Genomic DNA, 72,089 nt, shown 5'->3' with positions numbered 1-72,089 from the left:
TATCTCCCTTTTTGTGAATTGGATGTGTTTTAGAAAATTTTAGGCAATGTGGGAATATACATGAAGAAATTGACAAGTTTATGAGATAGGCTAGTGGTTCTAAAATGAAAGGGATTATTTCCTTAACTACATTATTTGAAAGACCAAAAACATCCTCAGATCGGGAGGTTTTTAATGACTTAACAATTGATAGCAAAGATCGGATATCTATTGGTTGAAGGCGGAACTCTTTTTTCACTGGCTTTGCTTTTTTGAGGAAGTTGACAAAGTCACGATTGCAGTTGGAAGAGTCAAAATTGTTTGCCACCATTCTACCAACATTAATGAAGTGGTCATTATACTCTTGTGCTGAAATTATGGACTCGAGCTTCTGTGAGGTGCCAGTGCCGGATTCCGATTTTATGAGGCGCCAAGCAGCAGAACATTTATTTGGTGCATTAGTGACTAAACTGTCGTTGTATTTAATTTTTGCCTCAGTGATAGCTAACCTGTATTGTTTCCTAAATTTAAGATACAATTCTTTCAACTTATCGTTACTATACTTAGGTATTTTTAGCAAGTCATTTAGTAAAATTAAAGTGTTTCTCTGTTCTTTCAGACTGCTATTAAACCACCGCTTTGAAACCCTTTTAGCTCCTGGTACACATTTTTTTGTTATTCTAGGACAATATAAATCATACAATAAAAGGAGTTTATCTAGAAATAAATCAAATCAAATGCCAGGTTTACATCATGAGAACAATACAATTCATCCCATTCAGTGTTAGCCAATGAGCTAGCAAACAAATTCATCTGTTTTAGGTTTCTATAGGAAATTTCGTCTAATTTAAATTTTTGTGAGGTATTTAATAATAGTTCAAACCAAATAATTGAATGATCCGAAATAGTGTAGGGCCAAATTCCTTTCCTAAATTGTGTTTTATGACAATTAGTGGCTATGTTATCCAGACAGCTCAGATTTCTGGTAGGCTCCTTATTTATACAATACATGGTGAGGTTGGGTACTTCATGACTCAGTTTTTTTTTCGGGTCACGGGTACTTTCGGGCCTTTTTGCACGGAATGGGGAAGGCTGCCAGCCCGGACTGTCTGTACTGTCTCGGCATTGCAGACACGGCTGAGCCCTACTCCTTTTGGGACAAGTGGCATGTCCGCCGCCATCCTTGATCTCTGAGATTGGCGTCGATATTACTCCCGACAACATCGTTGGAGCTATGCTCCAGGGGGAGGGAACCTGGAACTGTGTAAATCAGTTCATCGAGGCCATACTTTGGGATAAGAAGGACAATCTTGATCGGCCTTAGTTTTCTGAGGAAACTAGAAGGAAAGCCCTAGTGGCGTGGTTAAAAATGCCTTGCCCGAAGTAATGTGCTAAACAGTTCCAGGCTTGTGTCCTAGGAGATGAGGGGTTTTTTAGCCGGTAGTCCGGGGACATAGAGCCCGCGGCGGTCCGGCACTACTGAGAAGCCATTGAGCATCTCAGTGTGAGTAAATGCATTTTTACCTCCTTCCCATAAAAAACTAGATAAGTCGATGACATATTACTACTATTCAATAGCAATAACAGGCAACTCGATCTGATTAGCAACTCACTGAATAAACTCCTTATAATGTTGGAGTAAGTAACTTCCCTCTCGAAACTGAATGTAACTAGGCATACAATGCAGTTGTCTGCTTGCAATATTAATCAAATACTTTTCTAAAGTCAATTGTACATTTGGTTAACGTAAATGGGATGTCTAATTGCAGTGTCATAAGTCAATGCTAAATCTAGTTGAGCGGAGCGAACGAAGCTCTTTGAGGTCGGAACTTATGTTAACTATGTAAACAATTAACTCAATAACGGCTGAACATATTGAATCCAAACTTTCCCGGGTTATTTCGACAAACAGCGTTCATGTTATAAAACAATACCCCCGCCGCAGCAAACCTGCAGACTAAAGGCTCGTTCACACGGTGCGAGTTTACAAGCTACTCGCCAGCGTGTTAAGAAGCCGGCGAGTTGGCGAGTGTGCCTGTATCCGTTCACACGGAGCTTGTCCACTCGCCAACTCGCAGACATGTAGAAAGACGCCGGCGAGTCGGCGAGTGCGCTTGTAGTCGTTCACACGAAGCTTTTTCCACTCGCTCAGTAGCTGGCTTGAACCAAATCCTTCCAACATCTTTGAGTAACATGCGCACAAGCACAAGCAACTGTGTTCACACTGGGCTACTTTACACGCCTTCTCGCTCAAAAGCTAGCGAGTTGGCGTGTAAAGTAGCGGCAGCGTCAACTTTTTCCAGAGCTTTTTCACAAGCAGCTTTTGAGCGAGTACGTCGTTCACACTGAGCTATTTTACTAGCTGCGTGTAAAAAAGCCGGCGTGTAGCTTGTAAACTCGCCCTGTGTGAACGGGGCTTAAGCGAATTTCCATTAACCTGATTGGATTTACACTAAAATGCCTCCATAAATATACCACATTTATTTCCTATTTAAATAGAATTAGTTTAACGAGTACTTAGGTTTGCTACAACAGGGAGGGTAAAAAAGATTTTTTTATAAAATTATAATAGTTTAGTAAGAAATAAAAGTATTTTCCAAAATTGATCAAAATATGTTCATAAACAAGCAAACTACAACAGTTGCCTTATTCTCCATAAGAATAAGATGGGAATTTTAAAATTACAATTTTTTTGAATTTTCTCCGTAACAATTAGGTGCATAATAACGCTTCAATATACTAAATTATTTGTTTTTTTAAGGTCTACAAAATGGTTTAAAAAAAAAAATGTGAAATTTTGTGTTTTAGGGTAAAAAATGGGAAAAAACCTATTTTTACCCCATAAAACCCCCCATAAACCCCCGTTCCCATAGTCCGATCATGCTGGTTCGCGAACTCATTCAAGTTTATCGCGCCTTACACCTTCAAACCAAATTTTATCAAAATCGGACAAAAATTACTCAAGTTATCGTGCGGATGGACACACACACACGCACACACACATATATATATAGATATATAAAAATTTGAACGAATGATGTTTTTGGCCTCTGGGGACATCAAAATGAAAAAGTAAATCGGTCCCGGGCTTAGGTCTTACCATGAGACCTACGGTAATAGCTACTTCCCTATAGGGAAATTCGCTAACAAGCGAATAATGCCTGTACACTTTAAGACTGACATAAATTTTCAGTGTTTAACATTAGCCTTTTGTTTACGAGCTATAAAGGTTTTAACATTAGCTATGATGGTTACGAGATAACAACAAATATGTAAACAACCAATCGTAGCGTATGCGACGCGCAACTGTGTTGTGTTGTGTCATGTTGTGTATACGGGTATCTCAGCTTGCACATGCGCAGATGGCCTTGGATCAGTTCCTGGGGTAACAGCTTGTGTAATAGCTTCACTGTATTTTTTTCTTGGACTAGGTTAAACAATAGTTTCAATTTTCAATTCAACAGTTGATGTTGCAAACTTTTCATTGCAGAGATTTTTACTTTTGATTTTGATTTTAATAATTGTTATTATGAAAGTGCTGTGCTGAAGCTGAAGTGATTAGTTTTCAATTATTGACAAAATGTGTTGTGTGCATGAACTATTTATGAAGTTTTGAGTGCTCACTTCTAGGCCTACGTTACTTATTTTAGCGAATTTCCCTATAGGGAAAGTAGCTTTTACCGTAGGTGGCATGGTTAGACCTAGGCCCAAGACCGATTTACTTTTCCATTTTGATGTCCCCAGAGGCCAAAAACACAATTTGTTCAAATGTTTATATATGTATATATACTATATGTGTCCGTGAAAGCAATAACTTGAGTAATTTTTGTCCGATTTTGATTAAATTTGGTTTCAAGGTGTAAGGTGGGATAAACTTGAAAGAGTTCGCGAAACAGCATGATCGGACCATGAGGTTTTACGGAGGGTTTTATTGGGTAAAAATTCGTTTTTCTCATTTTTTACCATCAAAACACAAAATTTCCCAATTTCTCTCTAGACCTTTTTAAAGATCAAACGTGTTTTTGTACGGATATTGGTAACAGAGAAAATTTAAAAAAAATTAATTTAAAATTCCCATGTTATTCTTATGGAGAATATTGGAAAGTTTGTAGTTTGCTTGTTTTGATTAAACTTGGCAAATTTATTTATTTTATACTAAACTATTAATGTTTTACTAAAAAACAAACTTTATTAGTTTCCTTGTAGCAGTAAACCTAGGTACTCGTTAAACCTAATGTTATTTAAATAGATTTAATTGAAAATCATTTCAGACAAATGGAAATTCACTTTGTCGGCAGATTTGCTGCGGCGAGGGTATTTTTATTTCGAATTTCTCAAGAAAGTATGATTGTTAAAAAGGCCTAGGTTAGGTTGAGTTGTGTGTGACTTAGTTAAAGAGTGAATTGTAGGCCCAACCTTGAGTTAGTTGGGCCTTTCAGTTGAGTTTAGGCATGAAACATCTAACAAATTCAGAAATCTATTTGGTATTTTTATTTCTCACTTTTCGTAGCTATAGTTACAATATCCAAGTTGAGGTATTTATTGAGATCAACGTGACCACGGGAACCTATAGATTTGTATATCACAAGAAACTAAATTTTTAGCTGAAAACAAAATCGTTTTAATAACGGTGCAAAAATGTTTTTGATCTCACAGATATTAACGGAACTATGGCTGTTAAAAAAAGCTTTGTTTACTTTTGTTAATTGGCTAACTTACTATTTGTCATCCGATATTGCCTACGATATTTTTTCCTCGCCATAAACTACATGTATTTTGTACATTCTAAGTGATTATAACATAGTAAATATTAGATTATTAGACTTACTTTTAACCTGAAAATAACGGTGCAAAGATTTCTCCGAGATTACGAATATTATCTAGGGTAGTTTAAATTTTTGATGTATTAATTTATTTTATTTACACTAGAGGTCGTCTAGTGGTCGAAAACTCAACAAAAAATAATGTAATGTTCAGACTTCTCTATTTTCACCTCACGCTGTAAATGAAACATGTGATGACTGTGTAGCAGTCTTTCATTTGTTTTGATTTTCTGTTTATATATCGTTGTTATTTTGTCACCAGCATGCCAACCCATTAGACCGATGTTAATTTTTTTTTATTCAGTTTTTGTTAATTTTCTAGCCTATTATAATTTATAAAGGGTGTCTGCAAATCTACAGGAAATATATTTCTAACAGTATGCATAGATTTTCCCTGCGATGCACAAGAGCCGAGAAAAAAGGTTTTTGAATAAACATGCTTGCCTATTTATTTATAAAAGATTCTTGTCTGCATTCATGCCGCATTACGGTTTATACGCGAAAACGAAATGAAATGAAAATACAAAAACTGAAGAAGAGAGGAGAATAAGTTAATGCAAAGGTGTTCAAAGTGCATGCGTTACAAACATATAAAACACAACTTGAGCACTGAATATTTCAGAATAGGCCTATCAGATCTTATTTAGACATGTGAGGAAGGCAAGCGGGCTTTATTCATAGCTGTATTTTGTGTTTTGAAGTTAGGTTAGATTAGGAAAGTAAAGTGTAGGTAATAGTGAACCGACTTGATTATTTATATTACACACAGGCTAATTGTGTATTTAAAATAGTGACTTAAACACAAGACTTAAACACAACGAAATGCCAATTTCAAAAATGATTGGATTTTTGAAATCGTTATTTTGTTGTGTTTTGTTTTTGCGCCATCATTTTCTGCTAAAAATCTAGTTTCTATCCTGATAATTAGACCAATTCGTATATACCAAGGCAAAATTGTGGTTCGGATTCCACTATAAACTGTAGGTCCCTTAGTTGCCATTAGCTGTATGGGCTATTAATTAACAGCTGTGTCTAAGGAATATATCGGCCTTAGTCACTAACAAGACTACAAGATCGCGCCACTCATCCTACACTCATCTCCATTCATACTTGGCTTAAAATACCTAGTTTGTATGGTCACCATTTCATAGAAAAGTATTAAAAGTAAAGTATTAAAGTATAAAAATATATCTACATATATAGGTTCCCATGGTCACGTTAATCACAATAATTACAGAAATAATTTTGTATACCGTATTGAAGCGTTGTTGTATGCCTAACCGTTACGGATAAAATTCAAAAATGTGTATATGGTACAAAAAATTCCCACGTTATTATTAAGGAGAATAAATAAACTGTTGTAGTTTGTTTGTTTATGGATATATTTTAATAAAATTTGGCAAGTTTGTTTATTTTATACGAAGCTATCAAAATTTCAATAGAAACACACCTTATTACTTTCACTAAAGCAGCAAACCTAAGTAATGATTAAGATTAATGTTATTTGAATGGACATAAATCTGGCAATATAAAGGGAATATTTTAGTGGAAATCTAGCAAGGTAAATGGGAATTTGCTTAGTCTGCAGGTTTGCTAAAGCGGTGGTATTTTTATTTATAGTTATTTGGTTACTTTTTCCTGAGCTAACCTTTTCATTCTGCCACAAAGTTAGCTGCAAATTCATGGACCAAAGAGATATGTGTTAAAGAATAAGCGGTATGGTACAATTGACATTTGCTTCCTACAATCATTTTGGGGTGTGTTTCAACGAATTTTTAAAGTAGATTTAAAGAACCGCGTTGTATCCTCTGCATTCTCATCCCGTTGCGAAGCACGGACAGATCAACTAGTTATGATAAATGTACTACTATTGATCTATTGATAATTGTAAAACTTGTTAGTGTGTCCCTAATATTAAGGCACAATCCTAGACCTATTGCAACAAGTTTGGGTGACTATTATGTTAGCTGAGATAAATGGTTTCATTTTTAATTCTTGACTACTAAGTAGTTTTAGTTTGATCTCTTATTCCTTTGTTTATTTTTCAACATATAGATTGCAGCCTTTACAAGCTTAGTTACAAATGTTTAAAATAATACTTTCAAATTGATATTTTTTAATCAAAAGTATAAACTTTTCCAAGAAGTTTGTTCTTATTAGGTCTATTATAGAGTGCGTTGTCTTATTCCTTGTCGGAAATTATCTGTTGGATGTTAAATATGTAGACAACTCCATTATGGCGTATGAAATTAATGTTACAAATATTAGAATAATCGGAAACTGATAGGTAAGGTATGAGAAATTTAATTTGTAATAAAACAATATCAATGATTAATTGGAATAAAATTAAACTATTTCACGTTTTAAAATTTAATTTCACAGAAACTGTTTATCATTGATTTACGGGAAAAAACAAAGCATGATGTTAAAAATAACTGTCCCTTCCTTAAATTTAAATATTTCCAAGCACTCACCCAAAACAAAAGCTGTCCAGAAAATCATGATTAAGGACCGACTCATTTACACCAACAGGAAAACAGCAGTTAATCCAAGCAAAACACCCACTCAATACTGAAGAACTGAGAACTAGAATATTCAAGGTTATGTCCAAAGTTCCCCCACTCTTATATTTTGTTGTTTGCTGCCAATATTCCTTCCAGGTATGTTGAATGGATTGTCCAATGTAACCCTAACAGGAAAGTGAATTTGTTTCACTGGAGAACCTTTTCCAGGTGAATGAACTTTCTCGCCCTCCATTGGAATTTGTCAACTGGAGCAATTAAGTGGAACGATGCATTTATTTCTGGAAATTGTATTGCGTATTTAGCTTGAAAATAAGTTGGCAACACTTAAAGATATTACGACTACGATCAGCTGGTGAAGCGTGTCTCATTTCGTTCAATGTTTGGATTCAACCATTATTCAACCTAACCTAAAAACGTGTTGTACAGTGTTTGAAAGACTAATTATATATATGCTTTATAGTAACTGTAGGGAAGGTATAACGTATAACGCGAGTGCAAACTACCTTTGCCCACGAGTTACACAAATAACTATTTTCTACAGTTAGTTACCTGACAAAATGGGCTTTCTTGTAATGAATATAGCACGCAAAGTAGCTTATTGCTGCATTTACTTACTTTTGCCGCACTCATTTCTTGCAGCACTCCAGCATTCCAACCAAACGACAAAACAGTATGCTTTCATTAGGCACGTAATACGCTTAAGCTTGAAAATAAGTTGGCAACACTATAAGATACTACGACTACGATCAGCTGTTGCAGTGTTTCCCATTTCGTTCAATGCTTGGATAGTTACACACACAAATAACTATTGTTTAAAATCTTCTTCAAATAAAAATGCAATGAATCATGTACGCTAAAATGTGTATTTCTATTTTATTATATCAAGGTGAAGTATGGTAAATCTATTTACATCATACTACACAGAAACTGGTACTTTTCTATCCGTATTAATAGACTGGAAACTTGCCCTTTGCCGTGTGTTTACGGAAAGTAACGTAATGTATGAAATAAACAGCTAACTGCTTCGGCCTATTTTATTTTCTGAAATATAAAAATATTATAATTTATGTTATATCTTAAAACAATTGTGTTATGCGTTTAAAATGTGCTATTTTTTCTTTGTAGTATGATGCAAAGTATCATACGTTACCCGCCCAGTAAGATTTATCGTACTTGCAAAACACCACTTACCGGGCTTGTAACGTATAATACCTATACTGTTTTTTGTGTATTGTGATGATTAACATTCAACTGATCAACATCTTTTCGGGCATCAGAAAAGTGGTTTTATTAATTTTACTCTTAGGATGAAAAAACAAAATAAACAATAGGCCTACGATTAGACATAGCAAAACGTGATTTCTTAAGTATCCAACAACTTGACTAACAGACGAGTTGTTTCCAAAAAAGTATAAAGTGGTAGGTAAATCATTATTTTTCAACGTGAAAAAAGGTACGTTTATAAAATAAAACAATAGGTAGACTAAGATTGTAGTTGATAGTAGGATAAATGTTGACAAATCTAATAATACCTCTATAGTAATAGTAGGTGTAAAATGGGCGTTCTGAAACTCCATTAAAAATAGGGAAAAGTCCATTTTGTTTTAAGAATTCAGTTTTAACCGGTGAGCCCAGGCTGTGGAACGGTGTAGATGGTTGAGTGTAATTCTCCACGGTTCGTTGCGTAGGTTAACGTTGTAGGAAGGTATAATTAACTTATGATTATGCTTAAAATAAGTAATTGTGCTATCTTGACCATGTTTGCTTTGAGTAATTATTCGGACATGCTTGTTAATTTTGGGATGTGATCGTATGAGTAGTTAGTTTTTAAAAGATTTAATAATAAGTAAGTGTTGATGTGTTAGCTATAATTGTGGATGGGTTGGTGCAGTGGCCATCGCTTCGGCCTTCCAAACTCGTGGTCTGGGTTCGATTCTGCAACTCATTAAGGTGAGTGAATGAATGTAGTTTATTTTTATCAATTTATTAATTTATTTCCAAGAGGATTGGATGTATGAATTGAAAATTGTAGTAATAAGAACCGTTATTTGTTGTGATACCATTTTGTTTTATTATACTTACTTTTTTATACTTTATACTGTTTTATGAAATGAAATGGTGAGTATAAAAAGTAGGTATTTAAGCCAAGTATAAATTTAAATGAGTGTAGGATGATTGGCGCGATCTTGTAGTGTTGTTAGTAACTAAGGCCGACTTATTCCTTAGAAACAGCTGTTAATTAATAGCCCATACAGCTGGTTATACATGGTGTTTGGTGCAATTAAAAATATTGCAATAAAAATATGCAATTTGGAAAGTTATTTCTCACTCCTACCGGCGACAGCCATTTTAGGATTTTTCAAAAATTCTTTACATTTCCAAAAAAATATAATTCTATTTCAACTTTTAGCGAACATATTCATATTTTCAATGGCTTTTTAGAATCTGGATTAATATTCTATTAAAAAACTTATATTTTGTTACAGCCAAATCTATATAACACCTTGTTACTTTGGCTTAAATAGCAAATAAAAATATAAAAAAAATAAATGAAAAAGGCGTCACAACTTGCTTAGGAAAATCTTTTTACGCCTTGCTAAAAACTGTCAAATAGTATAAAAAACGTCTATACATTTTAAGCTTTAAAATTATATACAACATGTTACATTTTATGACCGCCTAAGGGGAGGCATATTTCGATAAGTATAAGATAGCTTTGTCAATAACTGTCATTATTTAAAAAATTCATTTCGTTAAAGTAATGTGCAAAATGTAGCTGTATAGTTAAGTATACCCTAAGTAAACTTATAAAATATTACAGCCCAAACTTGAGGTAGTGCATTTAATTCCAGCTGTAACTAGAAATATTTATAAAATACACAAGTTAGTTGTAATAACAAAAACTGATAACCTATTGGTATTTTAATTTTTTTACTAAACAAAACTTAAAATTCAGGGTAGTATCGTAAATCAATTTAAAACAGGCAAAAGAACATACAAAATCTGCACCTTAAAAATCTTAAATATGTGGTAAAAAACCTGTTTTAAGAGTCCTTGGGGCCTAGACATTATCCTACTATATCCTACTAATATTATAAATGAGAAAGTTTGGATGTATGGATGTATGTATGTTTGTGACAAGTAAACGCGAAAAGTACTGGTCGGATTGGGCTGAAATTTGGCATGATGATAGCTCACATTCCCGATTAACATATAGGCATATTCTTATCTCAAAAATCCTTTTGGGCTCCGCCCCAGTGGCTCTGCAGATCCCCATGTTAACCTTATAAGTATTCATACTTAAAGGGAATTAAAGAATTTAGCTAGCTGTTTCATCTAAAAGAGTTGGTTCTATGATATGCAAAAGCATTGAAAATTTTTAATATTTACCAACAGGATGCAGCACTATTATTTTTTTCATTATTTATGAAACAGCTAATTTGAACTATGCAGCAACAAAAACTGTGATACACAATGAGAAATGTCAAAGTAGAATTGTTTACAGTTATGTTTATGTTTTTAATTTCATGAATAATTTATGATATTTTGCGAATTTGAATAATCTATCTTTCTCTATTGTGTACTGCACAGTGGTAGAACATTATGGCTATGGAAGATGTGTAATACTATAGCATACCGTAAATTTTTGGAAGCAAATTTTCTCAAACCGTGTCTTCTCACATTGCAAACTCAAAGATGGAGTATACTTATTTTATACTTATTTGCCAACCCCGTACGAAGGACGGGTACTCTGCTAGTAACTCATAAAACAATTACAATAGTAAGAAGAATTTGTAATCCCACAGTGAACTAGACATTTAAATTACAATTACTTTGGTATCTCAAAAAATATTTTGACATGGTAAATAACTGTTCAGCGACTGGTTGAAATTAACAAAATTAACATTGCTCTTAGCCTCCATGGACTCCCTTAGAAAACAATTTCAAAACTAGAAACAAAATTTCTGATCTCCCAGTGTACTTGATATATAAATTACAATCACTTTGGTATCTGAATATTTTTGGATGGTAAATACCCTTTAAAAGCTTTTTGAAATAATCCAAGATGGCCGCTATCCTCCAAGGACTCTTAATGCCTGATGCATGTTCTTGATACACATATTTCTAGATTTTTTGCAGCTCACCTTACCTCCATTCTTACAAAACTTAGATTTAGGTCAAATTTTAAATAGGAATTATACAAATGTCAAAAAGGTAGCACTCCTCTTAATTACACAAATGATGTAAGAGACTTAGTTTTATGGATTTTTGCTCGAGACATACCCGTTGAATGGTCAGCCAGATGTTATGCCCTGATAGTATGCCTAAGGAATTATTTTTTTGGGGATTCCTATCAAGTGAATTTTATCGATGTATACAGAGCAGAGTAGCTGAGAAAGCTGTTGAATTGATCGTAGCTGTATAAAATTTCAGAGGAACCCTTTCCTTTGAGATTATTTGCAGCAATAAAGAAGAGCTGAAAAACTTTCAGTTTAAACCACATACATTATTTAGTGAGTCGGTGGCTCAGTCGGTAGCGTCGCGGACTTCGGGCCCAAGTCAGCAATGTCATGGGTTCGGATCCTGATCACTCTATCCGAATCACCGGATCCGAAAACATTCTATCAGTACAGATCACCTTTGTACTGTACCGGCTCACTCCTTGATTTGCTGTAAACGATCCACGCACGGGCGGTTAGTCTATGTGGACGGGCATATGCAAGGTTAAAAGAGGCCACCAACCTCTTAAAAAAAATAAATAAATAAATTCTCAATGTGCAGCTTTTCATAATTTTTGTTTGTTTAAATTAAATAAAATTATACCACCCTGTATTTTTATTGTTTAGTAAAATAACTTAATTTGCAAATTATTTTTATGTCCAGTATTTTCCCTTTAAATATTTCTGACTTATGTATCTATAAAATACTCTACTTTTACCTGGTATTCAATGCACTACGACTAGTTTGAGCTGTACTAGAATATTATATACTATAGTATACTGGTATGGTATACCGCTCGCTTTGCTCTCAATCTTACATTAAAAAGTAATTGTGTCAATGAGTCAATTTGAAAAGCCTTGAAGTGAGATTGGTAGCCAATTCACACACTTTGGTTTTACACCTTGTTCACATGAGGACGTTAGACGCCGGTTTGAGCACTCGTTAGGGAAATGTGGTACCGTACACATGACAGCGGAAGACGTGGAAGACTACGTCCTCATGTGATTTATTTATTTATTTATTTTACATTCCAACGGACAGCTCCATTTTGATATTTCGTACAAATTAGTGCAATACAAACAAGACTTTCTTAAAGCTAGTTATACAATAATGTTGAGTGAAAACAAAGAATTAGAATCAATTGATAACAACAAAAAATAGAAACGGCAACAAGATGGCAAAAGGACAGCGGTTGCAACAAAACAAGTGAAAATAAACAAAACAAATCAGTAAAAGCGTTACAATGGATAACAATAATAAATTTGATTTGAGTAGATAACAATAATAATTAACAAAAAATAGATTTTTTTGATCCAGGTGTAAAACCAGTGTGTGTGTGAATCGGCTACCAATCTCACTTCAAGGCTTTTCAAGTTAACTCAATGAGACAATTAATTGCTGTTTTAATGTAAAATAATCGGATTTAAAATGCATATCCTATAGGCCTATGATAGGATAAAAGAAATAGGTGGTCACGTGAAATTTCTTATTTACAAGATGATTTCTACCATTAAACCACCAGAATTTGTATTTAGGCGTGTAAACTAGCTATTCTGAATTATATTAAGTTTTAATTGACTACACGATTCCCTTACGAAGGACAGGCCAACAATTTTTAATTTGGGTTAAAATACGCACCTAGGTGAAGGTGGTGTCCCCATCTCAATTATTGATGATTGAGAATTTATTGATAACTGAACACAATGCATGTAATAAAGTTATAATAAAAGTAGTCAACTACTGTTCATATGGACTAACCGATTGTCTTCAGGAATATAACTTAACAGTAAGAAGTGTAGTATTTATGCAAATAAAAATTAGTTTGGGGAAAACAGTATAATATTTGTATAAATACCATGTCTCTTTTTCGTTGTTAAGTAATAAATATCGTTAAATAATCCAAATCTATATCTATGGTTGAATATAAATACATTATAGCATTTTAATGAAGCTATTTACTGCTTTGCTGTTTAGCTCTATAATTGCATCATTTACTACACAGTACAAAGTAGCAATTGGATGGCAACATGAGCCAGCAAATAGGCGAATTATCCAAATTGCTACCTATTGTTGTGGCATTCCCAGTTATAATGGTCTAAATATCCACTGTAAAGAGTGGACATCAATTGACTACGTTACATCATTGATAAATTTAATAATTATATGAATTTTATAAAATAAAAATATTTTTTATTGCTTATTATCATATTATTGCTACTACATATTTCAAAATATCGAGGAGAGCTATAACACAAAACACTAAAAAGTATTTTTTTGTGAATTTTTTTAATCATTCATTGTAAAACCTAATGGAAGAATTCTTTATGTGGTGGTTCAGGGTCCCTATTTTTGAATTGGTTGACTGTTAAGTTGAGTGTTAAGTCACTCGATTTCCAATAGTTTTGTATTAGTGAATTTCCCTATCCCTATAGGGAAATTTGCTAAAATATTGAAATGAATAGTGAATACTCAACTAGTGAATACCAACTCACTTCTCAACTGTTGGATTTCAAAAATACCAAATCCTGTTGTTGGTTGAGATGAGTGTTGACGATTGACTCAACTCTCAACCATATCAAAAATAGGTCCCCAAGATGTGAAGCTTGATGTCCACTGGAATAGAAAATACTGTATTTGAAATTTACAAAAAAAAGTAAAAGTATCAGTAAATTGATTAGGGTAAAATTAGGGTTGGGATCCTTTACCAAGCTTAAATCTCACAAAAAATGTATCAAAGGATTCTGGATTTTATTCTGGATTGGCTTGAATATTAAAGCAGACTATGGACTGAAATTTGACAGTTTTTACTCAAAGAAGACATTCAGTAGTTAAATTAACCTGTCATGGACTATGCTACTGTTGAACTTCTATTTCTCCTCTAAGTATTTCATACAGTGATGGTAATGCTGACAAAAGACGAGATAGTGTACAATAAGTTCTCTATTAGTTTGGCTTGGCTTAATAGATAGTTCATAAGAAATAAAGTATAATTACATCAGCACATTCTATTCTTGACTTAATTAGACTATCATTTTTTTACAAAACATTTTTACCAACTTTCTTTAGATTGAAAATGGATTGTTTTCTTGATACTTTAATACTTTTAATACTTTAAAATAGTTTGTATAGAGTAAAAGCTTTGACATACACACGGCCAAATAAAATTAATCAAATTAAACAACTCAATAAAATTTATTTATTATAAATTATTAAATAAATAAACTCAATAATAAACTATATACAAAGATTTCATGTGTGAACAAGAATAAACCATCAAATGTTGCAGACTCAATGGGTCCTTTAATTGTTTGCAAACACAAAATTCATTTTCTGTTCTTAACCATTTATACATTGGTGAATCTGGTCAATAAATGGAAGATCAATTAACAGAACAAACCTTGTGTTTGAAATGTAAAGATTACATCAGTTGCAGTTTAAGATATTTATTTGTATAACTATAGAACTTCAGTATTCTCGGAGCAAAAATAAACTTTAATAAAGAATAAGAAGAGAAAAAGCAAAATGAATACAACTACTGAAAAATTTACTTTAATTGTTTCAAGATTCAAACGGGACGGGTGGGTACTAATTCCTCTTAAAAACAAAAGCCTCTTTAGTCCAGTAAAAAGGTATTTTGGGGTAGAAAGTTTATAGGTAGGCCTAATTTTTTTTGTACCACCTTTTACAGTGAGAGTAAACTTTAAAAGTGAGTGTAAAAAGTTAGAGGAACTGACCACATTGAATAAACAAAATAACATTTTCAGACAACAATACAATCAGCTGATTAGTTTGTAAACAAGTATGTTGACTTTCACCACAGCTTATTTAAAAGGTTTTGACTGTGAGTTTTAAAGACAGTAAAAAGGTGAGCAATTTTTAAGCCATCCTAATGATTGATAATTAATAAAAAAGCACACTTTTTGGGTTATATAATACTAGTGTACCTGTTGCTCGAATTCGAGCAATTGCGAAGCATTACAGGCGACTCAAAGATTATGGAAATACTCACGTTCTACACAACAGTTGGATATAATCAAAATCTTTTGTAAATATCTTATCTTTTTTCAAAAAGCTGATCTTGTTTTTTTAGTGTTTTTAGGGTAAAAAAAAAAAAACATTATTTCTATTTCTTCTACTTTGGTTGTGTTCTATGACTTTTTCTATGTTTCCATTGTTTGCAAATCGCTTATTTCAATGATTGATCAAGAAATGTAGCACAGTGTTCAGTTCAGTTTTATTCAGTTTTATTTTTAGCCTGTATCAAGTTGTCCAGGATTTCTCGCTCTTTTCCATTGTAATAATTACACCAACCCAAATTTCGTCTACAGATGCAATATGCGAAAGAATATCACCTACGTACAATCTCCAAGAAGTGGTAAAAAATGCAGAAACCAACCCATACAATAGATATAAGTTAACTCCATAAAAAATAATTTTAAAAGTTACTATGTGATATTAGGATTTTCCACTGATTTGGTAATAGAACCATTATAATGCAAAACATTACACGATGCAGAAGAAAATCAATTTTAAAATCAGAAAAATCCATTGCAAATACTGTACTTCATTTTGACAATTTCAATAAATCACAATTTAAATATTAACAGCTGTTGCATTAAAAAGCAGTGTAGAGTTATGCATATGGTCGTAATGTAAACAAATCTGAAGAGGCAACTTTAAAGGCTTCTGGGGCAGAGCTCCAAGGGAATTTACCTCTTTCCTCTTTTGATGGCTCATCTACAGACCAAGACCTTTCTTTAGAGACCCCTACCAAGATTCTACGCCCAGCCGTTCTCTCAAATTAGCTGTGACAAAAACCCCATTTTCCTCCATAAGAATAACATTGGATGGGAATTTAAAGGCCACGGGGACAGAGCCCCAAGGGAATTCACCATGTTTCTCTTTTGATGGCTCATCTACAGACCAAGACCTTTCTTTAGACACCTCTACCGAGTTTCTACGCCCAGCCGTTCTCTCAAAATAGCTGTGACAAAGAAAAACAGTTTCAAATTAATATATAGATTTTATTATTGTTTGAAATAATCTTTAAAAAAATCTTGTAAAATCATATAAAAATAAGCAAAGCAGATGGAGACTGTTGCATTGTTGTGGTAGACTTAGACCGCATGCCTCGGCATGCACTACGTTTAACCTCCAGCGGTCACGTATTACTAAAGCTGCCATATCTCAGTTAATATTCATTCAACCTTAAAGATTAAGGTGTCAATCGATTTGTAATTAAATTTTATTAAAAACGTTATCATTGTAAAGTGTTTGTAAATTCAACGGTTTTTAGTTATTTAAGAAACAAAATTCTTAATAGCCGCCATTTTGTTTTGTGAATTTTAAAAATATTCCAAATTTGTTTGTAGCTTTGTCTAGTTGTCATAAATGTTTTGGCAAAGTTTTAATTTCGTATCTCTCACCACTTTTTAGAAAACAATGAATAAGCGAAAAAAAATTGCGACTGTGCGAGTAACTAAGGACTTCCGGTCAATTTAAATATGATATTTGGATTTGTTTCTTACCCAGGAACAATACCCTAAAATATCCGACCCAAATTCTGTAACACCCTAATATTTTCTAAGTGCATTCAAGCATAGATTTTTTACAAAAAATTTAAAACATATCATAAATTCATCATCTTTTTCAAACCACAAAAACTTGCCATTCAGTGGAAAACAATTTTAAAATCATAAATAATAATTTAAACACTCCATTTTGACAGATTCCGTAAATAAATGCTCCTAACACTAACCTTTCTAATACAATTTTAATATTAACAGCTGCTTCGTTAAAAGTAGTGTAAAATTACGATATGGTCATATTGTAAAAAAATCTGCTAAGGGAACTTTAAAGGCCTCTGGGGCCGAGCCCCAAGGGAATTTACCTTGTTTTCTTTTGATGGCTCATCTACAGACCGAGACCTTTTTTAGACACCCATACTAAGTTTCTACGCCCAGCCGTTCTCTCAAATTAGCTGTGGAAAAAACCCCGTTTTTTTCCTCCATAAGAAGCACATTAACATGGGAAGAGAATTTTAAAGGCCACTGCGGCAAATCCCTCAGGGAATTTACCTCGTTTCTCTTTCGATGGTTCATCTACAGACCAAGACCTATCTTCAGACACCTCTACCGAGTTTCTACACCCAGCCGTTCTCTCAAATTAGCTGTTTTAAGAAAAACAGTTTCAAATTAATGTATAGATTTTATTTGGGTGCTGAACACGAATCTGAAGTTGTACAACAAAATTTATTTCCGCAAATATGAGAAAATTTTAAAAAATTTAAAAATCGTTATAGTCTAAGCAAACTAAAAACAACAAACATAGGGATCGTTAAAAAATTACAAGAAAACGTTTGGTGGCTTTATTTTGTAGTGTTTGGTGTGCATAGTGACATAGAATAGACTAAAAATTTGCCAAAATCGTTGCACGGGAAACCTATAAAATCTTGAATAATAATGGCGGCTTTCTCAATATTGGACAAATTAAAAAAAAAAAAATACCACATCCATTTTTATACACATTTTACAAGAAATTGACTTGAAACCACAGCCAATATTAGGCGGTTAGTACTTCATTTAATAGGGAACGCGTTTTTTGCCGCCATCTTGGATCCAATATATTGGGTATAAATAATAAATGTTTTTAAATGCAATGATAGTGTTGTGACACATCATTAAATACTAGATCTTCACGCAGATTTCAATGCCAAAATCCGTTTTTAGATATCTCTTTTCGTTGTAAAGATATATTCAAACGATATGTGTAGCACCCCCAAAAATGTAAAGTAAGAATTAAAAAACAATTACCCATACACTTTCCACTTCACTTCAACCCCTTTTCAACCCCATTTGACTGGACTAATTCAAGAAATGCTTGAATATTTCAGATTGACGAAGTTGCTGTTCTTTAACTTACAGAGTATTGATATTAAATCAGCGTTTATTTAACACAATGCACCATGTTTGTCTACTTAGGTAATATTTAACTTTCTGTAGCCTTCAAGAAATTTCAAATCTTTCATCTAAGTTTTTTGTATGTAGCATCAACGAAAAAGAAAATGACACGATAAATACATTCTATATTTTTAAATTAGAAATAATCCAGTCCATGTATATTGACAGTCTTGTAAACAACCGTGGGAATACTTCATTATAACACCCGTGCGTAGCTACCACTCCTATCAAGACATAGGTGTCCTTAATCTTGAGCATCAGAGGGCTGCCAGCATCACCCTGCAAACCAAAAATTAATATCAATAAGTGTATCAAACATTCTTTGGTAAAAAATTAAATAATTTATTGTCGTGCGCCAGGATGGTTGGCAATGACGAACAACAATTATGAATACTATTCTTTATTAAACACAAGTTGTATTATCATACTTTTAAATAAATTCAAATATTTTCACAGTGTTACATAATTACACTAAATTATCATACTTTATTATTGTTACTTTAAAATAAACCAACAGCATCATGGCTGAGTGAGCTCTCTGATATTCGAGAAAGGTTTGTGGGTAAGTCCTAAGTTTTGTCGGTAGCTAGAAATTTATAAGTTAAAACATTACAATAAGTACTACTGAACTTGGCTGATTAAGCAGTAACCCGAGGGACTACTTACAACTCAGAAGGTGAGTGCTGCCAGCAGGAGGCTATGGAAGAGAATGATCTCTTCTTCAGCTAAAAACCTATGAGTTGCAAAAATCCCCTCTCTTAGTTTCGCCATAATCTACATTGCCATATTTGGTAAATCCTTGAAATAAACGATTCCTATTGGTTAGTCTATTCGAGGACAACAACAGGATGCTCATATCTGTAAGTAAGCGCGTGGCGACTGATAATCATAACTGGACCAACTATCCTTTTAAATAAAATTATTTAAACAATATTAAACTTTAGAAAAATATAATTTATATAATTTATATTAAAACCAATCTAAATAAATTCCAACTAAAATTTGAATATATATCTATATATAGTGATGACAGCATCACATTATGATAGTTGCTAAAGAACCAAGCTAAGAATGTTTATAAGGCAAAATATAAGACAATTTGTTTTGTTTTCTCAGTAAAAACAAGTTAGTTCTTAGGCGTCGTAACTGTTGTGGTTAACTTCAATAATACCCTGCAGGATAAACAGCTCATAAAAGTTACTATGTTAGCGTTAGTCATATCAGACTATTTTTTGTGTGTTAAAAAAATTGTTGGATTGGGAAAATGACGTATAAGTCTCCTTTAAATTGTCTGCTAAGATATGCTTTTTCAATATTAAAATGCAACTGTAGTGACTTGGCCAATAACTAAAAATGCATTTATTCTTAAAGCATGGTAAAACTTTCAAATTTCTATGCTAGAATAAAAAAAATAAATAAACATAAATAAAAAAACATCAGTTTTTCGGGACATAGCTTGAGTGATTTGTAGTTACTGTAAATAAAACTAATTTCTTCATAGAATAACCATCCTCATAGACCAACTGAGGATGGTTACAAGAGGATACAATTTTAATGTAGGTTTTTTAGTATTTAGAAGAAGAAAAAACCTATTAACTTATATCAAATATGTAGGCTGTTGATAACAACAAGAACATTTTTTTTTATTCAATAACTAATGTCAATGCCAAACCCCAAAGCCACAGAACCCAAGTCCACTTTATCTTCAGACCACAACCTTATCGCTCTATCCATGTCTATTATCCACCACAGACGGTTACCTGCTCTTTCTCTAAAATTTCAATTATAAATTAAAAGATATGTAATTAAGGGAGATGAAGGTAAATCGTGTGTGAAAGTTTTATTTGAAGATTTGGTCAGTTTTTCTCATATCAGCCTACACAAGATTTAAAATTAATCAAAACCAAAATGGTGGTATCCACTACTTACCAGATTTAAGTCATTACTTAAAGGACATAAAAGTTGAATTTTGTTTCTAAAAGCGTTGGCGGATATGTAACTATTATATGCAACAGATGTAAAGATTAAATGTTTCTATTTTGTGTCCTATTCCCATTGCAAAGCACGGGGTACAACAGCTAGTACTATTATAAAATTGAGTTGGTGTCTGTCTGTCTGTCTGTCTGGGCAGCTATCAGCAGTCACAACTAAAGTACTAAACCGATACAGCCAAAATTAAGCACAAAGTTGGTCCACATATCTAGGAACGCCATAGGCCTATTCACTTCCCTGAGTTCTTCTTGGGCTACGCCCCTTGGATGTCCAAAGTTTTGAGGCGAGGTTTCAAGAAGTAAATATTAATTGGTCTCCATGGAAGCATGAGAAAATGTACAATGTTTACCTTTGCTTTGACATTTCAATGTAAACATCAGAACTGCCAAATATTTCACAATTAAAGACAGCTGATCCAAAGACATAAAATATAATATTTTATACAACTATAAAATTGGTTAATTTATTCTTAAACGTTGTCATATTATATTAATTATTTATTCCAAAAATATGTCATTGAAAATTAAAATGAAAAATATTCTACTGTATAAACGTTGCTGTATCCCCCCAGGCTCTGCTTTTGATTTAATTAAGTGTCCAAGTTATGAAAAGAATGTTATTGATATATTTTTAACTAATCAGTTGGACAGTTAATTACAATGCAGGTTATACTTTCTGTATAAATTTGGTGGCTTTTTGTTAAATATAGGTCCGTCTTCATACTGCTTTGGTTATCTCTTATGTACTGTAGGCGAGTGCCCTCTATGAGAACATTAGATGTCAACCACACACTGCAAAGTGAGCTTTTCAGACCTAAGTAGCAAGCTAAAATCCCTCTCTTGACGCCAACCAGTACGACACGTACTAACTACTATAGCATTGTTAAATTATTTTTACGATATGTTCTATTTTAGGCGTGTTTAAATTAGGTGCCCCAACCAAAGTCTCCGGTTGGGAACATAAGAGTGTACTTAACGACGTATCTAGAATGGATTCACGTTTAACACTATTAGTTTTTGAAAATAAAAAAAAAACAAAGATTTATTTGGCCACGTGGTGCTCTGTTTTCAGCTTTAAAATAGCTGTGACATCTATACAGGTAGCATCATTGTAGCTAGGGAAGTCACTTCTTTTGTCTCTTACTATGCACATAAGAATCTAACTTGAATCCTCCGAGCTCTCGCCCCTAAAAATATCTGCCACAGTTTTAAAAGATTATGCAAATGGGTTAGCATTGTGATCCTATTTCCTGCATATATGTTTTCATTGCATTTTTTGTTTGAATTGTTTTACATGCGCTGTTGGGTTCCACTGCCAACGTTGTACTTATAGATATGCGCGTATTCAGGATCATGACCTTCTTAAAGAATTATATTACCTACTCGGTGGTAAAACATGTCATGGATCTTGCAATTTTAGATCCCCTTTGTGAACCTCTCGTCAAAATGAGCTTCAGAGCTGACCATGGCAAAGGCGGAATTGAATCGACGAATTTTATCTAGATAATTTCTGGATTCAAGCTTCACAGCCCTGTTTTCAGATTGGGAGTTTCCAAAAAGTTCCTGAAAGTATGGTGAATTACGAAAATGTCGCAAATGATGTAAACAAACCTTTCATTTATGGCAATAAAGAGTACAAATTGAACTGTCTCGGCCAGTCTTTTCTTGCTTAAAATGTAAGCCACCACAATGTAAAAATATAACGTTCATTTGTCCGAGATTGTATGTATCACCACGGCGGTACTGCCATTCAGTATCCGTCAAATTGGGAGGTTCAATGCAAGTGGTCTAGTTTCCGTTCCCTCCAGCCACTCATGCACAGTTTTTTGTCTTACTGATGGCATTTAATTTGAAATTTAGATAAAATATGAAACTTAACCAATCGACAGAAAACACTACAAAGGAATGTTGATACACATTGTAAATTACATGATAATATGGTAATGTAACGGGTAACTGCACTGTGAATAATCACTTTCAAACATTCACTTAATCACACCGAACTGTAACCAAAACTACATGATAATTCAGTAAAATACAATGTAAGTTAAATAAATTCAACTATTACAAACAATTTGTTGTCAGGTCTTGCTAGGAAACTTTTTATTTATGAACCAGACTTGTTTCAATAAAAATATAAAATTCCGGCTTTGCGCTGGATGTAATAAGACCTACTTACTTTCCGTGTCCGGAAATCAGACTTCGCTTTTCCAAAAATTAACTACCGATATGGCTTCTTGTCATTCGCTTTTAAAATATCATCTAATGTGCAAGACTGGTCTAGGCGTGGACAGATCAGCAGATGGCCAGGATCCTGAACAGCACCACACGCACACAAGATGTTTTCTTCGTCTGGTAAAAGACCCCATTTCTGCATGTTTGTCTTGCATTTTGGTACCTCGACCCTGATTCGATTTGGGGTCTTCCACACCGTGAAATGCAGGCCTCCACCAAGAGCCAGTTCCTCCCTGGCTGGTATGGGAGGGTTAGTCAACGTGGCCTCCCACCTTGCCACCCGATTGCTTGAGAGTGATCCATCCAGGACTCGTGTCCGTGATAAAAAGCTCTTTCTGGACCGAAGCTGTCGCTCTGCAGGTTGGTGGCCATGTAATGGGTGACAAGGGACTGTCTCTTGCTTAGTCCTTTCTGCGCCGGCAGCGACATCACGTCGGATTGATGGAGGGGCGATCCCTATGATAGGATAGAATTTGTATACTGGGGTTGGTTTCAAACACCCAGTTACAATCCGAGCCATGCCATTGACTGCAATGTCAACCTTTTATTGCATGTGACGATGCATTCCATACTGGTGCAGCGAACTCCGCAGCCGACACACTGAGCGCTAAAGCTGAGGTTCTGAGGACATTAAGGTTAGCACCCCAGCATCTGCTGGTGAGCTTCCTGATGATATTATTCCTCGCTGAGACTTTACCTCTTGTTGCAATACAAAAAAGGGGATCATGTATGTGCCTTAAATGTCAGTGTGCGGTCCAGTATGACACCAAGATATTTGGGTGTAGGACAATGCTATAGACGGTCTCCCCGCCACCTCACATTCAACTTGTTTAGGTGAAAGGCACAAACTTGGGTCTTAGCAGGGTTCAGCTTGAGGTGATTTGCGTCATAGTACTGGGAAAGTTCATTAAGAGTCACAGTCAGCTTCTGTTCCACCTCTTCAAAACTCCTACCTTGTGCCGCCACCGCTGTATTATCGGCATATATATACTGACGTGTAGCGTTTGGCAACGGTTGGTTGTTAGTGTATATGTTATAAAGAGCTGGGGCTAAGATGCTACCCTGAGGCAATCCATTTCTTTGATTCCTCCATCTACTTTTCTTGCCTTGAAGGGACACGAAAAACCACCTGGAAGAAAAGTGCTTATCATTGAATTCAGCTGATAGTCTTTGGTAATGCTGTACACTTTTCCCAAGAGTCTTCGATGGTTTACGGAATCGTAGGCAGTTTTTAAATCTACAAAAGCGACACCCGTGATCTGTTTTCTCTCAAACCCATCCTCAATGAGCTGGGTCAGGTTTGAAACTTGGCCACAACAAGACTTACCTGATCGAAAGCCTGCCTGTTGTGGAATGATCTTTTGTTCCAGAAAATCGCCGATTCGATTGAGTATAAGACGTTCTAAGATTTTATATGTGTGGCAAAAGAGAGAAAGAGGTCGAAAGTTCTTAGGATCGTTTGGATCTTTTCCAGGTTTGAGCAGTGCAGCCACACGAGCTTTTTTCCATGCCTTTGGTATATGCATTTGGCTTACAGACATGTTCATGAGGCTCAACAACCATTTCATGGCATTTTTACCTAGGTTCTTTAGTTGTTCCAACTCTGATCTCGTCAATACCTGGAGCTCTATTAGTCTTTAAGCTTGTAATGACCAGCTTAAGCACGGACATGGTGAATGGTTCTCCCAGGAAGTGATTCTCACTAGTCTCATCACGCACAACAGGCTCCCGGTATTTTCTTCCATAGGTTTTGCCATTTAAAAGAAGGTTGGTAGCGACTTGATCGGCAGTAACTGTTGTAAAATTGTCTTTTGGTTTTGTCGCATCTCCATTTATGTTCTTGAGGAACTTCCAGGCCCGTCTGCTGTTCACCTGCATGTCTAAACTCTCCACAAGATCACACCACTTAGTTTTGCGATTTTCGGCAATGACTGACATAAGCTCTCCACCTGCTAGAAGTGTGTCCTCAGCAAAGGGATCATTGTCAAAGAGAGAGATGGTATCGTTCTAGCAGTGGCTTTGCCTCTTCAGAGAAACCTGCGATGTAATGGGTTCGACAGCCTCTAGCAGGGGCGTCGCCTTGGGGGGGGTAGGGGGGGGAGCCTCCCCCCCCTAGAATCTGGGAAAGAGAAAAGTTGGGAATTTCCTTGCCACGAGTTGGGACAGTTGGGAAGTCAGATACAAGAAAAATATATTTTTAAACTAAACAAAATTTAAATACCTATTTGCGAAAATCCATCAAAGTTAAAATTTCTTTGACTTGGACAAATAAACTTGACGCTTCTTTGATTTAATTTAAATTTGATTAAACAAAACTAAACCATGGCTAAACACACCTTATTTTAAGAAATCAATAATCAATTAGCGGTATAGCTTGTTGGAATTTCGTTTACAAGAAATTTTGTTCCTTATTGGACGTATGTTGGCTACCTTGATCCTGTCCTGTGTTGATAATTCGTCTGCGAGACTGCGAGTTTGAATTTTGAAAGTGCAAGCAATGTAGCTCTTCTGTTCAATTATGTTGTTTGTTAGTGTTTACAAGAAATTCAAAAATATTTTTCACGTCAGTCACATGAAATATATTTTATACCTTTTTTGTGGTATTTGGAGCAGGGTAATAGTTGGGAAATCTGTGTTAAGCAGCTGGGAAATTTGAGGTTTCTCCCCCCCCCTAGAATTTAACCAAGCAACGCCACTGGCCTCTAGGTATCATTTTTCTCAAAACCTGCTAGACAAGCTTGACGAAGGAGTCATACATATCAGGTTGTTGAGGGATATTGGCGATTTCTCTGTCAATGATCTACCTAAAACCCGTCCAGTTGGCCTTTTTGAAATTAAACCTGCGCCTTAGAAGAACAACTTCAGGTTTAACAACAGCACTTAACGGTGCATACTATAGGTCTGTGTTGAGTTCGGGGAATCGGATTACCTACAGACTTTTCACACTGTGAGGCAATCCTGCTGCTCCCAAAGATGTTGTCAGGGTTATAACCTCTCTTCCATCTACCGCTGTTAAAGGAGCAAGGGAGCTTAGGATCATGTATGAGCTGCAGGTCATTTGCCTCAGCCCAGGTTTAAAGTTTTGTTCTATTTTCACTTGTCTCTTTGTATCCCCAAGCAATGCTCTGACAATTAAAATCCCCCAAGACAAAATTAATGTCATCATAGCATAGATTATTGGGCTCATCTGTAAATACATACTGAGATTCGGGAGGCTTATACAAAGAGGTGACACTGTACTGTAGTGTCCTGACCGTTAGTATCTCAGTATTGTTCCCCTCAGTCAGCGAAGCTGAGGTGATGTCAATGTATGGCCTGGCAAAAACAGCGCTACCATATTGATCATGAGGTCTCTCTAGAATCAGTCTCTATGTTGGGTCTAGGTTTTAAAATGCCCTGGTGTGTTTCTTGCACAATGAGGAAGTCGCATTCGTACGTCTTGTACATATCAGACAGTAATACTTCTTTGTCTCTCAATATTCCCTTGACATTAATCGAGATCGTTACTAATGGCCTTGAAAAAGACCGTTTAGGCAGATTCATTTATCGAAGTCTTCCGGTTGTAGAAGGATTTGCCGCTGAGATGTCAGTGTTGCACGGGGTGCACCCGATTTGATGCCGTTCTTAGCGTGTAATGGTCACAAACTTCGGGGAGGCTCCTTCTGTGCACCCCGTAATAAGTCCTGCAGTCTGTGGTTAAACTTGAAAACTATTTCAAACTACGTCCATATGTTTAGTTGTAAACAAAGGGAATTAAGTTTGATGGTTTGATCTAATGTCAACAGATAGCGCCACTGTTCCCAAACTTTAGCCCTTAACTGTACTTAAGTGATGCCCCTTCTTAATATTCTGAGACGTATTTGGACATCTACGTGAAAATACCTTTAATTTGACACCTCAAACGTTAAAATCTGTCAAGCCGTTATCAAGTTATGACTGTGAAAAGAAAACTGCTGGCGTATAGATGCAACTTATACTTTCTCTATAAATTTGTTGGCTTTTTGTTTAAAAATTCGAAATACTCAACTAGTGTTTGGATTAGGCAGTATAGTACAGGGTGGGGCAGGGAAATATCCCTACTTTTAAGATGGCACTGTGAGTAGTGGGGGTGTGCTGGAGGATTGGGGTTATAGGCTCAAATGAAGCTTTTATTTTGGGAATTTCTAAGAATATAACATTCAGTAGTAGACATGGCTTGTTCGAGTGAGCAATGTGCTTTTGCACTCGAGATGTATTTTTCCAAGAATCAGTCTATTGTTGCTGTGCAGCTACCGTTGGCTGCAAACTTGTTATTGGGTGACCTGTCGCAAAGCTGTTACAATTTGGTGTGGGTGAATTACTTTCGTGTATGTGGTGGTGTATTGCGAAGGATATTTGGAGCTCAAAGAACCGTCCGGAGTCCTGAAAACATTGACCTTGTCAGATGATCGATTTTGCAGTCTTCTCAAAGTTCTGCTTGTAAGCATGCATCCGCGCTGGCGTTGTCTAATCGTACTGTTCCTTGTATTCTCCATGGGGACTTACACCTCCATCTATACAATAGGGTAGTTGCTCATGAACTCACACAACGGGACTGGCAACAACAAATGCAGGCATGTGAAATCTTAATTGCGGCACTGCCTCATGTTGCTCGGGTTTTGTTTAGTGACGAGGCACACTTCCATATTTCTGGAGCGGTAAATCAGCAGAATATGCTCTATTGGAGTGATGCTAAGCCTAGGGTAGTTCAAGGGAAGACCCTAGATGCCTTGAAGGATGCAATTCGCCTTGAATTTTGCCGCATTCCACAACAAATGCTTCACAAAGTTATTATGAGCTCCAGAACCAGATTAGCTCCAGAACAGCAATGCATTTAAGATTAGGGACACCACTTGCAGGATATGCGGTTTAAAACCAAGTAAAGTTATATTAAAATAAACTCCCAGATGTAACCTTTTAATCTCAATAAAAAGTTTGGTTCTAACTTTTTTGGTTGTCTTTTAATGTACCTTCAAAATTAGGGATACTTCCCTGCCCCACCCTGTACATCTTCCCGTTGTGAAGCACGGGTACAGCAGCTAGTTCTATTATAAATTTATAAAACATGAAGTCTGTTTCATATTCATGTTTTATCTACTTTCTGTAGGAATTCTTTGTGAATGGAGTACGTAGCTAAATTGTTTACCCAATCTTATGTATCGTAATCTTTCATAGCTGATGATATATTTTATGTATAGCTTTGTAAAACATTATTTTATACCTGACAGCTTTTGTTGACCGGAATAGAAACACAGATTAAATCCCATCCAACAATGATGAAATCATCTGACTGATAGTTTCTATAGTTGTCTTTACATTCTGCGTGGTTGACAACAGTGGCTTGTAGTTCATGCAGGATCAGCTGATGATGGCCTGTCAACAGACAAAAGTAGTAATTGAAAAACGAGCAAAATCTAGGTATGAAACCAAATTTATCTACTGTGTACTATGAAAATACTTGAAATTATCTCATGGAATGGCCAAAACTTTTATGGTAGTAAAGTTTTGCCTTTCACAATTCATGTACTATGTGCAATAGGATATACTATCCCATTCGGATTTGATCTTTGATGGTTCAACCCATAAGCCCCCAATAAAGCCCCGTTCCTATAGTCCAATCATGCTGGTTTGCGAACTCGTTCAAATAAACGTATGTTTAAATGTTTGTATAAAATTTCATAAAAATCGGATCATTTTTGCCCGAGTTATCGTGCTAAAGGACACACACACACACGAATTTGAACGGAGGGTGTTTTTGGCCTATGGGTACCTCAAAACGAAATAATAAATCGGTCCCGGGTCTAGGTCTTACCATGAGACCTACGGTAATAGCTTATTCCTTATATGAGAAATTCGCTAAAAAGGGCAAAAAGCTAAATGATAGATATACAAAAAAAATAAATTTATTAGGTAGTCAACTTCGCCCGTAAATTGACCTTTAATTGGATCTTCTTTTTTCTAGGAAACAGTGGCTTATGTTGAATAATTAAATACTCAGTAATACATAGAGTTCAAAGGTTAATTGATAAATTAACACATTCGCTACTGCAATAGTACGAAATTTTTCATTCACATGGACCAGCGACGCACATATGCGACGGCCCGATTCCACACATAGATTGCCGTCAAAATATTGTAATCATTCATTTTCCTACAGTTACCTAACAACATGTTCTCTCACTGATTTGAGAAAGCAAAGTGGCCAATTCGCTTACCAGTGAGACAATGTTAACATTGTCTCACTCTAATTACTTTGTCTCACTCCAGATTTGCAACGTGAAGGCACAAAAGTGGCCAATTCGCTCATCAGTGAGACAATGTTAACATTGTCTCATTCTAATTACTTTGTCTCACTCCAGATTTGCAACGTGATGGCACGTTTCTTTACCAATTTGTTTGTTTTATGGTAACTGTAGGAAAAATATAATGTGCAATTTGAGTACAAAGTGCAGTCGCCTCACTCGAGAAACCATTGCTCCACTAGTTGCACAAATAACTATTCCTTACACAGACATTATTTTCAGATGGGACTTTTAAATAAATAAGTAATGTAAAATGGACACAAGAATCCTGGCACACTCTCACACACTGTTTTACCTCAAATTGAGCCAGGTATTTCTCGGGTTATACAACTTACCGTACTTGCTTATTCACCAAACATGATACAATTGAATTATATGAATCCTGAGGATGTAATGTTAATGTTACCCACGTTTACGACTCAGCTCGCGGTCATTGTCTGTCTGCCCCCAGCTGGCGAAGTAAGCGGTTTCACCTTCAAATGTCTTCCCAGTAAAATCTGGAGTTGGAAGACATATTGGTCTTGTATAATCTGAAAATGTATAGTGATTTTAGCAGAGAAACACAGTTTTGAAGTATTAAGGGGTTTTAAGCTAGTGTTACCTTTGACTATTAATACAACAACCAGACATTCCATCCCCATGTTAAAGTTGTAGCCAGATTTTTAATAAAATTTGTCTTAGTTGATGTGAGCCACCTACAGATTGCGCTGATCTAAATTACGTACTGATTTCTGCCGATTACATGATGGTTTTTACCAAGTCAAACTGATGGAATGACTTATTATGAGCTATAGCAACTGTTGTGACCCAGCAACTATGTCAGTAACGAAAAATAAGGTAAAAAAAAGAGTTTTAGACACTAGCGCAATCTGTGACTGGCTCACACAACTTCATTCTTTTTAGTAAAAAATTTGCGACAGCTAATCCATATGCAGGGTGGGGCAATGAAAGCACCCCAATTTATAAGCAGTACAAACTCAATAATATTCACCGTATGGATATAAATAGCACATCAAAACACAGCTTATCTTTTGCAATTTTAACTTAACAAAGTCATTTTTCCATTTCTTGAGAACGAAATCCTGCAAGTGACGTCCTTGTCCTACTTGACATTAGGCAATTGAAAACTCCATCAAATACTCCTCCAGCATTTCTTCAGGAATCACTTTAGTTTTTGGACAATTCTTAGCTTCGGTTCAAGCAAATCTGTGGGGTGACTTTGAAAAACCTCGAACTTCAATTAGCTTATTAGAAACCCCCCCCTTCCAAAAAGGAGCCAACGTAAAGCTTTCAACAACAACAGCTTCCTGGCAAATCTCTTTGGACTTTGAGTTACTGCGACTCACACTCTTTCAACATTTGCTGGTGTACAAAGAGTTTTGCAGCACCCACCGATTATTTTTAAGGTTTAAGCGTTTATCCTAAATAATTTTACCCAGTCACTATTGTTTTCCAATCTGGAAAAGTGCCATGTCGACCAAGGATGGAATGTGGTCCAAACAATCTCTGGGTTTTTGCACAAGAACCACTATTTTAAAAATAGGCTTCTACCCGACCGATTTTCATGATTGAGGTCTCAAATTGAAGGTATGCACGCACAGATTTGCCATCATGTATCGTCATATATATACCTATGATTTTGGTCGAGAAATGCAGTAGGTATATTATATACCTACTGCATTTCTCGACCAAAATCATAATTTGATTCTTATTAGAATTCTTACTTCAATTTAAGATACATTTTACCAGTTATATAATTATATAATCCTATATATTTTGGTCCAAGATCCTTCAGTGAAATACCTGCTTACATTTAAGCTATTAGTTTTTCAAATCGGACGAGTTTCAAGCAAACACGCAAGGTGAACAACAAATATTAAAATTATTTTTTATAAGGTATTTTATATGATTAAAATTCAATAGCTCCAGTATTGTTCAGGTCTTTTATATGATTTAGACTCAAAATAATTAGTAAATTATAGGCTTTAATCTGAGATATTGATCGTTTGAATCAGTTAAGCTCAAGATACTGTATTGTTCAATCAAAAATCAGGGATTTGATTATTTCTCGGATATTATATTTATTTTAACGCTGCGGAGCAGCATGGGTCCTCTAGTTTAACTTTTGAATAAGTACAAATATAGGCTATTAAACCCCCAATGGAAGCACATCTGTGCACTCAAGAACATTTAAATTCTCCAATATTAAATATTATGTAAACATAAAATCCAATATCAAAGTAGTATAACCAATAAAAGGGATGGCAATGACTTAATATTTTTATCTTTTGTTCTATACCCACACAATCTAACATAAATTATTAAGAAAATATTAAAAGATAAAAATTAAAACAAAAATTAAATTCAATTAATTTATAAAAATAAATAACAATAAATTAAATATTAAATTAAAAAAATTAAATATTAAATATTAAATAATAAATTTAATTAATTGAATTAATTAAAGATAAAATAATTGTGCGTGCTATCTCAGGTATTCAAATGCCTCTCAATTTGTCATTAACCCACCACATTACTGTCATTAAAAGTAGGAACTCCAATAATACCAATGCAAAACTTAAATCCACCGAAGCTGTGCAACGTTACCAGACTGGCGATTTAAAAATGACACCAAAATTAACTGTCTGAAAAAACAAACAGATATACTTCTAATAACACTAGTAATAATATATTTACACTTATACTGTTGACTCACAAGACGGTAAATACATATAAATGATGGTAAATTTAATTTTTTATAGGTAATTTAATATAACACGTAAGATGATGATCAAGAAGTTATTCAAAATTGATTGAAGCAAAAATTATCAGTGGTAAGTTTAAAGGAGAAATAGTCTTAATCCCAAGAATTCAGATGATTTCATCCAAATCATCCGGATGAAATTATTTTTTTATTTTGCTTCCAATGGTCCAAACAAACCAATTTACAATTATTAATTTTTTTTTATACTCATTCAATGTTACTACAACTAAGGGTCAAGCCAAACATGCAATGGGACCTAAGATTACTACTTAATTAATAGAAAGAACTTGACAGCAAGAACAACAAACTAAAACCTGAGCGAATGTAGACTAACAATGATAAAGCATTGTAATAATTAACATTGAATAAAATTGTGTTGCCAAAAAAGATAACAAAAATAATAACAACAACAACAAATAACAACAGCAATAAATACAAAAACAATAAAATAACAACAGTGACAAATACAGTGACAATAATATAATATAACAATAATAATAAACTACAATAGAAATAAATAACAATAGTACTAAATAAATAAACTGATTTATTAACTTAAAGACAACAAATCATGGCAGCGCCTAACATACCAACTCGTGACAACCTTTTTTTTTAACTCGCCACTGGTGTAGAAGAGGTCGATATCTTCCGGTAAGCTTTGTGTATTGCTTTTGCAATCACCATTAATAAGGCAAAAGGGCATCCCTGACTATCGCCAGTTTAAATTTAGAAAATGCATGCTTTTCACATGGACTCGTGCACACGTGATGGTATGCCTAAAACCACAGCCACCTCTTATACAAGGCCGCGACGTTCGAACTGGCAACGCCGCACTCACCCGCCGCCTGGTTCCCGCACTCGTGCTAGGCTATAAACATCAATGAGAGTATTGCTGCTCTGTATCAATGAATGAAAGTATTTAAATTACACATTTTAGTGGATTTTAGGGTATGGTAAAATAGACAAATTAGAATTTAGGTTTTTTTTGTGAAAAATTGCAACATACTACAATATGTCTAAAACTAAAATACAAACATCATGTTTTTGGTTGCATTTATCGTATTGTAAGTACGATAAATGTGGAAATAGATGGACTTTACATATTTTCTTTGTTTATTTGATAATCTATATTATCATAATTTAAACATAGTATTTCAACATAGTAAAAACTCCTAGACAGACTGGTCTTAAATTTTACAAAATATAGCTACTATACCAAGAATGGTAATACAGTAGGACTAACTTATTGCCACTTCAATATTTGTAGAGAATTTGGGATTTGTAGAGACTAACTTCTAACAATTTGTTCAGATAAAATTAATTTTCAATTTTCAATAGGAATATTATGTTTTAGTCTACCTGAGGAAACCATTAGTTAGCGACAACAAAATTTGAAGTTTTCATTTTGAAGGCATACTGACACTATAAATAATTTATTTTCTTTGAATAGTTACTAAGCAAAACGTTTTTCATTTTGTAAACGATTTCAGAAGCTAGGCCTCCATATGGCATATGGCTTTCCACAATATTAATAGAATTGTTTTATCACATCAACATTCAGACTGGAGTCGGAGACTATAATGCTTTTATTGTTAGATGGTGTAGTAAATATTTTTTACTAGTAGGCCTACTTAATAGAAACACCGGTTTATTTCTTCGAAGTGCAAGTTATTTCAGTTATTTTAATCACTTAACAACAGCTTTTATCAATAAGATAGACAAATAAATAAGTAAATAGTCTGGCATTCTCATACCTAAAACTCGCTTCTTGCGTCTATATTTACACGAATCATTGTCTTATTCTTAAAACTTTTTTACAAATCTAAGTTCATATTCGTGAAAATGTTTCACTCAAAAATGAGAATTGTTTTAAGATGTCTTATTTGACCGAAGAATAGTAGGAAGCCATTGTTGCTTAAGCAGCGGATCACTTAGAATCTTTAGAACACTGTACATAATTGAGCTTTCGTAATTATTTTTGCATCCAGGCACATCACATCTATCTGGCATGCTGTAGTAACAAGTTCAATGTCATTACTAATGATTAAGGGTAGTAGAAACGCGATTATGTACGTAGAGTACGCGACTCCTCCATTCACTGTAATGGTAAGACGACCGCGCACCAAGACACGGATGCAACGTTGCCACTTTTCGATCGCCGCGGCCTTGTATTAGAGGTGGCTGTGCTAAAACTTATTTATTTATACATCTCATGAAAAGAAACATTGTTTATCCACTGGCGTTAAAGTAAAATAAAATATTATATTTTTGTTCACGGTATATTTTTTTACTATTTATTTTAAACAAAAGATTACCATTTAAAATAATAGGTATTAAGCACAGCAACGCACGCCGAGTTAAAACTAATCAGCTTTTACACAGTTGTATACTCAATGGTTAGATACACGTACAGCACTGAACATCTATATAAGCTTAACAGCTGATTGGTTCTTTGTTTGTAGTTTTAGCTAGTAATAAGAAGGCAGCATCTGACAGAAGAGGCTGTTGAAGTTTTTCTCTCACAAGCGACAGCTTTAGATTTTCCCTAGTGGATTTATAAAAATGTGTTTTATTGTCAAGTGAGGTTTGCTGTATATAGGTTAGACTGTAGGCTACTAATTATAGCACATAAATAATAATAAAGCTAACCTGAAACTGGTAGGTCTGAATTCATCTTGATAATTGCAAGATTATGAGAGAACTTTTGATCTTTCTTGAATCCAGGATGAATAGCAATTGTATTGTTTTTTTGTATAACAATATCAATTGCTCCTTTATCATCGTATTTATCGTCAAGATCAATATCACTGAATCTTGCAAAAATCCTAAAAGCAAAACAGGTAATGAGATACAATCGATAAGATAGTGAATCATAATATGTAAAATAATAAAAATAATTTATAATCTCTTTGTTACTAATAAAAAGTTATGGCCAATGATCAACTTAAACACTTATGTCACATTAGTAAGGTCCATAATACAATTAATTATAATACTAACAAAATAGATATCATAAAATAATTGTAAAATGTAATTGAAAGAGTGGCATATTTTTTATTTTCTCAAAAGAATTGCCAATTAATTTAAAGTTACTGGATTTTTTTTTTATAATTTCCCTATTACAAGTACTGTAATCTAACAAACACAGGAAATATCTGTGATAAAACTTCAGTCTAACAACTACCCAAAAAAAGTACCATTCAGCCATTAGGTATCGCAAAACCAAATAACTAATCTCAAAACACTTTACAATAGCAGTGCTGGTTCAACCAGCCACGTCCACGATTTTACGTTATCTGAAGTTACTGCTGACTGCTGAATGTGACTTATACACTGTGGTCACATTTTAAAATATATTAACTGTTTTATGTCCTAAGACTTTCTTTTATGTATATCAGTCATTCTTTGTTTATTATTTACATTTTGTATTTGTAAAAACTAGAAAAATTTGTTTTACTCAGCCAAGAGGCCAACCAGGGGCCTCACTAATGGCCTAATTTGTCGATCAATTTATTTCACCGATAATTTGTTTTTCCACGATTGTGGGAGACGTTAATCTATTATTTCTCCGTTAACGTAGGAGTTGTCAGTATTCATACGTGACCGTGGAAGATGTCCACGATTATATTTCGACCGCGGGAGACGAAGATAATGTCCGAGAGACTCTGAAGATCTTCATGATTTTAGTGTGATCACAGAAGACGAAGATAATGTCCCCGCACTTGCACAAGATGTTAACTATTTCTCCACAACTACAGAAGACGTTCTTGATTCTGCACCGATCAAAGGAGATGAAGATGACATCTCCACGAAATGAAACATGTCTGGCACCAACCCCTAATATTTAAAAAAAAAAAAAAAGTAATGGTCTTTTTTATTAGCCAGTCCCCTTGGTCTTTTGCGTCTTTTTTGGAATCGAAAGGTTAAGTTCATTGAGTTGAAGCAATACCATGGTTATCTCTAAATCCTTAAGTTTGAAATTCAACCTTCAAAGAATCAGAATGGGCCTTTCTGGTGAGAGCCGCCGGGGGCCTCATACATCCTAAATACGGCCCTGGAAAATGGATTTGCCCCATGTCTCGATTGTGTGGTTGTCCAAACTTAAATGGTATCCAAATGAGTCTGTGCAACCCAGGAGTGACAATATTTTACCAGTGGATAAGATCGAAAAACGTATCTTTTTCACTGGAAGAATTTCCTCGTACTTCAGCCCAATGTCAAATTTGTGCTGGAGCTTAAGAGTCTTCATCAGTGGTAGCCATATTGGATTTTAGTCCCATAAGAGCAATATGTTAAATTTGACAGAACATGCCATCATTTGAAGCAGTATGCCGGTGTTATTTATAAAGATATCACTTTTAACATTTATAATTAGGTTTATAACATAGAATACTAGGGAATGAGGAAATGACATTTCAAATATTTGTTTTTGTATTTCCTTAATAAATTATTTAATTAAAGACTTAATTGGCGATAATTAACTCAGGTAGAGGAAAATTACAAAACTAAAATCCTCATTCCCTAGAGGACCACCAAACCTTAATTTTAACACCTCAATCATTATTTTATCACAACAGGTGTTTTTAGAAATTCTGTTACAAAGTTAACATTGCTCTTATGGGACTAAAATCCATAATGGCTACCACTGATGAAGACTCTCAAGGTTTTGTAAATATGAAGGCACGTTAAAAAGCCGGCTACAGCACATTTTGAGCGCCTGAACTTTAAAGGCCTAATTCCAAGTGCTACACCAAATAAGTATAGCATACATATTAACTATCGGAGTCGAGAATCATTCAGAATAAAGTATTCACGTATCCGTTTGCTTTCCCTTGTCAAGATATGACTTCATTCCAGTACCGTTGTTGAGAAACTGAAAGAACTTTTTACAATTTTCAGTATACCTTCCTTCAGCCATTCAGACAGAGGAAGGAATCTTTCCTACAAACATATGGCCTTGCGTCAAGCCTTTCTTCTGCTTATAATCCTTGAGGGAATGGCCAAGTAGAGATATTCAATGGCACTATTTTGAAAACTATTATGGTTGCTCTCAGAACACAGGACTTACCTGTTAAGTATTGGGAAACAGTTCTTCCTGAAGCACTGCATTCAATAAGATCGTTGTTGTACATCAACCAATACAAGCATGAACTGATACTTAAGCACCCCAGGATATCTTATTATGGACGTTCAGTTCGGAGCCAGTTCGGACTGTCACAACCCGGCCCATGTTATTCTTATGGAGAATATTGAAATATGTTGTAGTTTGCTTGTTTATGGAAATATTTTGATCAAACTTGACAAATTTATTTATTTTATAGTAAGCTACTAATATTTTACCAAAAACCCTACTTTATTAGCCTCCCTGTAGCAGCAAACCTAGATACTCATTAATCCTAATGTTATTTAAATAGATTTAATTTAAAATCAATTCAGGAAAATGGAAATTCGCTTAGTCTGCAGGTTTGCTGCAACGGGGGTATTTTTGTTACTGCAACGGTTAAAGTGATCTATATATATAAAATCCAATGTATGTTTGTTTGTTTGTTTGTCTTTTATGGACTCCGAAACCGCTCGACAGATTGTAATGAAACTTTCAGGCATTAATGAGCATTATTCAAGGATGGATTGGTGAAGTTTGGTGCAGATCCGTCAAAAGGGCTCCGCCCCAGTGGCTCTGGAGTTTCCCATGTTAACCTTATGAATACTCATATTTAAATGGAATTAAAGAATCTTAACAGCTGGTTCAATTAAACAATTTGATTCTGTGATGTTCAATAGCATTAAAAATTTAATAGGTTTACCAACAGGGTGCAGCACTATTATTTTTTTAAATTCATGACAACAGCTAATTTGCAACCAAAAGATGAGTGAGCGTCGCGAACGAACTTCAACCTGGAGGCGAGTTAGCGTAGCGAACGAGCTAACCTGAAGGCAAGTGAGCTCAGCGAACGAGCCCCAGCCTAAAGGTGAGTGAGCTAGCGAACAAACTTCAACCAGGATGTGATTGAGCCATGCGAATGAGCTCATCTTAAAAATTAACGAGCATTTGACCTAAAAACACATTAGGATAGGACAACGTCTGTCGGGCCAGCTAGTATGATATAAAAGATGCAGTATTTTACAAACTTCCCCTTTTAGTTTAGTTTGGTTTAATGTTAGCGCATTCGACACAAGTCAGTGATTGTACAAGAACATTTTTAATACTTCAATACTTAATAACTTTTAACTCAAATGCCGACCATCCTAAGATATTTATAAGGCTTTATAACTCTTCAAATCAAATTGTCAGATTTATTTAAGGGGTATTATGTCCATTCCAACTATTTAACACGTTGGGTGCTGATGACGGGAATTCCCGCCATTGCTTAACATTGAAATAAATGCAATTTTCATGTTCAAACATGTCAACGGCACTTTAAGTGTTAAGTGGTAATTAAATATAAATAAGTAGTTCCCCTTTATGATCCTACTATTTAGAGGAAGAAATCTTATTTTTTTGGAAGATATTTTCTTATAATTTTCTAAACGGCGTGTCGTGTCACTTACAAGTTCCTCCTGCGATAGTCAGCCACACAGTGAGCTGCAGTGAGTATATGACGGGTCGTTACTAGAGTCCCGGCACAGAACCAGTGGAACTCACCATGCTGGGTGTTGTTCTTACGCATGCCTAGTATAACCATCCACGGCCAAGCCCCTGGAACAAACATCAGCTTTCACAGATTTTACTATCCTTATGCATATGCTGAAGTCATTTTTAATTGTAGCTCTGTATAGTAGGGTGTATAGGAGGGTGTTTTTGTATTTTTTTTTTTTTTTGTTATCTAACAGTTAAAAAATTTTGAAAAAATAAAACTATATTTAACTCTAAGCAAAAGATTTTTTTCTGGTGACCAAAATATAAGCTTGGCAAAACACTTAAGGTTACTCTATGACTTTAAAGGCAATGAAAGGTTTTTGAATGAAAAACTAACACATTAAACAATTTACACGGATACATTTTTAACAAACACGGAACAGTCTTGCCAGAAACTGTTGACAATCACGGGCCTTCTGACACCACATGTTTTATAACAGCGTACGTTGACTCCAGGTCTGCAGGTCTGCTGTGAAACTACCCAAATCCAAACCAATTCCAGCGACGAAATACTATAAAAAAACTAAAGCGTGACGTCGCGTGGATGTGTCACGGCTCAAAAATATATTCATTATTACAGGCTAAGTTATAGTAAAATTTGTAATTAATTTCAGTATACTGTAATTTTTTTGTTTACTTCACATAAATAAACTTTGTAGCCCTAAAACTTTACCATATATACCTTTTTTTGACACGGTCCCATCAACTTTCCTCTTCATTCTTGGATGTTGAGCTGTTTTACCACAGTAGCTGCTCGAAGATTGAAAATGAGGCAGGTTTAGAGATTTGTAGTGAGTTTCTAAAAAAGAGATTAATTATCATCAGAGATCGATGTTGAGATCCTGTTGTAACAAATCTTAATAAATAAATAATACCTTTGGAAATGTACACCTCTTATCAGCATGTTTATTTAGAAGAATATGATTATTAAAAGCTATTTGGCTTTAGGCACATAAATTGAGCATAACTAATAACTAGAGGACCCATACTGCTCCACTGCGTTAAAATAATTATAATTTCCGAGAAATAATCAAATTCATTATTTTTTATTGAGTAATACAGTATCTTAAGCTTAACTGATTCAAACGATCAATATATCAAATTTTTGCCTATAATTTACTGATTATTTTGAGTCTAAACATTTAAAAAACAGTTATTTACCTATTTTGCCTGAAGGTCTTGTAGTTTGAATTAACACTCGATGCGTATTTCGCCGCTCAGTGCGGCATCTTCATAGAGTATCTTCTTAAACACTACTAGCTGTTACTATGTACATATTTACACTATATTTTCCAATCACTAACCGGTCACATTCGCGGTCGCGGTTGCCCGGCGTCATACAAAACCAACTACAAATCTACTGCAATAGTAAAAGAAAGTTACGAAATTTATAAGCAAATTAACACTAACCCTGACACCCTCTTAAATGAGAAAGAGGACTACCATAGTTCCATTTTGTTAAACCTCATTCAAAACATAGAAGAAACCCAACGATCTGGCAACACCGCACTAAAATGGCAACAGTGCAAAAGAGAAAGCGACCATCCCTTACAAACAATGACTACATCCCCAGATCATAACACTGTCACTGTCAACCACTCAGATCCAGTACAAGTCCATCACGTCAACAGTGCGGAACGAAATGTACCCCGCCGCTCGTGTCGCCGCCGGGCAACCGCGACCGCGAATGTGACCGGTTAGTGATTGGAAAATATAGTGTAAATATGTACATAGTAACAGTAGTGTTTAAGAAGATACTCTATGAAGATGCCGCACTGAGCGGCGAAATGTGCATCGAGTGTTAATTCAAACTAAATTCAAGACCTTCAGGCAAAATAGGTAAATAATTACTGTATAATACAGGTCTTGTCACTGGGTTCAAAGAACATTTAAAAAACCTGAACAACACTGGAGCTATTGATTTTTAATCATAGAAATACCTTGTGAAAAATAATTGTCATGTTTGTTGTTCACCTTGCGTTTGCTTGAAACTCGTCCGATTTGAAAAACTAATAGCTTAAATGAAAGCTGGTATTTCATTGAAGGATCTTAGACCAAAATATATAGGATTATATAATTATATAACTGGTGAAATACATCTTCTTAAATTGAAGTAACAATTCTAAAAAGAATCAAATTATGTTTTTTGTTCGAGAAATACAGTAGGTAAATATATGCCGATGCTTAATGGCAAATCTGTACGTGAATCCTTCAATTTGAGAGCTCAATCATGAAAATCAGCCGGATAGAAGAGCCAAACGAACTCAGAAAAAAGAAACCAATAATTTAACTCCTATAAGAAATACATGTGGAGCAAATGTCATTTACCTATAAGCCTAGTGGGATTATAGATAAATATATGCCAATGGTTGATGGAAAATCTGTGTGTGCATACCTTCAAATTGATACCTCAATCATGAAAATCGGTCAGGTAGAAGAGCCAAACGAACTCGGAAAAGAAAAACCAATTTTTTTAAATATATAAGATTAAAACACATGTTTATAAATTAATGTATATATTAATAGGCAAGCATGTTTCTTTAAAACATTTTTTCTCAGCTCATGTGTATCGCAGGGAATATCTACTCATACTGTTAGAAAGATGTTTTCCTGTAGATATGCAGAATCCAATTATAATTTAAAATAGCCAGAAAATAATCACAAAAATGGATTTGAAAAAAAAATTAAACATGGGTCTTATGGGTTGCCATGCTGGTGACGAAATAACAACAAAATATAAACAGAAAACCAAAACAAATGGAATATATTAAATCACATGTTTTTTTACAGCGTGGGATGAAAATAGAGAAACCTGTACATTATATATTCTTGGTTGAGTTTTCGACCACTGGACGACCACTAGTTTTAATAAACCAACACAGCATATACTGTATAACACATAATGACCATATTTATTGAATCAGCAGATAATTGAATATTTCCATTGACTTTTGGAATTAGACATCCCATTCATTCGCATAGCCATGGAGCTTTTGGCACCCAAGACAGATGTTATTTCACACACCTTGGCCACTGGAGGGTATGGAACCACCCCCACCCCATCTGTTAGAGAGGAAGGCCTCAACAAAAAACCGTTAATTTAAAATCCTAAAATAATCATTTCCATGCTAATTATAACACTTTCTACAAGAGGTTAATAGACAATAGACAATTAATCTTTATTTACACATTCATTAAGAATAGTAGTAGCGTCAATTTACAATATTTTCTAAATGTGTGGTTGAAGTGTTGTTTAGTCAAAGACCTGTTGATGGTATTCTTCTAAGGAATAGAAAGGTCGATTAATGAGCCATTGATGCAAAGCTGGTTTGAGGTCATCTCCTGACTTGCTTCTTAGATCTGGAGCCTGTTGTAGATTTTCATTCCTGCGTATGAAGGTTTCTTTTCAAACTGTGCCGTGCGATGTTGTGGAAGGTTGTACTGCATGGTGTTTCTCAGGTTGTGTTGGTGCATTTCGCCACGCCTTGTAGGGTTATTTCTTACTGCAAATAACACAACTTCCTGGATTTAGAGTGCTACAAGGGTAAGTACTTTGAGTGACCTGAATGCTTCCCTGCAGCTGTCGAGTCTGTGGAGTCCTGCAGTTATTCTGACTGCCTTTTTTTGTTTTCTGAGAACTCTTTGCATGTTAGTGGCAGAGGTTCCACCCCATGCTACAAGTCCATATCTCATATGCGACTCGAAAAGTGCAAAGTATGCTACTTTTGTTGTCATGTCATCTGTTGCATTTTTTATATGTTTAAGAGCATAGATGGTTGAACTTAATTTTTTACATATATTGTCCGCATGAGGAGTCCAGGTTAAATTCTTGTTGAGTGTAATGCCCAAAAACTTAGCTTCATCTTCCACTTCTACATCTGGGAGTCGTGGCACTTCTTGAGATTTACGGCCAAAAGCTATCCCTAGTGGAAGACATCAATAGAAATCAATAGAAAAAAATCTATTGATATCACTAGGTGCTTAGTGATATCAATAGATGTTCATGGATATCATTACAAGTAAATACAAACAAATAGACATCACTGAAAACTTAGTCAATACATATCACTAGACATCTATAAACATAAAATATATCAATATAGATCATTTGAGCAAACAAATCGTTCATTGATATATATAGAGAATATTTTTTAAATATGTTAGATGTAAATATAAATCAATAGACATCAATACGGATAAATAAAATGCAAAATATCTGTAAAATGTATCACATATGAACATTATGGATTATACAAAATACCAATGTAAACTTTGTGAAATAAACAGTAATAAAAATGTTATTTTTTGAAAAAAGGAAAAACTCCAGTTCTAGGTCATAGCTAGGCGTTAGCTGAGGTACCTAAAACTCAATATAGGTAATTTAAAAATATATAATTTTAAAATTGTTGTAAAACAGTTACAACTTGTATTAAAACTTATTTTTTAAACTGCCAAAAACTGATTGCTAAACATTAAAATTGTTGTAAAACAGTTACAACTTGTATTAAAACTTATTTTTTAAACTGCCAAAAACTGATTGCTAAACATTAAAATTGTTGTAAAACAGTTACAACTTGTATTAAAAATTATTTTTTTCACCACACTATCATGTTTTTGGCTGTATTACATACGTTAATTGGTGGCCGAAAGTTACGTTTTGCTGGCGATGCCAGCTGTCCATAATTTGGGGACCGAGCAGGTTTTTACAGGCCGGGGCCGCAAAATCAGCTGTCCGCTTACTTACTTAAAACATGAATGCATTTTAAATACACAATCAAAATCCATAGCATTGCAATAGAATTGTGTTATTGTCACCGTTGCCTAGCAACTATTTATTTTTATTTTTGCTGATTCCTCAAATTATTTCTTCACATAACCTTAAAGTTGTAGTTGTGTTGACTATCAGTGTGCATTATTATAGTGGTGAATAGTGGTAATAGGGTAAAGTGTGGTGAAAAATAGTGTTCGTACCACGGACCGAAATGGTTTTGCAGCTCTCGATCGATTTAAAAACTATCTCGAGCCGGCAAAACCTCATTTTCGGCCCTAGGTACGAAATATACTATTAAACTGCCAAAAACTGATTGCTAAACATTAAAATTGTTGTAAAACAGTTTACAACTTGTATTAAAACTAATTTTCTTAAACTTCAAAAAAGTGGTTGTAAAACAATTTTAAAATTGTTGTAAAACAGTTACAGCTCGTATTGAAACTTATTTTTTCAACTCCAAAAAACTTATTGTTAAACAATTTTAAAATTGTTTCAATCTTATATCAAAATTGTTGTAATATGAAGTTTATATCAAAATGTTTTAAAATTGTTATAGGTACAACAATTATTGTAATACAGCTTTCGACAGCTTTAAACAATTTTTTTGCTTATTGGGTTATCGTTAGGGATAAAAATGCCTCACAAATTCATTATTGAATTCCTTATTTCTAGAAATCAATAAAAATAAATTGTATTGACACCATTCATATCACCCAAGTAGCAAGAAAACAGTTTGAACTGGTAATAAAACAGTTTTGAAACATGTTAAAGGATATAGGTACATGCTTGAAATTACACAAATGCCATTGAAAATCTTTTTCAATTATGAGGCCTAACACAGCTTCTCGCATTCAAAATGGCTATCATTACTCAGTGCAACATGAAGTGTCCGTGGTGTAATGGCTAAGACATCCGGCTTCCATGTTGGAGTCCCCGGTTCAAATCTCGGGAACCCAATAAACTTTTTGCCAAGAATTTTTTTACTTTCTCATTTTTATTTTATTTTTAGTGCATAGTTGATATTATTTAATGTTTTGAAACAAATTAAAAATGGTTTTTTAACAAGCTACAAATTATTTTCAAATAAGCTAATGACTCGGATCCTATTTACTTGTATTGATATGTATTGATGTTTATTGATGTGTATTGGCCCAAATACACATACGTATCAAATAAGTATCAATATACAATTTTTGTATTTATATATATTGATCTCTTCCACTAGGGATTTTAGTTGTTTTAGACGTGTTTACTGCGAGATAATTGTTATAGCAGTATTGGTAGGCCATACTGAGTGACACATAGGATTTACTTCTAGATTAAGGCTAGTGGTTCATTAAACACTAAGGTTGTGTCATCAGCATACATAAGAGTAAGGCAGGCGTCTCCTATTTGTTGCGGCAAATCGTTGGTAAAAAGAATAAACAGTACCGGACCCATAACTGACCCTTGGGGAACTCCTTGATTTATTGGTTGAAAATTTGATCTTGCTTTTCTAATTAGGCTGTTATCTCTGTGCCTTAGTTCTACAAACTGACTCCTGTCTGTAAGGTAGCTTTGAAACCATTCTCTTACTATCCTTGATACCCCCAGGGAATCCAGCTTTTTAATGATTAGCTGGTGGTCAAGGCAGTCAAATGCCTTACTGAAATCAAGAAAGATTCCTGTTCTTAGATTTCCTTCATCTAGGCTGTCAATCAGGGACTCAACCATCTGAATTATTGCTGTTGTTGTGGATTTCCCTTTTGTAAATCCATGTTGCAGGTTGTTTAGTAGGTTGTGATTTGTGCAGTGGTCTAAAAGTTTTTTTAAAACAACTTTTTCGTATATTTTGGAGAAGGTGGAAACGAGGAAAATTGGTCTATAGTTGCTTGCTTCTAATGTGCTACCTTTTTTTAAATTTCGGGTATACTTTAGTTATTTTAATTAGTGAAGGAAAGATGCCTTGTTTTAGGGACTTATTTATCAAATAAGCCAATGGTAGTGCTAGTTCATTGCAGCAATGCTTAAGTATTTTTGACGAGATTTCATCAATTCCAGACGAGTTTTTTGCTTTAAGTTTGTTTATAATCATTTTAACTTCCTTCTCGTCTGCGCTTTGAAAGGAGGAAAATGGTGGACCTGTTTGAGTTACGTCAGGAGTTTGAGCTGTGTTCTTTAGGTGTTTTTGTTTCTCTACTGTTTTTTCTCCTACTTGTGTAAAAAATGTATTCAAATGCTCTGCAACATGGGTCACATTACTTATAAATTGGCCATCTACTTGAAGGGTTATTTCATTTAGGGATGTTTCCTTTTTGGACCACACTGTGTTTATTGTTTCCCAGATAGCTTTAGATTTATTTTCAGCTTTCATCAACTGGTCAGAGTTAACCTTTTTCCGCATCGTTTTCAAGTACAGTTCATAGTTCTTTTTATTTTCAATAGAAACCCTTCTGTCATCTGGATTTCCCGTCACCTCAAACTTTCTTAGAGCTTTAAGAAATTCGGCTTTAAGTCTCACTGCTTCTGGGTCCATAGAGAATTTTAGTTTATGTTTTCTTTGTGTTTTTATCTTCTTTTGGGGGCAGGCTGCATCCATAGCTACTCTCACTATGTTACTAAAAGTTTTAAAAGCTTCTTCGGCATTGTTTATTGAAGTAACACTAAGCCAGTTTTCTTGACTGAGAAGATACTTGAGGTCTTGCAGGTTTTTATTTTTTAGGCAGGGTCCAATTTGGGCTGGATAACTTGAGTTGATGTGTGAGTTGAAGTTTACAGTACAGAGTTGAGCAGCGAGGTTGCGAGCCTGATATCTGCACTATCTGATAATCTCCAACGATTACAGTGACATTATGATAATTTAATTCCTATTACCATCTTCCTTTTAATGGAGACTTCATCATAGTCTACCGCAATATTGTGAACATCTCGCGATAGTGGTCACGGGTACATTATCTTCCTCTCCCGCATGGTCTCAAAATAATATTTTGATCGCAAGAATCAAGTTGTCTGACTTAGTTCCCAGTAATTCGTGCTTTTGGCCAATAAGCTGTTAAAAGTTATATATTTATGAGGTGATAGCACGTCTCTACTTTCCGCCCTTAATGTGTCCACCAATCTAAATTAAATAACCTCTTCACAATTTTTTATCACCCCCCCCCCCTAAACTGGCGGCACCCCTTGCACTGACCCCATCTATTAGCTGTGAACCTCACAATGTAATACAACCACCAATTCCAATCCCATTCTTACTGTTCCCAATGGGACTCCAGTACACATTCCTTTGTTTACACATTGTGTTACCTTCTTATTTATTTATGATTGTAAATTAATCGTACAGACTTATTTTGGACAGTTCTAAATATATAGGTACAACCTTACTAAGCTCACTATATTTATTTCACATCTCAAGGGGGGGGGGGCAATGGCTACTCTGGGTCTCCAGCTACCCCTCTAGAGTTTTACCATCCTAACAAAGGTTTCCCTGCATAGCTTTTGAAATGTATTTGTTTTAATTTATTTGTGCTGGAATTATGGTTTTGATTTTTTTCAACCAATATAATCAGTCTGTAAGATTGAAAAGGTTATTTATAGTTTAGTATCAAAACCTATGTGACGATGAGTACCATACAAACCTACACAGGTAGGCGTAGGTTGCCACTGTCCGCTTTGACATGCGGTGGCTGACTTCTCTAGGGTGATCTCCCCTTCGGCCGTGAGCAGGTTGTAGCCCGGGTCACAGCTGTAGTACAGTAAAGAGTTCTCCGGGACCCAGGACCCGGGCACCATCCTGCAGTAATCGGAAGAGTCACCCACAGGACATCTCTTGGGGCTGGGTATGAAGCGACCATTCTTCAGTGGGGATGGGAGAGCACATCCCTTCACCTCAGTACTCCTCCTGGAAGAAGAAGAGCTAAAGGGTCAAATAAATCCTTTTCAAATGGAAACAGGATTTGTTGGGATAATGTATGATTCTTGGGGATTCCCTTGGAGAAAATAATCTTTGGTGTTATGAGATTTTTCCTTTTTAGCGAATTTCCCTATAGGGAAGTAGCTATTACCGTAGGTCTCATGGTAAGACTTAGGCCCGGGACCGATTTACTTTTTCATTTTGATGTCCCCAGAGGCCAAAACCACCACTCGTTCAAATTTTTATATATGTATATATATGTATATATATATATATATATATATATATATGTGTCCGTGAACACGATAACTTGAGTAATTTTTATCCGATTTTGATGAAATTTGGTTTGAAGGTGTAAGGCGGGATAAACTTGAACGAGTTCGCGATCCAGCATGATCGGACCATAGGAACAGGGTTTTATGGGGGGTTTTATGGGGTAAAAATTGGTTTTTCTCACTTTTGACCCGCAAAACACAAAATTTCCCAATTTTTCTCTAAACCTCCTTAAAGAGCTTAAAAAAACAAACAATTCAGTATATCAAAGTGTTTTTGTACGGATACTGGTTACGGAGAAAACTAAAAAAATGGTAAATTTAAAATTCCCATGTTATTCTTATGGAGAATATTGTAAAATGTGTAGTTTGCTTGTTTATGGATATCTTTTGATCAAACTTAGCAAATATATTCATTTTATACTAAGCAATAATTATTTTACTTAAAACACACACTTTATTAGTTTCCTTGTAGCAGCAAACCTAGGTACTCGTTAAACCTAATGTTATTTAAATAAATCAATTGAAAATCAATTCAGCCAAATGGAAATTCGCTTAGGCGTCAGGTTTGCTGCGGCGGGGGTATTAGTAGGATATAAAAGTTCTATTCATCTCCTTTACTTAAAAATATTATAAATCATTAGTTAAAAAGTACTGTTTAGACTGAATGCATATTCAAAATTAGTTTTACATTTTCTATTAGTCATTCAGTAAGGAAGAGTCTCAATTGGGTGTTATTGGGCCCTATTTGTAGACATTTGAGTACTGTAAAATCATATACTATTTCCCGTGGGGGGGAGGGGGGTACTGCATAGTACAGCAGGTGCATTGAGACAACCTCCTTGACTTTGTGTTTTCTTTTATTTTATTTTATTCATTACTTCTCTGCTATTCTCACGTCTTTGTTTAAGTGTGTTGGTAACCTTTAATTGAGAGGGGCATAAGCGTCAAGTTACACATCAACTCAATTATAGTATCACTTTACAAACTTCCAAGGCGACTAAAAACAGGTTGGTTAGGTAACTATGCCAAAAACAGTAAAAAATACTCTTGACAGGTAAAAATCTTACAGTTTTTTTTTAGGGAGACGAGAGAAAATGCTTTTAGGCACACAGGTAGCCAGCCTGCAGTGTAATACTCCTGAATTTATCAGACTACTCAATAAAAAACCCCTCTACTCTGATGGTCACAGACTTGGAATTGTTTGTCACATTATTCATATTATTCATAATTCAACTCAGTCCAACATGTGACCTAAGCCCTCAGGACTCGTGCCATTTCTGGCATTTAGAGTCTTTATGACCTACACCCCATCCCGGTCAAGGTCGAGCTTCTTGACGCGGAGAATACCCTGGATGTAATGTGACACACAGGTCCAATTGTCCTCACTCTTCGTCATCATCGGTATGACCTTGTCCACCGACAGCAGTCCTACAAACTGTTGAGCCTCCAGGCAGATGATGGACATGTCATGGGAATGCCTGGACAGTATATGCAATTGGGTGGAACAGCTTTGCCCATCCTGAACAGGTAAGACCGGAAAAATCCGTGACCCGTCAGAAATTGGGAGAGGTAGAAGTTCACCTCTCCGCACCGCCGACTAATAAGCGTCCCCCGTCTCCTGTTCCCAGCTATCTTGCCACAGGGTGCATTCCTCTGTTCGTGACTGGGCCTCTTCACGGCGCTGATAAATTGCCTTCCTCTCCGCCGCCAAAAGTTTGAGGGGGATGTCTCCAGCAACCACCAGGACGGCGGGTTCGGTAGGCAGATGCTACCCTTAGTTCTGCCTGACCCTGCACTTGGGCGAGGCGCATCCTATTTACCTCCTTATTGAGAGCGTCTGCCCACACCTCCGCACCTTACAAGAGTACAGACTGGACCGAAGATATTAACAACCTTCTACGACTGGACCAAGGCCCTCCGACATTGGCAATCAACCGGCTAAGAGAATAAACCATTCTAGCGGCCTTGTCCGCCGTACGGAAGATCTGATCCTGCCGGCCAAGCTTGCTGTCCACCATGACCCAAAGGTATCTGGCAGTACGAACGGTTTGGACCTAGATGGCTCCCACCCTCAACGACACGATGGTGTCAATCAGTTTTTTGTCAAAATCACTATCTCAATTTTGCTCATAGCCAGCGAAAGATCGTGGTCTGCCATCCATGCGTTTATGGTACGCATAACTTGGTTCAGCTTTAGCTGAGCTAGCTCAACGCTACGTGCAGCTATCAAAGCTGCAGCGTCGTCTTCGTACCCAACCTAAATAGTTTCCTCGGCCATTAGCGACATTACAGAAGTCTGGGCCTAGTATGGCACCTAGGGCAGCACTAGAAGTGACACTCATCGTCCATGGGCCTTCCGTAGTGTTACACATGAAGAGGCGGAACCGGAAATAATCCTCTATGATGCGCATGAGGTATGCTGGAACGTTAAAGGTGTTCTCTAGAGCGTCCAGCATATCACATCACCTTGTGGAATTAAAAGCGTTTAGCACATCGAGTGTTACGAGCAGCTCAACCCTACGAGATTAATGGTTAAAATCCTCAGCTTGCCTTCACTTCCTCAATAGCTTTGACCGTAGATCGCCCCATCCTGAAATCATACTAACGACGGGACAGGTCCCTCGCAGTGACCATACTACTGAATTCAGCCGAGAAAGGATCTACTTCTCGAGGAGTTTGCCAGCCGTATCCGACATGCACAGAGGTCTGTAAGAGGATGACAGGTCCCGCCTGTCAGAAACTCCTCCACATGTGAACTTAATGTGTGTTTGTTTATTGATTACATACTCCTGTGTGATTTCATGGACTAGTTTTATGTTGGATTTGAGAATGGTTCTCCCTTCCCCTGTCCAACTAGCACAAGCCTAGCTGTTTTCCAGCATGAGGGGGAATCCCCCTTCAACCAGGCAGGTGTTGTACATGCTAAAAAGAATCAACGGTTTTTAGGAGGATATGGCCGGAGCCGTATGGCCGTAGTATGGTTAGAAATTGATGAATGCAATCGTCATAGTTTTAATTTTTAAATGTCTACTTGCTTATGACAAACAACAGGTTAAATGGGAGTTTTTTTACGGTTAGAGACAGTTTTAGGCATTAAAAATTTATTTAGAAAGTCACTAAACTACTTAAAAAGTATAAAAACTTTCCCGGGGGGGCCCCCAGACCCCCTCTTATTTTGGCCCCCCCCTGGAGTCCCCCCTTGACAAGGTTCCAGAACCGACACTGACCTGGCACCCCCCCCCCCTGGAGTCCCCCCTTGACAAGGTTCCAGAACCGACACTGACCTGGCACCCCCCCCCCTCCTAAAAATTTGTCCTGGCGACGGCCTTGGCAAATAGATTAAACTGAAACAATTAATACTTACTTGAATTTTCCGCTGACATCTTTGATTTCTGTGAGGTAAACCTGAGTTGCATGTGCAGACTGGGAAGTACACAACGTATAACCCATCACAACTGTTGTAACAGAAAACCATCACGTTAAACGATGGCTACTTACAGAAGATCAAAAGTTATTAAAATACTATTTAGTTCATTATGTTCATTCAAACATTGCACGGTCATAGTAACCAACTATGGGACGGAACGAATCGGACAACAGGGGTTTTCCCTACATGAGTTTAAACTTTTAGAAATTTAACATGGGCCTATTGGTTGCTATGACATTATTTGAAAGATGAACAGAAAGTAAACAAAAGAAACATAACATATGTTTATCAACAAATCATCAAAACCAGCACATTACAAATGCAGAACAAAAGGGAATAACAATCACATTAATACTGTGAGCATAGCCTAATTTACTAGGAAGTATACTTCAGTATCCAATGGTCATATTGTGTTTATTCTTTATGATGAAGAATCAAGAGGTGTGGTGTTTTACTGCAGGAGGGAGGAAGATAAAACAACTAAAAGAGTGAAGTAGCCGAGGTATGAGCTGGAAGTTTGCCATCATATACCTTTGTGAGGCACAGCTTAGGTGTTCTGAATAACATGCATGAAAAGCATGAAGTGTTGAGATTTCAAGCATATAAAAATAATTTGATTGCTTTATAAAATGAGTTTATAAATTACGTAAATGTACGCATGTATGTTATGCTGTACTTTTTTTAATAATTTGTTTGGTTTTAAGTATGACATTTTTTATTAACATAAGTCTGGTCCTTGGAATCTTCAAAGCACTTCACACAGTATTTGAGTGAAAATTTAAAAACGTACGTTTTCATGTCCCTGGCCTTTTACTTCGTAGATACTGGATATGTAGTTTATTATTATGTGTTTTAATATTTTTTGGGACGGGGGCAACATGTTACACACATTTATTTGGTTTTAAATAGGTTCAAGGTATTTTTTTCGTATTTTTTAAGTCTCGAAATTCACGACCATGACGTGTCCCTAGGGTACATTTTCCAACTTTCACGCTGTTTTTAGACTAATTATTCATGCCGAAATATATAAAGCCACATTTTTTTGTCATCAATGGTTATTAAACTTACAAAAAAGGAGCATATTATAATTTTATTGTCATTGCAAACTGACAACCATGACAAAATAAGTCTGTCCCTCGATTTGGCGTCACGACCATTTGGGAAAAATTTTCAACTTTGGAGCACGACAGTGGCAAGCCTGGCGTCGATGGAGTCAGTTGGTTTTAGAGACTAGTTCGGGGTGTACGTCAGGATTGTAGTGCCGGTCGTTTCGAGTTGAAATTAGGAATTACAAGATTAATAAAGGAAAGATTGTGTTTTTTGTAATTTTGGTGTGTCCATGACCGTACATAGTCATTTGATGAAGTAGACATGGTGTTAATTTTTGTTTATAAGATATTTCAATTGCTAGATTAACCTAGAAGTTCACTTTGTATCCTCGAACATGAGGTGCAGGGCTACCGCCAGAACAGAGCCAAATAACACGTAATTTCACGACCAAAGTTTCACGACCATCGCGGGTTTTTTCACGACCAATCCAGCCTTATGGATTATAGTGTGTTTGGTCGTGACAATAACTTTAATATAATTGTAATTTGAACAGTTTAGTTCAATTGAAACACTTATTTTTATTATAACTAACAGTATAATTGAAGGATTGTTTAGAAAGATTTAGATTATTTCTGAAAATTCACGACCGTACCGCTTGTCCCTGACCATCACGTTTATGATTTGTATCATAAAAATTTCAAAAATTAAAATATCGTCATATTTCAATGTTTTATACACAAAAGAAGTTGTTTGTCTCTATACAAACATAGCGATTTTTCGGGTCTCAGGTAAGTTTTTTCGGAGTTATACAAACTTAAAAAGATTTTATTGGCTTTTTTCAATTTTTTGAGTTTTTTTTTTCTAGAAAGAACAAATATACCAAAAGCTCAGTGACCTTTTTATTGTATAATGGTCATAAAAGTAAATTAGTTTATAGCAAAACATAGTTATAAAAATAATATTAACTATTTTTAATATTCATTTAAACGTCTGTTATGGTCGTGACAGGATTTTGTGTTTTTCCACTAAAGATGCTCTTTTAAAAAAAAAATACCAAAGATATTGCGTTACCATCGACATTTTATGAAACTTCAAATGTTAATGAAATAAAAATAATAATAAAAGTTTTGAAAAAGGGGGAAAAAATTTGCAAAGTGCTTTTCCTGAAAACGTACGTTTTTAAATTTTCACTCATTTATCGCTTGGAAACTATAATGCTATATTTATGGAAAATGTTATCATTGAAAATTCAAAGCTCATTCTTAAGCTTTGGTTTGGGGCTTACAAATTAAGTAAAATTGTTCATAAATAACTTGATTTAAATATTAAAAGCTAATAAGAATCACAAACTTTTGAGACAACCGTAAGCCGCTCACCTATCAAACACGTATTTGAATGAATAGTCTCAGTGAAAAACCTCTACATAAAAATGTCAGTTTTAAGATCAACTGTCTCCTAAGGGTATGGACCTTAATAATTAGAGGGTTGTTTTTAACCACATAATATTGAATAATGCGTCAGCTGTTACAATTTATTTATATGTAAATAGTTAGTTGGTTACTTTATCCTGAGTTAACCTTTTTATAATGTTGAGATTGTAGCACAACGGATTGAGTTATCAAATAATTAAATGGATTGATGACATAAGTTATTTAATTATTTAACCTTTTTAATCTGCCCCACAGTTAGTTACAAATACATGGACCAAAGAGATATTCATTATAAATAAGCAGAACGGTACAATTGAGATTTTCTTCCTAAAATCAATATGGAGTGTGTTTCAATTTATTTTTAATGTAGATTTAAAGAACCGTTATTATTCTCTGCATTCTCATCCCATTGTGAAGCACGAGCAGGGGCAGATCAACTAGTTATGATAATGTTACTATTTATAATTCTAAATTTTGTTTTGTATGTCCCTAATATTAAGGCATGATCCTAGACTTATTACAAAAAAATTGAGTGACTAACCGGTTTGCTGAGATAAATGGTTTCATTTTTTATTCTTGACTACAAAAGAAGTTAAAGTTTTATCGCTTATTCCTTTGATTACCAACCACCATAAAGATTGCAACCTTTACAAGTTTAGGTAACAAAAAAATGCAATAAAATTCTGCAATACTTTCACATTGTTATCTTTCAATCAAAGGCATACACTTTTTCCAGCAAGTGTTATCTCATTATAGTGTGTTGTCTTATTTATTGTGGGAAATAATCTGGTGGATGTTATATGTGTTCACAACTCATTATGTTGTAGGAAATCAATGTAAAAAAATAATAGAATAATCTGAAACGGATAGGGTCAGAGAATTTTAATTTGTAACAAAACAATATAAATGATTAATTGGAATGAAATGAAACTATTTTATATTTTAAAATTTAATTTCACAGAAACTGTATATATATCATTGATTTTAGAAAAAAACAAAGTGTATAATGTTAAATAATAGTTGTCCCTTCCTTAAATTTATATTTAGCTATTCCTAAACACTCACCCAAAACAATGGCAGTCCAGACAATCATGATAGAGACCGACTCATTTACACCAACAGGAAATCAGCAGTTAATCCAAGCATGACACTCACCCAACACTGAAGAACTGAGAACTAGAATATTCAAGGTTAGGTCCAAAGTTCCCCCACTCTTATATTTTGCACTGCCAATATTTCCAGGTATGTTGAATGGATTGCCCAATGTAACCCTAACAGGAAAGAAAATTTGTTTCACTGGAGAACAATTTTATTTTCAGGTGAATGAACTTTCTTGACCTTCCATATAAACTTACCAACTGGAACAGTTACAGAGTTTTTAAAATGCTTATAGACATTGCTTTTTTACATGTTATATTATTTAATTGGACTTTTCCAACGGGTCTTGTGTTTTAAGCTACACAACGATTCTGGAGGTGGATAAACTCCTTCCGTTATCAAGTGAAAATGCTACATTAAACTAAATTGACCCTCAAAAGTATTTACTTTAGACTTAATTTACTAAAAATACTTGAAGTCTTCTCTTTGTATGCTATTGTAAAATCTAAAGCCTTTTTAACTGTATTTCATGAGTGGTTTCGATTGAGTGTCCTGATGGTAAAATACTTAATTTCTCATAACTTGCACTTCACATTACTGTAGCTTTTTTCACATTTAGGTGTTGTTGTGTTTTTCTACAACACTGCTTTAATTTTACATCACACAAAACTAAGCTGTACGCAATTCACTTTTGCTTCTAAAATATGTTACTGTATTTTCATACATGCATCAGCACCTCATATAATTTTTACTAGGAAACCTTAAATTAGCCTAGCTTGAAAGAAAGATATTTTTTTAAACTATAAGAGGTCCAATGAAATATTTTCCTGGTTTCAAAGGTGGATGTGTAACTATTTTTAACTGACTTCCCCACTACCAACAAAAGGAGGAGGTTCTCAATTTGTTTGTGGCAATGTTTGTTTTTATCTATGTATGTTCACCAATTTCTCTGTGATTCTTTTGCCGATCAGTGTGGTTCCACCACCAAAATAACCAGGAGGGTTTCTATTTGGTCCCATATATATATATATATTATGTTCAGGTGTAATATTTGTTTTGGTGAAAAATGCTGAAAACTACAAATATTCAACGCAATAAATAACAGTGACAGATGTCACTTTAATAATCAAAGCAATCTGGGTCTTCAGAGATGCCCCATGCATCTCTCATGCATGGATGGGTCTTTTACACAAGACCTAATACCAGTAATACCTTGCCTAAAAGTTCATTAGTAAAAGAAGGGGTAACATTTGCTCAAACTGCGCGGAATGGTAGTGAAGTTGGCCACACCAGTAATCATCATGTTAGTGAACAAACCACAGAACCTCACAATCTGTCCGAGACTATAAAAAATTGTTTCTCACGCTTTGAGAGCATATTATCTAAACAAGCAGAACAGATTAATACCTTACTTAATCTTCTTACTACTGTTATTGCCCGCCTAAAATGAATATTCTCCTTAAAGTGGCATTATGGAATGCTAATGGCTTGGCTCAGCATAGCCAAGAGGTTCAATTATTCATTACCCAACACAAATTAGATGTATTGCTTATTTCGGAAACTCATTTTACGGATAGAACCTATTTCAAAATTCCATATTACAAATTGTACTACACTAATCATCCTGACAACACTGCACATGGAGGAACTGCAATCCTAGTTCGGGACACGATTAAACACTATGAAATACCATGTTTTAAGGAAGATTATCTTCAAGCTTCCACCATTGTTTTAGAAGATTGGCTTGGTCCTATTACAATTTCAGCTGTGTACTGCCCTCCAAGGCATCTTATAACTTACAATCAATTTGAACAGTATTTCAACACTCTTGGTATAGTCCAGTGAATAGAGGTATGTTAACTTACAAACGGTCCGGTAAGTCTAAATTTTTTATATGTTGTCTAGGATCGTAAGTAGGTGTTAAAATCGCAAAATGCACAATTCTACCCCCTCCGCGCCCAACGCCATATTGAAAAATCGAAAAAATCTGTACTTTCTAGAGGTTTTCGCCTATATCTCTGTTTTGGTGCGTTTTAGCGAAAAATATGTAATTGCAATGTTGTAGACAATTAAATTTCCTATAATATAAGTATAACAATTTGGTTCTAAGACTTATGGATAGGAAAATATTCAATTTTTTTACAATAAAACGTAGTTTTTTTTGTTATTTTGCCAAATCTCTTTCTTTAGATCGCAATTACTTGAAGTGTCTACTATCATGCAACAACAACTACCTCTGGTGAAACCCAACCGTGGCGATGCTTTCTGCCAACTGGTTTTTGATAACGCCGACTTCAACGTCAATACTCTAGATAGTCGAGGGATTTTTCATGCCATGGGTGGAATAATATGCATAACCCCATAAGATGCCTACTAAACGAGCAAAGCTCCAGTAATAAATTTTCTAATATGTTAGTTATTTAGTTTATTTTAATTCTATTAACCATTAGTTTACTTATTTATTAAACGTTTATTATTACAGTATTTGATCTTATTTTGATTAAATAAATGAATCTTTAAAAATTTACTTGCCGTATTGGTGGGTTGTTTTAAATTTAACACCTCCTCTCACCAGTGTATATTTGTAAGGGAGGAATATAGTACCTGCATCATGAGCATTGCACTGTTACATGTAGTAAGTACAGTAAGTATGGTTTCATTAACTGAAAACTAAACCGAAAACTGAAAGTTAATTTGTTAATTTTTAGGTCACAAAAGCGAAAAAATAGACCCATTCTTTTAATTTGTTTTGTTTGTTTTTCAGCCCCACATCAAACGGTTGGCCTAAAGAATAGAAGCATTTCGTAGGTAATTAAATGCTCTATACATGTGATTGGGATACTTGTTATCCTAGAATATTTCATTTCTGAATTACAGCGATCTAAAGAAAGATATTTGGCAAAATAACAAAAAAAATTACGTTTTATTGTTAAACAATTTGAATATTTTCGTATCTATAAGTCTTAGAACCATATTGTTATACTTATACTATAGGAAATTTAATTGTCTACAACATTGCAATTACATATTTTTCGCTAAAACGCACCAAAACAGAGATATAGACGAAAATCTCTAGAAGTACAGATTTTTTCGATTTTTCAATATGGCGGCGGGCGCGGAGGGGGTAGAATTGTGCATTTTGCGGTTTTAACACCTACTTACCATCCTAGACAACATATAAAAAATTTAGACTTACCGGACCGTTTGTAAGTTAACTCCACTATTTCTGTCTCTATTTACTGGACTAGTAATAGATTTATTGCAGGGGGTGATTTTAATCCAAAGCATCAAGAATTGGGGTCACGTTTGGCTACACCCAGAGGCAGACAGCTTTTAAGATTAATGAATGACAATCAGTTCACCCATTTTTCAACTGGTGAACCTACCTACTGGCCCACTGATATGCGAAAAATCCCTGATCTGTTAGACTTTTTTATTTCAAAAGGTTTAACCAAAATTACACTGAAGTAAAATCTTGTCTTGACCTATCTTCTGACCATTCACCAGTTATGTTAAATTTAAGTACCTAAATATTTCACAAAGAACCAGGGGACGTATTTTTCAATAAATACACGGACTGGAATCAATTTCGAAATTTTATAAATCAAAACTTAAATTTACACATACAGCTACGTAGTCCTGAAAATTTAGAAGCTGCTGTTGATCACTTTGTTGACTGTATTCAAAATTCTGCCAAAGAATCCACACCTCTACCTAATCATGAAAAATCAGAGAAAATAGGCCTAGGCTACCCAATTCATATCAAGAAAAAGATAGCAGAAAAGAGACGACTCAGAAGAATTTGGCAAAACTCAAGAAACCCAAATGATAAGGCCAACTTTAACCGAGCAGCACGGATTTTGAAAAGATTATTGTACGACACAAAAAACCGATGGTTTGAAGAATATACTCAATCTTTGTCGGCTACGGAGGCTACGGATTACTCGTTATGGAAAGTAACAAAAAGGCTGAAGCAACCCCAAATTTCAATCCCGCCAATTCGTAAACCGGATGGAAGCTGGGCTAAGAGTGACATAGAAAAATCTGAAGCTTTCGGGGATTACTTTTCCAATGTATTCAAGCCAAATGTAGGTGTGGTCAATAATGAAGAAGAAATAATAGAATTCTTGGACTCTCCACTTCAACTTGACTTTCCTCTGGAAAAATTCAGACCTACAGAAATTAAGGCAACCATTGACAAATCGCTAATCCGAAAAAATCTCCTGGTTACGATTCTATCACTGGGAAAATGTTAAAAGAACTGCCAAGGAAAGGAATGATTTTTATTGCATTTCTCTTTAATTCTATATTGAGACTAGACCACATACCAACTCAATTTAAGAAAGCCCAATTAATTGTTATGCCAAAACCAGGAAAACCTCCTCATGAAATCACTTCCTACAGACCTATAAGTCTCTTGCCTATAGTGTCCAAGTTGTTTGAGAAATTGTTCCTCAAAAGACTACAAGCTCTTTTTGAAGAAGACGACGTCATTCCAGGACACCAATTCGGGTTTAGACGGAGTCATGGCACCGTGGAGCAGGTCCATAGGGTTGTTCATACAGTTCGAAACTGTTTGGAAAACAAACAATTTTGTTCTGCTGCTTTCCTTGATGTCAGTCAGGCATTTGACAAAGTATGGCACTCTGGCTTACTATTCAAAATTAAGAAGTTACTACCCCATTCAGTTTTTCCTATTTTAAAATCATATCTTACCAACAGAACTTTCCAAATTAAACATCAAAATTACTTAACTGACCTTTACCCTATAGAATCAGGAATCCCCCAAGGAAGCGTGCTTGGACCATACTTGTATATTCTCTATACATCGTACCTACCAGAAAGTGTAAACACTATGGTTGCTACATTTGCGGATGACACGGCGATTTTATCTGTCCACGACAATCCAGCTCAAGCTACAGCAAATTTACAGCTAAACTTGGATGAAATTTCTCATTGGTTTAAAACATGGAGGTTCAAAATTAATGAAAATAAATCAGCACACATTACTTTTACCTTAAATCAGGCTACATGTCCTCCAGTATCCATGAACAATATTCACCTCCCTCAAGTAACGGAAATAAAATACTTGGGCATGCACTTAGATGCAAAGCTTAATTGGAAGGCACATATCAAAATCAAAAATATATTACAAAGTCGCCAGATAGAAAGTCGATTAATGACAATAGTTATATTATTGAATTCAATTAGTTAAAATAGGATTTTAGGATAGTTTAGGATTCGAGTATGAAATTATTATTCAAGATTAGCAAGATGTGAGATATAAGAGGGAGGGCACGGGATGGCTCAACTACTGTGATAGATACAGATGACAAACCCATTAAAACGTTGTAAACAGCCATTAACGTCACGATTTGCATTTTTATAAATGAAATTCAATATTGCACAATCATTATTATTGTGCAATAACATTATTATTGTACATTTCAAATAATTTATCTTGGTTTAGTTGTACAAACGGCAACGTTTAAAATTATAGCTAACCCAAACTCAATTAATAACCATGCCAAACACTGGATTGCTATAAATAACGTTAATATTAAAGGAACCTTTAAAAGTATTACAGTATAAGTTACTGCTCATGATAGACAGATAGGCTACCGGTAGGTGCTGTACAGGAATTGATAGATAAGTAAAAAAAAAGTGTAAAATTATATTTAGAGATAATAAAAACACTCTTAAAAAAGAATGTAACGAGAACAATCTTTATTGGGTTTATCTTCAATTCATACACAAATTCAACAAGTCGCCATATTTAGGCCGACTCATTGGCCAATCACAGCCTTACTAAAGTTACCATGGTTACTTATCACTCAATCACAGTTTACTAAGCATTTATATCGTCATCATTCCCCAGCTGTTTTATCTGAAATTTGTTGTAACATAGCGCCTTTGTTTCCCCTTGTCTGTGATAGCGCACAGCAGACAGTGAAGTGTAAAACGGAGCAGACGATTGTTGGCGCAAGCGTCGTTTCATTTTCATCAAAGGAGCTGTGATGTTTCCAAAGGGAGGGAGAGGGGATCGTTATATCAAGAGAAAGACGCTGACAATTCCTTAAGCAGAGGTTACATACGCTATATAGATATTCTAGCATTAAAAATTCCTTAAATTGAGGTGACTTATAAAACTCTAATTTTATTTATATAGAAAGATAAGTTTTCCAGTCCTGTACAACACTGATTCACGGTCTTTTCCCGGTAACCAAAACTCAAGTAACTTGATACACACAGAATCTCCGGTTCCCGACCTGGATGATGGCTAGTTATTTAATTTAATTTACAGTTACATATTAGTACCCCGTGGTAAATCAAACCCGTTATGTAAGCCAAAGCCACACGGTTATTAATCTCACTTGGTTTTGGATTTGCTTACAAACGTGATCGGAAATGGTTACAAACGTGATTGGAAGTGGTTAGAGCCTAAACAGTATTCGTAAACAACATTTAAACGATGTTCCTAGTGCATTAACTTTTCATCTTGGTGAAGCAACTGAGAACAGGAGGCTACGTCGAAGGCTCCCTCAAGATCTATTCGAGGAATGATGCCTAAAGAAGATTAAATTATTCTCTAAATTAATTATGTTACAGGGTGACTCAGGTTTGGGCGAACCCACGATGTTAATTATAGTTCATTTCTTATTAATTTTGTTAACACTCTGTGTATAATGTCTACATTGAACCAGAAATAAATGATGCTGTAAAAAAAAAAAAAAAATGTAAACATACCAGTGACAGCTAGAAAAAGGAATCTTTATAAAAACAGCTGTTCGTAATTTCATATAATGACGTGTTCTCTTAACAGATTATTAGTATTTCATAAATGAAGTATGTAGTAAACATGGAGAAAAAACTAGAAAAATCACACAAAATTGGGTTTTTGATCGTCCGTTATTTTATTTCCAAAATAGTGAGGCCATATTTTAATGGCTATAAGGACACTCTCGCCAATCTTGTGAATACAATTAAACCATTAGAATCATAATCGGTACTCTAGTTTTCTTTAGAGTAGGCTGCGTAAAATGCCTTCTGGGCCGTGACAGACAGACGTAAATTGAGATGAGACATGTTTCAACTTCTTCAATGTATAAAACGTAAAAATAACCCAAAATATGTATAGTTCTGAGCAATGTACAGACAAAACTATAACTTTATTTATATAGATTAACTGGGTTTGAATTTTAAATATCTAAGAAAAATGTATAAAACTTCTTTTAGTTTTACAAATCGTACTGGGCGGGGGAATAATGTTTCTCATTTGTTGTGTACTTCATTTATGGTGGTGGGGGGCTGTTGCTCAATTGGGGGGGGGGGGGGTGCGTCATGAGTCTAGGGGGGGATGGGCACCCCTGTACTAAGATGGATGGAGGGATTGTAATGAGCCAGTATATACTATCGGAAGAAAGGAGTTTCTTTGAAGCATTGAAAGCAAGTTTATGTTTTTCCTCCCACCGCCATTTAACATTTTTGTCCAATAAGCGATGTAAAGGTTCTGCAACATTGGCTTTGTTGGGTAAAAAACAGTGATAGAAATTAAGTAAACCTAAAAATGCCTGCAGTTGTTCCTTGTTAGTCGGCTCAGGAGCATCTTGAATGGATTTGACTTTGTCCGGGTTAGGACAAATTCCGTCAGAGCTCACAACAAATCCCAAGAAGTCAACTGATGTAGATAACAAAGAACACTTTTCGCTTTGGAGTGTGATTCCTGCATCTCTAAAACGAGTGAATACTTGTCTTAATGTCGTAATCAATTCATGTATTGTTCCTGCTTTAACCAAAATATCATCAAAGTAAGGGATTACATTGTCCAAGCCCGAAAGCAAACCCTCAATAAAATGTTGAAATATAGATGGAGCTGAGCTAATACCGAATTGTAGTCTTTTTGGTTTAAAAGCACCCTTGTGTGTAATTAGTGTCTGAGCTAGTGCCGACTTCTCGTCAACAACCAGTTGTTGATAAGCTTGGGCTAAATCTAACTTAGCAAAATATTTCCCTTGGTTTAAGTTTGCTAAGAGCTGAGAGATTGGTGGAATAGGGTACAGATAGATATTTTACCATTGCTTTTTACGGAAACAACAATTGGTGTGGCCCAATCCGATACCTGAACAGGTTCTAACACTCCCTGATTAACTAACTTATTCAGCTCTTCGTCTACTTGGACCTGCAATGCATAAGGTAAAGGGCGCGCTCTTAAGTGAATTGGGTTATAATTCTGGTCAATTTTCAGTTTGATTGGAGGTCCTTTATAGCACCCTAAAGAATTTGAAAATACATCGGAAAATTCACTTTTCAGATGTTGAACATCCAGCTGAGCTTTACTAAGAACTTCAGATTCATTTTTCTTATTCTTATTACCTTTCATTCAAATTGTATGATAGTGTTATAAAATGGTAGATTAGTAATACTGTTAAGGTATTGTAAATAATTAAATTTGCAGGATTGCTTATTTAATTAAAGGCGTTTTTGGTTATATATTAGTGCTAAAGAGTAAACCAGCAAAATAATTTTAAAAAGAAATAAATAGCGATGGATCAAAATTTGTTTCTTATACTACTAGGTATGCTAAATGAAAAGTAAAATTTTTAATTTACGACATTCTTTGGACAACTCTAATTTTCCTCATAGTTTTTGCTAATGAAACTACAAAACAAAAGGTAAAACAAAACTACACATTTTAAATTATTATATTTCATAATGAAAAAACATGTAATTTCCATTTACAATTGGAACTACACTACTGTACATACCGTCGCTACATTAAAAATATTAAAATTTGTTAAAAGTTATAAGTGTACAAAGTTTCATTTCTTACAAATGCACATAATAGGTTAAATACATACATACGGACATAAAGCACACGGGTTTATATACACCATCGAAACGAGACTTTATACAATCGCAGTTTATAATTTTATGTACATAATACTCTGTGTGAAGAATTAGGCACATCCCATACAGCTAGGCCCTTAAGCCCAATCTTAACGGCTTACATTATGTCTTCCACATCAGAGAACATAAATCACATATAGAGTTTACCACATCTGACGGAAGCTATACTGTATGCCGATAGCGAGGGATCTCCACACATGAAAGACAAAAGTGTAAAACTTCCTCACAATTCTGAGATCATCTTTGCTATCTTCAAAATCAGTTATAAATATTAAATAAATACTACTGATAGGGATGATCACAAATCACTATACAACTCCATATACAATATACACATCGTCACTATGTACAGTTTAAAGCTACATAATGAATTACAGATTCATCCTAACCTAACAGGTACCTCGTCAATGAGGTAAATGCGATGATGCTTTGGTCAAACCAAAACATAAAAATCAGCAGCCAAGCAGTCACAATAAGAAAACATTTGATAAAATTCACCTTTTGACTAGTATTTGAAATATATCTAAGAAACATTATTAAGGTGGAACATTTACCTATGCCTATGAGTAGCCTAATGGCACTGACATTGTACAACAATAAACATTACTTTTAACTGAACTTTTTACAAAAATAATTTTGTTAGATGTTCTTTTATTTTTAAAATCAAAGAATAATAACATAAAAGAAATCTTTAAACAAATACTCAATGCCATTGTAAAAAATAAACTTATTCATACACATCTTGGCTGCATGATTTTAATTGGCTATTTCATATTATTGCACTAAAACCTAAAACTTAATCTCAAAGAATAAAGCTTATGAAATTGCTGACTCCAAAATTTTAATCTCACAGGTTTCCACAGGGCAAAATGTTGAAAAATATCTAGTCTTGGAACTAGAGAATGGTGCACCAATCAAAATGTTATGAATCAGATCTTATTATTTTAGCAACGTGCTAAACAACAATAAAACTCCTTACAAAAATAGTGTCATTTGGGGCTTTCTCACATTTATAAAAGTACCAATTTAATTCACACGTTCAAAACAGTTAAATTGCTAAACCAAAATAGACATTAACAAATTTATCTTCAACTAATGTACAAAACCAAAAGTGAAAGAAATGGTCCCTCCTCTTTTCCATAAAAATAAACAATATTTTTAGTTTAACAATCATTTTGCCTTAGGCTAAATGGTTAATTATATTAACCATTCAATAAAAAACTGATTCAAAACAAAATTTGCTCATTTATTAAAAAAATAAAAACCACACAAAAACTCAAAATAAAAAACAGGTATTAAAAAGACACTGTTTTACATATCAAACTATTTCATTAGGTCAGTAGGCCTAAATACTAGGAATAAATCTAAATGCAATAACCTGAATATACTTTAGTCCAAAATTTCATCTTATTATAAATCCAGGAAAATCACTTTACATTCAAAAGTCAATTACATGGATAAAATCATCAAATAATTAAAAAATGTCCAAAAATGGTAAAAAGTTATATAAGAATACTGTTACAAAATATAGTCATAAAAGTGATAATAGATGTTAGTTAGGATGAAAATTAAATAATTGCTAACTCAAGATAAAATGTGAATTTTTTAAATTTAGTTCAGGATATCCAGATGTAAGGAACACAAATCAACACAACACTATCACATGGCACTGATCCCTAAGGAACTATTGAAACAAAATCAAGTCATTTTCCTAAGATAATTTACTCGTAGCACATTACATACTGGATTCAATTTTGCACTTGTAAATTTGTTGAGAGAAAAGAACCACGGAGCAATGCTAAAGTCAGAGAGGAACAACAATAAAACTTAACCAATTAATTAGTTTTGGATTACTTGTTCAGATTACATTTTTAACAGCCAACCAGGAGTATTGTGCAAAAAGTCACCAAAAACAATACTAAATCGATTCAGGTGCTAGATTTAAATAAAACATTTTTTTTAAATAGTATTGAAATCATATGTTATCGTGCCTCCCAAAAATTGAATTTGACTTGTATGGTACTATTTCACCACCAATAAGAAAAAATTTATAGTCTTCAAATCTCAGAATGATTGTATTTACTTTACCAATGATTACTTCTGATAAAAAATGACCAACCCTCTTTCCCCAGTACAGCCTATCACAAACAAAAACTTGACTAGCCTAAACTCTACGATATCAAGCATAAAAACTACAATTGTAAAACTGTTTACTTCACTAGCCTTGTTAAGTAGGATTGATCCCACAGTATTAAGCGTGTGGCTACTAGCGAGTGAGCTATCGCGACTGTGAGGATTCTTCCTTCTTGTGGTCCGGGTGTGAGTGTGGGATGGGGTGTGGAGCTAAGCTGTGATGAGGTGGAGGAGGCCGATGTGGCGATGGAGCCTTAGTACGCAAGTGAGGCGGAGGAGGAAACCCTGCAAACAACTTTGCTCTCTGTTCTTCTTCTTCCCGTATTGCAGCGGCCATGAGTGGATTGTATCGTAGATGGTCGTAACCTCTGTATAAATGATTATTGTATTAGTTGATTCTCGTAAGGAACACATTCGGAAACTTAAAACTAAAAGCAGGGATACATGTATAATGTGTAATATTTTAGGGGTGTGCGATGCATTGAAAATGAATAAAAATTCCGATTTGATTCTATGCATTGAATCACGATTCGATTCAGTGTTGATCAAAAAACAATTTGATTCATGAGGGAGTCAGTATCCATAAACGAAAAACGCCTGCAGAGAGTCAACGCAATACCCGCAATACAGGAGCGTGTTGATGTTGCGTTTCCTTTGCGAAGGCGTTCTTATTTATGTGTGTGCATGACGATGGTGGAATTGAAGAACCACCGAAACATGTAGCGAGTTACTTTTGACACTACATGAAAACATGTCAAGGATTGTCTGACAAGGTACGTTTTTTACCATAATTAGTCATAAAACGCAATCCTGGGGCTATAAAAATGAATTATAGTTCTTCTAATTTAATTAATTCTTTGCTTGTAAATATTGCTTTAATTGTTTTATAATTTTCATTTTGACATTGCAAATGATGAGAAGTTTTGTTAGGTGTAAGCAGTCGTGTGACATGTTTTGCTAATGTAATAGCCAAAGCAAGTCACTCTAAAATCATTCTAAAAATAACACAGGTCTGAAAAATTGTTAATTGATACATAACTAGTAATTGATGTTTTAGACTGATAAATTTGGTATTTTTTTGTCTGCTATGTATTCCTTGCAGTTTGTAGGTCTGATTCTATCCTCTCATTTTATCAATTTAAAACAATTGAAAGTTTCAGTATAAATCTTGCAAATGTTTTTATTTGTTTACACCAAAACATATCTTTATTTATAAAATCAATAACTTATTATAAAATAGGTAACATGCTTAACAATATGATTCTGCAAGTAAAAATTATGAAATAGGCAAGTAAAGCAGCTCACTGACATTTCCAGCAATACAGGTTCTTGTAATACAGTATATGATTGAAAATAAATATTTTTTCACTTAAAATTCATATATGTCTCATGTATGAATGTGGTAAATTTTAATTAGCCTATTGTTACTTCACTCCATTGACAAGTATGAATGGAAAAATAAAATGCTGTATTGCTTCGAATCAAGTTTGGAATTGAATCAATGCTTCGAATCGAAAATCTTTTGCTGCTTCGCACACCCCTAAAATGTAAGTAAAAATGAATTTAAATTAAATTCTGATTGAAACATTAATTATCTTTCATTAAAACCAAAAGTAACTAAATCGTTAACTTCAGTTTAAAAGGAAAGTAATGCTTAGGCCTACTCTTTTTTAATATAGTCTTAACAATTTAGATAAATAGCATCAAGAAATACTCGAAAATATTAAAGCTCAACCATTGTCTTTTAATTCCTTCCTACTAGTTTGGAATGTTGAATGGGATTTTCAAAAGTACAGAAGACTGCCCTTAACCGACCCTAATGGGAACGGACCTAGGTCGGATAGCTCAAAAGGTCGGTTAAATGGGTAATCCCTAAAAAGAGTCAATAAAAACTCTTATTTTAATAATTAAGATTTTAGTACTGTAATATTAATTGATGTTTCAAAATCCATCGTATTACAGTTCAGACCTCTTTGTCAAAATTAAAATACAAGCAACCATTTTGTTACAAGACACAGGATGTTTATTTATAGCCTCACACTGGAGGCTCGAGTCACAAAATCTATCTTGACCATGGAGTAGTTAACCCCCCTCCCCTGCCCACCCTACAAGTTGCATTGTATGTTTACTCTAGCGATAAGATAATTCTAGTTTATATTACAAAATTAGGAACTGAATTCAGAAACATACATTTTTTGGGAAAGATACAAAATAACTTATTCTTAGTCACATCCTGTAGAGATAAGTGTATGATTCCCATCGCCGAGTGTTTGAGCGGAAATATCGAAATTCCTAGAAAGCGGCGGTCAAACCAAACTGCTCTCAAAGCAAGGTCGGTTAAAACAAACTAATATTTTACAATCGAGGGCGGATAATCTGAGTATCGGTTATCGTGAGGTCGGTTAAGAGAGGTCTACTGTATTAGGATTATAAAACTAGTTTTACTTATAATGATTCAGTGTTGATTCACATAGTCACTATAGACATACCTGAAGGGATGATGGTCCCAGGGTGAGGGGGCGAAGTGTGAAGGGTGTGGCATGGTGCGGGGGGGTGGACGGGGCAAGTAGTGAGGCGGGGGTCGCCCCAGCAGCAACACCTCTTCCTCCTTGGGAACTACAGACGCTGGGTCTCGGATAGGTGACCTGTCTCGTACCTGCCACAAAAAAGAAAATTTACAGATAAGTTGTCTGGAGGTTTATTGCAAATGCTTTCTTATGTGTCAAAAATAGCAGTTTTTTAACTGACCGAGACAACCATTTTGCCTTATTCATATGCCACATTTCCTCACCTTATTATGTTGGTGGTGTTGTTGTTGCTGCTGCTGCTGCTGCTGTTGTTGTGCGGCCAGCAACCTCCTCTGCTTTTCTTCTCTCCTTTGCCTCTCCCTCTCTCTACTCCTCTCCCTCTCCTTTTCTCTCTCTCTTTCCCTCTCCCTCTCCCTCTCCCGTTCAGCTTCAGTCATCCCGGGCTCTGGTTTCAGACTCCAAGGTCCTACACTGGCACCCAACGCTGTGGGAGCTAGCGACGACGTTCTAGGCTGCAACCTAAAAACAGACATTTTGTCAGATGAGAGATGCCAATTTGTTGATATATTTTATTTGATATCAAGAATTTTTATACAAGCCCAGATGGAATGTTGCAAAAGCACGTGTAAATGAAAGATGAACTAAAACATGCGCTCCTAAAAGATTAACTAAGCTCTTTAGACCCGAAATAAGGTTTATCACAATTTTGGATTTTATAAAGCATGGATTACAAGAAAAAGACACATAATTTTAAAGTTTCAGTAAACTTTTTAAATGACTTTTCCACCTAGAGTGGAAATGATGAATGGAAATGATCATTTGATTTTAAGTTAGGCCTTGCTTAATTGTATTACTTTGACACAGAGTATTAAACATTATTTTTTGGCTGTTAGTAACTTAAGAATGAAATAAAAGCATAGTCTAAAATATAATATGATTTTGTTTTAAGACTAAAATATAACTTAGCATAAACTTGGATGACTATGCTTGATGAATTTTGTGGTAAGATAAACTAACCTGGACCAAGGATCGTAGAGAGGTGTTGGAGGAAATGTAGCCATTGATGGTACTGTTGGATTGGGAGGATACCTGCCAAACATGCTGGACCCTGCAATACAACACATTCATTATCAACACTTCTATTGGCACCAGGACCGGTTTAAGTAGTAAGCAAATTACACGGTCGCGAAGTAAAACCAAGTAAAAGGGCTTAAGCGCTTTCCAATGTTCAGTATTAAGGAAAGAGACTAGAGGCATTGAATTTATATAAATTTTATTTATTCAGTTCTTAAGGTTAAACATTTATTTACATCGCCAAATAAGACTGAAGGAGTAAGGATATATTTTAAATCGTATAGCGTAAGGTTGAGGCTGTAGCTAACCATCACTATTTAATTGATTTTTATTTTAAAACATGTTAGCAATTATTGTTAACTTATTATTTACTTTTTTTGTTTACCTTTTCTTTCTTTTGATGTTGTACTTTTTGTCCATGCAATACATCTTCTAAAATGTTAATTATATTATTTTATTAGTCATTGTAAAACACCTCTAACCACAAGGTGCAAGACCTGTAAGCACACTCCCACTACTTGATTTTTTATTGTTCAAAAATAACAATATCCACAAATAATAACAACTGGTCCTTCGGCATACCTCCATCATCTACTTGGACTTGTCCGGGAGACGTTTGTACGTTTGGGATGTTCTTAAGCTTTTTTATTTACTCTAATTCTTTCTTGTATCCAGAGATAATCGTTACTAATATCAGTATCGTATTTAGGGTACTTGCAGTCCTAGAACCAGAGCAACCTTGCGATTGTGGCGAAATCATGAACATCTCCCGCAATCATGGGAAATCTTGATCGTTGCCCACAATCATGGTAAAAAATAAATTTAGAAAATTAAAGATCAATTTTTGTTTTCGAAAAGAAAAGAAAAAGAAGAACAAATGTTTTGGAACAAATCGCTGCGGCCCCAGTGAATTTACCATCTCTAGTGCCCGGGAGCACCTGGATGTTGTTCGCTTACAATACAAAAATGTCTAGAACCGGACCTGATTGGCACTCAACCACCTCAAACAATTCAAAGTATTGTTCTCTGGTAGGATTATGTTTTTTAACTGTTGATTTTGAGTGTTATTGTACAGGATAGTGCATGAGGTTCACTGACAATGTGTTTTTATCCTCTGTAATGTAATCCACTGAAAACAGGGTCCCACCCCACTCTAATTTGAAAATGAAATTCAAAGGTTTATTCACAGCTTTTCACAGTCATATTTGAGTATAATGTGATGTTGTTGAGGATCTACATTGTTAGATCAGGTACAAGCGAAATTGTGGCGGCATCAGAGCGTGTTGTAGCAGACCTCATAGCAGATTAGGGACATCACAAGAATGTTTCTGATGTTTCCGATGTTGCCACATGTCAACAGACTCCAGCGAGTTAAGTTGCTAAAATCTAAAGAAGAGTACTCAAGTACCAAGTAATAAAATTGAGCAGATGCAAGCTTTTGATCTCGCAATCGCAGAAAGCGTCTACAAAGTTTGCATGATCTAAAATTCTCAATGTCGCCGCAATTGCGCAAGACGATAATGATGTCTCCACATCCATAGATGTTCAAGATTTTGCCACAGGAGACAAAAGGATTTTAAATTCACAATTAATTTTTAGGACTTTTCTACGTAACCATTAAGCTCATAATAACGCTTCAATATGCTAAACTATTTGTTTTTTAAGCGCTACAAAATGGTTTGGAAAGAGATTGTAAACTTTTGTGTTTTTAGGGTCCAAAATAGGAAAACCCAAATTTAACCCCGGCCATAAACCCCTGTTCCTATAGTCCGATCATGCTGGTTCGCCAGCTTGTTCGAATAAATGTAAGTTTACACGTTTATATCAAATAACATCAAAATCGGATTATTTGTCCTCGAGTCATCGTGCTAACGGACATATATATATACACAGTAGAGAGAGCAGCCCTCAATTTCTTCATTGTCAAACTGATAGATAACTGGCTATGATTATTTGTGACTCACCAATCCCAGCAAACGGAGAGGCAGCAGGATGTGCTGAGCTTTCAAACGGGTGTGGAGGTCGATGCGGGGCAGCAAATGGGGGCAGTTCGTGGGGCCGCGGGGGGAACAGATGTGTGGGAGGCCTCAGTAGCTCTGACTTGGTGGGGACACCACCACCACCTACTACTCCTACCCCCGCCTTCACCTCTGCTGCCTGCTTCTGTTGGTGGTGATAAATCTCCCATGCAATACGCACGTGCATTGCGTTCCATTTACCCGTCTTCTGCAACAAAAGAAGACAATTTTGAGTTTTATGAACATCCAAAAAACATCCCAGCTTTAGTTGCTGTTAAAAATGTATTTCAATCAAAAAATTGTTGTAAAGGAAAAAGTTATACAGGTAGTTTGTAACTATTTAACACATAAAATTGATTATTTAATAATCCGACATATTCTATACTGCATTCCATAGCCTTGATTGTTGTTGATGAAACAAACAATGAATCTGTCATTTTTATATTGAGCATTTCTAACTAACAAACTACAATGGAATAAATTTTGCCAGCAATCAATAGAACATTTCATCACTAGAGCATAAAGTGCCACTTTTCAACCCAAGATCAAGTTTTACAATCGAGGCAAAGCCAAAGGTTGGAAAACAATTGAGGGTTGAAATTAAAGTTAGAAAAGACAAATTGTTCCATGTAAAGATAACCGCTAAAAACAATTTTTAACTTGTTTACCATTTAGCTGATGCAAATAAGCAGGTATTTTAGTAAGTGATTCAATAATTTCTACTATTACGATAGAGTTAGTAGTATTTATATCATCGATACGTTGAACTGTTAACAAGAATGCAACACTACAACTGATTAAAACAAGTGAAAAATACTTTTGATGTTTTGATACATACGATTGCTTATAAAATAAAAGTTTTAGTTTACAACAGCTGACTTTTACTCCTTAGGGAGTAAATGAGCTACTTTAGACCCGCAACCCAGGTATTAAAAACTCATTGCTGCAGTGTATGACAAAAAAATAATTTATGTTTGTGCGTGTTTGTTATAACAGGTGTGTAGACCTATATGAAATCATAATTTTTCATCTTTA

General features: G+C 35.0%; 2 protein-coding genes across 2 annotated transcripts; both read right to left on the bottom strand.

Moving 5' to 3' along the window:
- Positions 1 to 18,614: 18,614 nt before the first annotated feature.
- Positions 18,615 to 54,466, bottom strand: LOC128986404 (venom protease-like). The gene is made up of 9 exons (XM_054406762.1): positions 54,362 to 54,466; positions 50,754 to 50,844; positions 46,840 to 47,102; positions 39,137 to 39,253; positions 38,367 to 38,514; positions 34,467 to 34,642; positions 29,464 to 29,583; positions 27,973 to 28,124; positions 18,615 to 18,786 (listed from the first exon to the last, which is right to left on the bottom strand). The coding sequence occupies exons 1-9, from the start codon at positions 54,387 to 54,389 to the stop codon at positions 18,631 to 18,633; spliced, it is 1,251 nt and encodes a 416-aa protein (XP_054262737.1). The 5' UTR covers positions 54,390 to 54,466; the 3' UTR covers positions 18,615 to 18,630.
- Positions 54,467 to 63,094: 8,628 nt separating this feature from the next.
- Positions 63,095 to 71,257, bottom strand: LOC128987566 (genetic suppressor element 1-like). Its single transcript, XM_054408476.1, has 5 exons — positions 71,001 to 71,257; positions 68,980 to 69,070; positions 68,226 to 68,481; positions 67,924 to 68,090; positions 63,095 to 65,802 (listed from the first exon to the last, which is right to left on the bottom strand). Exons 1-5 carry the CDS (start codon positions 71,239 to 71,241, stop codon positions 65,580 to 65,582), a joined length of 978 nt encoding a protein of 325 aa, XP_054264451.1. The 5' UTR covers positions 71,242 to 71,257; the 3' UTR covers positions 63,095 to 65,579.
- Between the last annotated feature and the right edge of the window lie 832 nt (positions 71,258 to 72,089).

This window comes from Macrosteles quadrilineatus, unplaced genomic scaffold (genome assembly GCF_028750875.1).
Source record: "Macrosteles quadrilineatus isolate MER2022 unplaced genomic scaffold, UCM_ALF_1.0 Scaffold_2__2_contigs__length_208266976, whole genome shotgun sequence".
NCBI lineage: Eukaryota > Metazoa > Arthropoda > Insecta > Hemiptera > Cicadellidae > Macrosteles > Macrosteles quadrilineatus.
The sequence above is the reverse complement of the archived record's forward strand: the minus strand, read 5'-3'. Positions and strand labels throughout refer to the sequence as shown.

Excerpts from the sequence above, each read along its gene's own strand:
- LOC128986404 (XM_054406762.1), bottom strand. The coding sequence starts at position 54,389 with ATGATTGTCTGGACTGCCATTGTTTTGG. Across the intron at positions 47,103-50,753 it reads GATGTCAGCGGAAAATTCAA|GAGGAGTACTGAGGTGAAGG; the intron begins GTAAGTATTAAT and ends TTCTTCTTCCAG. Across the intron at positions 29,584-34,466 it reads TTCAGACCTACCAGTTTCAG|ATTATACAAGACCAATATGT; the intron begins GTTAGCTTTATT and ends ATACATTTTCAG.
- LOC128987566 (XM_054408476.1), bottom strand. The coding sequence starts at position 71,241 with ATGCACGTGCGTATTGCATGGGAGATTTATCACCACCAACAGAAGCAG. Across the intron at positions 68,482-68,979 it reads CTCTACGATCCTTGGTCCAG|GTTGCAGCCTAGAACGTCGT; the intron begins GTTAGTTTATCT and ends GTCTGTTTTTAG. Across the intron at positions 65,803-67,923 it reads TGGGACCATCATCCCTTCAG|AGGTTACGACCATCTACGAT; the intron begins GTATGTCTATAG and ends TCATTTATACAG.